Source organism: Cyrtonyx montezumae, unplaced genomic scaffold, assembly GCF_038088225.1.
Source record: "Cyrtonyx montezumae isolate F1298 unplaced genomic scaffold, pur_monq_1.0 scaffold_2, whole genome shotgun sequence".
NCBI lineage: Eukaryota > Metazoa > Chordata > Aves > Galliformes > Odontophoridae > Cyrtonyx > Cyrtonyx montezumae.
The window spans coordinates 3,950,734-4,022,822 of record NW_027071936.1 but is presented as its reverse complement, the minus strand read 5'-3'; the positions used below and the strand labels follow the sequence as shown (position 1 = coordinate 4,022,822).

General features: G+C 38.2%; 3 protein-coding genes across 3 annotated transcripts in view; 1 reads left to right on the top strand and 2 right to left on the bottom strand.

The window, feature by feature from the left end:
• The window catches only part of ASIC5 (acid sensing ion channel subunit family member 5), a 12,279-nt gene extending 8,376 nt beyond the window's left edge, over positions 1–3,903 (bottom strand). The window contains exons 1-3 of the mRNA XM_065736051.1: positions 3,864–3,903; positions 1,301–1,607; positions 1–197 (exon numbers count right to left, since the gene is read on the bottom strand). The exon at positions 1–197 is cut by the window's left edge and continues 35 nt beyond it. Of these exons, the coding sequence (XP_065592123.1) occupies positions 1–197; positions 1,301–1,607; positions 3,864–3,903 (544 nt within the window). The remainder of the gene's footprint in view (positions 198–1,300; positions 1,608–3,863) is intronic.
• Positions 3,904–17,074: 13,171 nt separating this feature from the next.
• Positions 17,075–28,173, top strand: TDO2 (tryptophan 2,3-dioxygenase). Its single transcript, XM_065736249.1, has 12 exons — positions 17,075–17,177; positions 17,533–17,638; positions 18,577–18,667; positions 19,507–19,577; positions 20,854–20,981; positions 23,024–23,210; positions 24,420–24,527; positions 25,335–25,446; positions 25,567–25,624; positions 25,905–25,984; positions 26,509–26,599; positions 27,422–28,173. Exons 1-12 carry the CDS (start codon positions 17,143–17,145, stop codon positions 27,573–27,575), a joined length of 1,221 nt encoding a protein of 406 aa, XP_065592321.1. The 5' UTR covers positions 17,075–17,142; the 3' UTR covers positions 27,576–28,173.
• A 1,101-nt stretch (positions 28,174–29,274) lies between these two features.
• On the bottom strand, positions 29,275–34,733 carry CTSO (cathepsin O). The gene is made up of 8 exons (XM_065736250.1): positions 34,566–34,733; positions 33,956–34,061; positions 33,587–33,720; positions 32,083–32,250; positions 31,605–31,726; positions 31,013–31,176; positions 30,473–30,565; positions 29,275–29,628 (listed from the first exon to the last, which is right to left on the bottom strand). The coding sequence occupies exons 1-8, from the start codon at positions 34,689–34,691 to the stop codon at positions 29,594–29,596; spliced, it is 948 nt and encodes a 315-aa protein (XP_065592322.1). The 5' UTR covers positions 34,692–34,733; the 3' UTR covers positions 29,275–29,593.
• Positions 34,734–72,089: the final 37,356 nt, after the last annotated feature.

The following is a 72,089-nucleotide window of genomic DNA, read 5'->3' as shown; positions in this document are numbered from 1 at the left end:
CTAGCAATGTGCTGCCGTTCAGATAAAATCCATTTTCCCTTGTGAACTCTTTAATGCTGAAGTTTTGGTTTCCGTGGAGGAAGCCATTTAGCTCTTGGAAGTATTTGTCTTCAATAGCAAATTGTTGGACATTTCCAGACACGATGTTCCAAAGGAAAAAAATGATTTGAAGGTTACTCACTGCATGAGCTTGAAACCTATCAATGGGAAGGAGAAAGAATTACTTGGAGTTCTGCACAACTATTGGACTGATTTCAGTGCTCTTTTTGACAACTATGTGACGTGCTTCTCAAGTTCTACCTCATTCCTGTCCACCATGCCTGTACTTTGATCTCTAGAACATGGATAAACAGTGTAGTCTTAATTTCTGGGAAACAGGTATTTCCAAACAAGAGAACAGAAAAGGTACCCCTTTCCAGGACTATTCTAAAAACACTTCTGTTGCATGGGGTTACTAAAAAAACAAGCGAATCAATAAAACCGATTGGCCATCTACATAATCCAACAGCCAGAATTATTGAGCTTATTAAAAGCTGGACAATTGTATTTACATGAGGAAAAGTACCTGGGGAGACCAATTCCTTTCAAAAAAAGAGCTGTGTTCCTTCATAAAATTGATTTCTAAATGCATCTCATGTACCTGTGTTACTATGGCACTAAGTCTACCTTCAATGAGCTTTGTGACTGGTGCTGCAATAGCAGGAACCAGAGGTAATCCTTTGTCCTAAAATCCTTTTGAAATCTCAGAAATATGAGATACTGGAGGTGCTAAAGAAAGAAAGATTTGTGCCTCTTTGTTCTTCCAGCAAAGAGAACAATTACTGAAAACAGGAGTGAAGAATAAGCAAAACAGGATCAGCAGATGGATGTTAGGCAGACAACTGGTAGCTGCCTGGCTATGGTAGCTGCCTTGCTACAACAAGGTAGACAACTGGTAGCTGCCTTGCTATGTGCTGCCAATATAGTTGCAGCAAATGAGAGGTTTTAATAATATATGCTCAACTCAAGAGACTTCTATTTGCAGCATATATTCTACAGTGTAACCCAGAAGGTCTTTACACTGGGCAATGGGAATGAAAAATAATGTGGCAGAAAGGCAGCTCCAGATATTTAGGACTTAAAAACCTGCCTTCCCTGATTATCATGTTTTTCTCTTTATCCAAACAGTGGTGTGGAACATAGACCCCTCAGATTTGTGTTCTGTGGTAGTTGTGAAACCAACTGTGGAGCCCAGCTGCTTTATACCAGCCAAATAAAGAGATGTGGCCTCTCAAGAGCAAGCAACAAGCATAACTTTTACCTGTTGAGGTTGCAAAAAGTCACAGCAGGAAATCTGATGTTTTCCACATGCTGAACTACCACGGTGGTGGTGGTTGGCCAGCTGAAGTAGTAGTTAAAGCGACTGCAGATTTGCCATATGACAATGCCTAGACAGCCTGTGACTACCAGCAGCCACAGCACTCTGCGTGTCCTGCTCTGCGTTTGAACAATGTTTTGCACTCCATGAAATGATATGGATGAGGCAAACTCCTGTTGATACCTCCTTCTGTCTTCCAAACATGGCAGCAGTTTCTTTGTTAAGCATAGTCGTACCTGTTCCAATTTTCCTAAATATTGACCAAATGAAAACACTTTTTTAATTTAAATTAGCATTTAATTGGCTCTTAGGATAGGAAACTATGTAATTAAGATACTGGGAAGCATCTTATAAGAGCCATAAACTTTCTGATTAGCTGACTTACTTTTAAGTGTAGTCTAGAGATCTAGGTTTGTGCGCTTGATTAGCGCTCAGTTCTATCTTCTCTGTCTGAGAATAGTCTGTCATGCAATATTTTATGCTCCACGATTGTTAAGCATATTAATATAAATAAATAGTTCCATTCCCATGGAAAAGATTGAATTTTTGACATACCACAGGATGCTGTGAACCTACTGTAAAAAGCTAAGCATCTGATTATTATAGTAACGTCCTATTGAAGTCCTGGTCCTTCCTGCTTGTTCTAAAAGATAATGTAAAAAGGGAGTTAGACATTTTTCAGACTTTTACCCTTATGTTGCCAAAATTTCTGTGTGAGACTTGGAGGATTACAGATTCACTTGGAAACCTACTCTCCTATCCTTAGGTTTGTATTAGTAGATTTAAGTGTGGCATATTTTGTTGCGTTATTCAACTGATTTACTGGAAGTTGTTACAGTTGAAATGAGGAACAAAGGGATGTGAGAGTTATCTTCCAAAGATGTCTTGACCTCATCAACTCTCTGGGATATTGCTTTGGCCTGTGGGCAGGCTGTGCTAATTAAATCCCAGCTGGTTCTGGATTTCAAAATACTTCTCAAAGGAAACAATTTTATTTATGTTTTTATTCATTCATCTAAGAATTTTGATTCAATGCTAGTATGATTTACTCTGATTCTTATGACTATTTCTTCTGGAAAACTGCTCAAAATTTTCTCTCCTAGCTCTAGTGACTTCTGGATCTTCTGGCAAAGCTGTTTAGTCATGGGTGCTTTTGTATTCCCCATTGTAACAAAGGGGATATGATTAGAAACTACTTTATCTGCAGACCATAATACCGATCCAAGGAGTATTGAACAAATTTAATATTGTTGCAAGGCATAGATGCCAGCCACTGCTTTTGTGATCTGAAGACGCATTTTTTTCTTTAATCTTTGGTCTTGGTCTGACTCTCTTAAAAATAGCAATGACTTAAATATATTTAAAATGATTGTACAATGTTATTAAATGATGATGCTAGATAGACAGTAAGATGCTGGGCAAACATTTGGCCTTATCTCTCTCAAGAATTTATGGTTTAATATGTATATCTTCTTTTGGTAGTGATTTAAAGTACTTTTATTGCTGACAATGCAGTAAAAATATGTGGATTAAAAAATATATGTTAATAGAGAATCCAAGGTTTAATGGATGGATAGGCAAGGAGGCAAGTAAATCAGAAAGATCCAGGTACAAGAACACGTTTCAGCGTAGGCAAATATGGAATGTGAATGTAATAAGTAAGGCAGACCTGTGTTCAGGATGAGTTGCAGGTAGCTTGCCTCAGGAAATGCTGGTTGCTGAAGAAGCCATGAGAGCCATAATGGTTAGACAGAGAAAACTAGTTTCTCAGTCCAATGCTTTTGAAGAAGAAATGAGTTCTCTATATACGTAGCCAGGGATATACTGTTTAGAGTTGGTCTAAAACCTAAAGAAATTCACATTATCTTTAATGCTAATACTGTAAGCTGAATTTAAATAAGTTCTTTAACCTTGGTAAGTAGGCAGTTCATCGCAATCCATAACTACCTGTGTAGGAAACTGATAGATAATAATAATAAGATCTTTTGATCTTGTGTGGGTGGGGAAATGTAGAAGGACCCAGTGAAAGGAACTGGAAGCTAAGCTCTTGTACAGAAGAAATAAAGTACAGCATCTTGAAAAAGCAACTCATCTTCACCTAGAGCTATTAACTGGAAGGAGTTATTTGGAGTTATATCACGTAGGTTACATGTAGCTTCTGTCTGTACAAAGGTTATTTAATCTGGATAGATTAGACTTGATCTAATACTCATTCAATTATGGCATCATTCAGGAAAGTCATTGCCCAGTTAAAGCAGTGTTAGTTTTATTCTACATGCATACAAGACCAATAGCTGGGGAGCATTCCTCTTGTCCTAAGAGTAACATTTTTTTCTTCAAGCTTTTTTTCACCTCTCCCTTCTTGAAAATATATATGACTTCTATTTTGGATAAGGTTACAAGAGAGAAGAGACAGTGTTTCTCATTTTGATTGTCAGTTCTGATAAAAACACCCAAATATAACTAAAGCTTTTGGTAAGACAATCTAATATGTCTAGTCACTTACCTTTAGCATCCAATTGAGTGAATCTCCCCAGCTGGTCCATGAGGCTGTGCTTATTTCAGTAAGAGAGGAAAGGATACAGTAAGCTGCCTTATTGCTGCGATCATTGCTAGCTAATGGCTTTTATAGAAAACTAAATGGGAGGTGATACTTGATGACACATAACACTGGGCAATTTACCTGCCAGGGTTGCTATGTTTTGCCTTTAGATTACTTGGTCTGAAAAATAAAAGAGAAGATTAGTTTTGAGAAGATTATTTTTATGGCAGGATCAGATGTTCAAGTACCTATTACACCAATAATAGTAGAAGTGCAGGCTTCTGTCTTGTTGCATCACCTTTTAAGTTAATTTTTCATAATTTTTCTTCTTATTTTAGAAAGGTGTCTTCACTGAAATACTGTGCTGTTCTGAGCTGAGTACATTCTCTGAAAGCAGATAAGGAACCCTTTCCCTGGAGGGCAGTGAAGGTCTGCTACTAGGTTCCTACAAGCAGCAGGGTGTAGCTCACCCTCACTTTGAACAGTTCTAATAACCAGGTCCAGATTTCACACTCTTGTGGGCTTCAGCAAAAAATGAGCTGCAGTTCTTCAGCTCCACCTGAAGGTGAGGAAGACATATGCTGAGTCAGTCATTCCTTATCAAGTCCCTGCCAAAAAGAACAGAAACTGCTTTCTTGGTAAGTGAATGGTGTGATCTTGTTTGAAAACCACTTCTAGTAAGCAACTGGGCATGTAAGCCAAGACAATGGAAAGTGCTAGAAAGCTCACGTGTGAGATGTGCTTGATTAATATTCTAGGAAGATTTAAAACACTGTCATGTTCACTTTCTGGTCTGCACAGGGTGGAGATCTTGGAGTTATTTTTTCTCTCACAAAGGTCCAATTCAGTGCCTACAGCATGCTTGGGTTCCTAGGTGGGCCAGCTCGGCCTCTCAGTGCCTCATTGGCATCCACAATTTGCTGGCTGTTTTCTGGGAGTGTCACTCAGACATGTTAAATTATTGAGCTCCATTTACTCATTCATGTGCGATGAGCAGATTTCTGTACTCAGCTTCTTGAAAAGCAGCCCTCTTCCTTTTGTTACTTTTGCTTTGTGGATGAGGCTTTCTACCACAGCAAGCTTTGAGCAGTACTTGCATTCACTCAGGCAGTAAAGTACTTAACTGTTTTTCAAACCGTTTTTCAACATCTACATGTAACTCAACCATACCTAATGCACTGCTGAACAGTTATTTGCTGATCTATTGATTCCTATTAAGACAAAGTACTCTAATTCACAGTACCCAGACAATGCATTTACATCTCTTAAAACTTGCTTGAGTTCTTAAATCGAAACTAAATTGGTCTGTTAATACTGCTATGTGCATGGGGTTAAACTAGTACAAACTGCAAGTTGCCCTGTACACAGCAAATATGATTAATCTTACTTTCTTAAAGTATCTTTACGAAGATTGTGTTTATGTAATATGTTTGATGAACGTGGAATATGTTCTTTGTTTTACAAAATAAAATTGGCTTCAATTTTTCTTTCTTTTATGGTTGTTTTCCATTAATTCTTAAGCAAAAACTGGCTGAAGACCAGTCATCCTCTATTTGTTTATTGTTCCTAAATGGCTTTCAAAAGTAGCTTTCAGATGGACCATAAATTGGTCACAAGGAGCTTATTTTTTGCATTCACTTCTTGTCATATGTGTCTGGTTATCTAAATCTCAGGAAAACCAATTGATGACACAGGTGGTCACAAATTTTGTATTCAAATCTTGTAAATTTTGTTTTCCAGATGTTTTGATGTCAATCCTCAATGCTTTTGAGTTCTTTTATTGTATGGCCAACTTGAAAAAGATGCTGCAACCAGTGTGACTGCATTGCTATTTGCAGAAAAAAAGAGATGAGGTGTCTTAAATTATATTTCCATAGCTTATTTGTAGCAGAATGTTGTAAGAATGCTTATGGGCTGCTGGAGGAAAATGCATACCTATATATCTACACACAAACATATTTAGCTTTCACTGGACTTTTCCCATAAAATGTTACGACATTTCCTACCAACATCTGTTTCATTGTAGGAGTCTCTTTGCTCTGTAGACAGTAATGCCCCATAAAATGTTTTTTTTTCCTCTTTTTAATAGAAGGTGCTTAAGTATTTACCAACATAGTGGACTGCAAATACTCATTCTGAATCCATGCATAAAATGAAAAATCCATGTAAAAAGAAAACATTGAGAGGGGAAAAAAAAAAAGGAAGTTGCTACCATCTGGACTGTTATACTGTGTTGTCACTGCCACTTTATGGCAAATGCTGGGATAAGTGCAAAATGGTAACTAACTGTAAATGCAGGCATCCATCTTGCTCCTTCTTTCAAGGCAGGTGTGCTTGTGGATTCAGCAAGGAGGAGCTAGGCTGCCAAGAAAGGAGCTTACAGAATTCAAGGACTTCTTGGGCCCGTCTCCATCCATTGACACAGAATCAGCTGTGCCTGATTTTCTGCTGTCATCAGTATTTTCTAATGCTCCGCAGACAGTAGATATTACTGTATTTATTTATTTTTAAATTTTCTCTTGTCTTGCCATTATTTAAACTGGTTACTATAATATTCAGGGGGACAGGAAAACAGATTATTAGTTTTCCCTTTGTAAGAAATCTATGAAACAAGTTTGGCAACATAAAGATTTTATAAGCAACATTGTTTTGTGGAGTTCAAATGCAGACTAAGCCACTCTTTTCTGTTTGTGTCAGTCAAGTAAATCCCACTGTTGGTGGAACCAAATGCTATGATTCTTCTCTTGGGCTATACAGGTCATACTCTTTTTCTTAATGGACCTCATCTTTTACATCGAACATTTGTTTTTTCTTGCCATTTTCTTCTGAACTTTTTCCAAGTAGTCTTTATCCTTCTTGAAAAGTAGTGTCAAGGACATAGTGCAACATACATCCTTTCTGATGCTGGATAGAAAGGAAGATGTCATGTTTCCCATGTCACGTGAAAAGCTGCTCTGTGAAATTTCTAATATAAAATTCACTTTCCACAGAGTTTTGCTTTTCGTTGTCTAATGTATTAATAATGTATTAATTTTGTGTATGTGAAACACCCATCTCACTCCTAATATTTTTTTTCTTGTTTGATAATCATTGTTAAATTTCAGAAGTATTAGTCTTTGCTTCACTGAAACTGCATATTACTTATTTCAGTGCATTAAGATCATTTTGAATTCTAGCCCCCATCTGCCAGCATTTATACCTTCCAGGCAGTTCTCATTCTTCAATTTGGAGAAGCATACAGCCTATTCCAGCATCCAGGCCATTAATGATAATACTGAATAGCATCAGATTAGCAAATTGCTATTGGAGTTTGTCCTGAAGCAGCCCTTTGCTCTTGCTAGGCAGCTCTGCCATGGAGCAAACAGCAGCACGAGCTGAGACACGTGGAGGCATGGAGACAGCTCTGGGCTTTGTCTTCAGTGAACCTGACTAGTAGCCAAGTTCCCAAGAGGGAAGAGTAACAGCTTCCCCATGCTGAAGGATTGAACCTTGCAACGTGTAAGGTGTTAAAAGGGGGTAAATTAGTTTTGGGGAAATTCTGTGGCTACCAACGTGTTCTGACACATATACATGACTTCTTTGTCAACGGTTTACGGGCAGGTTCGGCCCGGTTCCGTGACGATTGGTGCGGGGGACCCACGGACCCACGCCCCAGGAAAGGGGAAGGGGGAAAGGGAAAAGGGAAAAGGGAGATGGGCCTAGGAATAAAACAGCGGCAACGATCTGAGGAGGAAAGCTAATTTACTAAATAGATATCGGAAAGCAAAATAACACAATATAATACAATATAATTGGAATTAAAGCTAATAAATCAAATAAAATGAGCAAGAGAGAGTGTCCGATAAACCGAAGGCCTTACGCTAACGCTGAAGGCGGACGGCAGCGAGCACCCACTGCTGAGTCGATCCCAAAGGAAAGAGCGAGTGTCCCGTGACCGCAGACAGTTTTTATCTTTCCCTCTGAGCGTAAACACGTAAGAACGCAAAGCATCGCAAAGTCCTCTGGGGAATGGAGTTCTTCTTCTCTTCTGAGACAGGTATACCTGGAACTATCGATGATCCACGGAGCTGGAGCATTAACTCTTTAACTCTAAATGCACTACATGATGTTATGATGTGGAATACCAGTACCAAAAATCATAAAACCATGACATTCCACCCCTTATTCCACATCACTACATCATGTTTGATATATATGTATAGAAGAACAATGATTAACATGCATTAAGTACACACACAACACATATATGTATATACATGGAATTACCGACTGCACTCCCCCAACATCAAATTCCCTTGTGGTACACATTGAACATCCCCATTCTTCTGCATCACCCACCAAGTGGACCCAGGTCCTTGAGCAAAAACAGTTCCACGGAGAGGTTTACCCTTTCCAGAAGCTGGAAGGACCCAAACTGTTTTTCCCAACATGTTCTTTACATGTACTACAGGGACCTTATCTCCCTCTACAGTAGGTAGAGATCTGGATTGGGCAGGACCATCGCGATTGATGGATCCTCGAGTGTTGACCAACCAGGTGGCTTCTGCCAAATGCTTCTCCCAGTGCTTAAATGTTCCGCCACCCATTGCTTTCAACATGGTTTTTAACAACCCATTGTACCTTTCAATTTTACCAGAAGCTGGTGCGTGATAGGGGATATGATAAATCCATTCAATACCATGATCTTTGGCCCAAGTATTTACAAGAGAATTTTTGAAATGAGTTCCATTATCGGACTCAATTCTTTCTGGAGTGCCATGTCGCCATAGGACTTGTTTCTCGAGCCCTAAGATGGTGTTTCGGGCGGTAGCATGGGGTACTGCGTATGTTTCAAGCCACCCAGTGGTTGCTTCCACCATGGTGAGCACATAACGCTTACCACTGCGAGATCGTGGCAAGGTGATATAATCAACCTGCCACGCCTCCCCATATTTATACTTTTGCCATCGCCCTTCCCCCCAAAGAGGTTTCATTCTCTTGGCTTGTTTAATTGTGGCGCATGTATCACAGTCATGGATTACTTGTGCAATAGCATCCATAGTTAAGTCCACCCCTCGGTCTCTAGCCCATTTATATGTTGCATCTCTTCCTTGATGGCCAGAGGTCTCATGGGCCCATCGAGCTAAAAATAATTCACTCTTGTGTTGCCAGTCCAAGTCTGCTTGAGCCACCTTGACTTTGGCAGCTCGATCTACCTGGTGGTTATTTTGTTGTTCCTCAGTTGCCTGGCTCTTAGGAACATGAGCATCTACATGGCGCACCTTTACAGCCATATTCTTTGTTCGGGCAGCAATGTCTCTCCACAGTTCAGCAGCCCAAATAGGTTTACCCCTCCGTTGCCAACCATTTTGTTCCCATTGCTGTAACCACCCCCATAAAGCATTTGCCACCATCCATGAGTCAGTGTAAAGATAAAGCACTGGCCACCTCTCTCGTTCAGCAATATCTAAGGCCAGCTGGACAGCCTTTACCTCTGCAAATTGACTTGATTCTCCTTTTCCTTCAGTGGCCTCAGCAACTCTTCGTGTGGGGCTCCACACAGCAGCCTTCCATCTGCGGTGCTTACCCACAATGCGACAGGATCCATCTGTGAACAGGGCGTATCTCTTTTCATTGTCTGGTAGTTCATTATATGGTGGGGCCTCTTTGGCACGTGATACCTCCTCTGCTGGTGTTGTTCCAAACTTTTTACCTTCAGGCCAGTCCATGATCACCTCCAGGATTCCTGGATGACTGAGGTTCCCCATCCGAGCTCGCTGTGTAATCAGTGCAATCCACTTACTCCAAGTGGCATCAGTAGCATGATGGGTAGAGGGAACCTTTCCTTTGAACATCCAGTTCAGCACTGGCAATCGAGGTGCCAGAAGGAGCTGCGCTTCAGTACCGATTACTTCGGAAGCAGCTCGAACCCCCTCGTACGCGGCTAAGATCTCCTTCTCAGTTGGAGTGTAGCGCTCCTCAGACCCCCTGTACGCCCGACTCCAGAATCCAAGGGGTCGGCCTCGGGTCTCTCCAGGAGCTCTTTGCCACAAACTCCAAGTGGGACCTTCCTTTCCAGCAGCAGTGTAGAGGATGTTCTTTACATCCTGTCCCGTCCGCACTGGCCCCAGGGCCACGGCACGGGCTATCTCCTGCTTAATTTGCTCAAAAGCCTGCTGCTGCTCAGGGCCCCACACAAAATCATTCTTTTTCCGTGTCACCCGATAGAGAGGGCTCACAATGAGACTGTAGTTTGGAACATGCATTCTCCAAAAGCCCACTACACCCAAAAAAGCTTGGGTTTCTGTCTTACTTGTGGGCGGAGACATGGCAGTGATTTTGTTAATCACATCTGTAGGGATGTGACGACGTCCATCTTGCCACTTTATACCTAGGAACTGAATTTCCTGTGCAGGCCCTTTCACTTTGCTTCGCTTGATAGCAAAGCCAGTTTGCAGAAGGATCTGGATTATTCTCTCTCCTTTCTCAAAAACTTCTCCTGCTGTATTGCCCCACACAATGATATCATCAATGTATTGTAAGTGCTCAGGAGCACCGCCCTGTTCCAATGCAGTTTGGACCAATCCATGACAAATGGTTGGGCTGTGCTTCCACCCCTGGGGCAAACGGTTCCAGGTGTACTGAACGCCCCTCCAGGTGAAGGCAAACTGTGGCCTGCATTCTGTGGCCAAAGGAATTGAGAAGAAGGCATTAGCAATGTCAATGGTGGCATACCACTTGGCTGCTTTTGACTCCAGTTCGTACTGGAGTTGTAGCATGTCTGGCACAGCAGCACTCAGTGGGGGTGTGACTTCATTCAGGCCACGGTAATCTACCGTCAGCCTCCATTCTCCACTGGCTTTACGCACCGGCCATATGGGGCTGTTAAAAGGTGAGTGAGTTTTGCTGATCACTCCCTGGCTCTCTAGCTGACGGATCAGGTTATGAATGGGGAGCAAGGAATCCCTGTTGGTTCGGTACTGCCGTCTGTGCACCGTTTTTGTAGCAATCGGTACCTGTTGCTCCTCCACTTGGAGCAACCCCACAACAGACGGATCTTCTGATAGGCCAGGCAAAGCAGACAGCTGCTTAACGTTGTCTGCGTCCACAGCAGCTATTCCAAAGGCCCATCGATACCCTTTGGGATCCTTAAAATATCCCCTTTTAAGGTAATCAATACCAAGTATACATGGAGCCCCTGGGCCAGTCACAATAGGATGTTTTTGCCAGTCTTTACCAGTGAGGCTTATTTCAGCCTCCAACATGGTTAACTCTTGGGAACCCCCAGTCACCCCAGAAATATAGATTAAGTCTGTCCCTTGGTGACTCGAGGGCATTAGAGTGCACTGTGCACCAGTGTCCACCACTGCCTTATATTTTTGTGGTTTTGATGTGCCAGGCCATCGAATCCACACAGTCCAATACACTCTATTATTCCTTTCCCCCACCTGGCTGGGGGACAGGGGCTATTGTGGCTGGTAGGTACCTCGCTCAGTTCTGAAGAAGTACCGTTCAGACAGGAGGGTGTCTCGCTCAAACTGGAGGGTGTCTCTTTTAGGTTGGAGGGCTCCTCTCTCGGTCTGGAGGGCTTCTTGTTGAGACTGGAGGGTGTCTTTCTCAGTCTGGAGGGCGTCTCTCTCGGATTGGAGGGCGTCTCTCTCAGATTGGAGGGCGTCTTGTTGAGACTGGAGAGTGTCTCTCTCAGATTGGAGGGTGTCTCTCTCAGTCTGGAGGGTGTTTTTCTCGGTCTGGAGGGCGTCTCGATTGGACTGGAAAGTCTGATTGTCAGTTAAAAGACTCTCTTTCTGGATTAGGAGACTGTCCCTTTCGGCTCGGAGACTCTCTCGCTCTATTTCAGAAACTCTATGCCTCTCTGGGATAGTATTGAATAAGGCCCGGTAAGCATAAGCCAGACCCCAAATAATTTGGGCCTCCTCAGATCTGTTTGAGCCGCAACATCCCTGTCTCAAATATCTGCTTAAGTTCTCAGGATCTTGCAGGTGTTCAGGAGAAAAGTTCCATGACACCGGTGATGCCCATTTCTCTAAAGTCTCTCCTAAGTCCCTCCAAACTCCCTTCCAGTCAGTATTCTCTGGCTCTGGAGAGGGTTTTCTCAAAATATTATAAATACAAATACTGAGTAAAAGTACATTCAGGGAGACTGATACCACAGTCATAACAAGCATTGGATGGGCATTCAGAAAACGCATAATGAATTCAAAGGAGAGGCCAGGATACAAAAGCCAGGTAGGTATGTCCATCAGTGTTTTTAGTTTATCATATAGAGACCAAGCTCCATGGATCAGACTGGCAAACTTAATTAAGTCCCAGTACGTTCTGAGCATTACAAGGGAAAAACCGATGAAATGCAGTCCCTTTAAGACCAGTTTAAAAAGAGAAAGCATTTTTTTTTTCTTTTCTAAAACTAGCTGGCAGTACCCAAAAAGTTTACAAATATCCCAGGACAACTGGCAGTACGCCCAGACTTCAAGGTCGTGTTTTGCCGTACAGCACCTGCAGTACAGATAAGCCTGCTAACGAGAGACAGAGATTCACTCTAAAAGTATGTCTCTGACCGACTAAAGCAGCTGGTTTTTGCCCCACGTTGGGCGCCAAAAATGTCAACGGTTTACGGGCAGGTTCGGCCCGGTTCCGTGACGATTGGTGCGGGGGACCCACGGACCCACGCCCCAGGAAAGGGGAAGGGGGAAAGGGAAAAGGGAAAAGGGAGATGGGCCTAGGAATAAAACAGCGGCAACGATCTGAGGAGGAAAGCTAATTTACTAAATAGATATCGGAAAGCAAAATAACACAATATAATACAATATAATTGGAATTAAAGCTAATAAATCAAATAAAATGAGCAAGAGAGAGTGTCCGATAAACCGAAGGCCTTACGCTAACGCTGAAGGCGGACGGCAGCGAGCACCCACTGCTGAGTCGATCCCAAAGGAAAGAGCGAGTGTCCCGTGACCGCAGACAGTTTTTATCTTTCCCTCTGAGCGTAAACACGTAAGAACGCAAAGCATCGCAAAGTCCTCTGGGGAATGGAGTTCTTCTTCTCTTCTGAGACAGGTATACCTGGAACTATCGATGATCCACGGAGCTGGAGCATTAACTCTTTAACTCTAAATGCACTACATGATGTTATGATGTGGAATACCAGTACCAAAAATCATAAAACCATGACACCTAAGTGCTTAATTTTGGTTGGCACTGACACATTTTGGGGATGAAAGGAGGAAGACTTGGAAGTAGCAGTGAAAGAACACTTTCTCCATGATTTGGGAATTAATTATCGGTCAGTTTGTGAGGAAAATAAATTGTTCCTCTGGAATAATTCCAAGCCCGGGCACTTGAGGCAACATCTGAGTACAGCCAGCAGACACCAATCAAAATTGTCATGAGTGCGGTGTATATAAAGAAAACCCAAGTGTAGGAGGAACTGGTAATGTAAGCAGTGTCCTTTTAATTACAGCTTGGGGCAGGAGCAATGATGCCAATGCTTCTGACTGTAAGAGGATCAGAAGCTGTGTGATGTGAAAGAAATCTTGCTGCATTCTGCAGAGCCACATGTGATACACACCAGTGGATTGGGTGGCTGTGCTGGGATGCATGAGGATGGAATGAGGAGTTAAAAGTATGCTGAGAAGTGACATGGTTCTCTGTGTTTAAGAAGTAGAACAAATACGATATTAAAAAGTAAATCTTTGGAGCACTATCTCTGCTTTGTTTGTAGTTTGCAAGACCTTGAGCTCTGTTCCTCCCCCAGATACAAATGCCTGATTGGATTATTAATATTGCATCAACATCAAGCTAGTTTGTTTAAGCCTTGAGTCACTGAATTTTCTTTTTTCTTGATACAGGCTGTTAATTTCAAATGATTTTTATGTACCAGTGCCAGTTTTGGAAACTGCAAAATAATTATTTGAAAGGAGGACATTTTTTTTGTGCCATATCAATCATCTTCTCTAAACCTTCCCTTTTTGTGCCTTTATTCAAATCTGTTGTGAAGTTTTTATTATTAGATTGACTGGAGAAGTTATTTTTAATCAGTACTTGTATAGCAACTGGCACATTATTGTTCTTTGCAGCTTAGTCTACTAGGTGCTTCAGCTGTGCAGTAGGCACTGAGAAGAAAATCAAGCAGGGATACACAAAAGCAGTGTTCTGAATTCAGCTTATGGTAAATAAGTAAAATGAACTGTCAGATGCACTTCAACCAATGTAACTGCCAACTTATTTTTTTGTTGTTGCTTTATAAATAAAAGAAAGCCAAACAAGAGTTTGTAAAGCCTTTTTGGGAAATCATTGCTGTTCCAGATATTAAATAATGCTTAGGTATGAAGTTTAAACTGATGTTAAATCTCTTAGAACTCTTTCCAATAAACAGGATAACAACAACAACAAAAAAAAAAAACAACCAAGAAATTCAGTTGCACCTTCTTAGCCAAAACCTACCAGTAGTTGCCATACTGCTTGCTTCTTCCTTTCACTATTCTATTAACAAGTTTGTTGTCTGAGAGACCAGTTCTTTTACCAATCTAACTTTATGGAACTAGCAATTTGTACATCTGTACAAGATGTTTTACCTTTAAAAGGCTTAATCTCAAAACAGACACAAGTTGATTTGAGCAATTGCAAGCTGGGACTATACGTTTTTTATAGTTATTTCTTGTAAGCTCATACACCATTACTTGGTGTCCTAAATGGTATTTAGAAATACTCAGTTATTTGGCATGAAGTTTGAAACTAGCACAGGGAATTGCTCTTTCAAATGGTGTGCATTTCAGTTATGGAATTTGTTGCAGCAGGATGTGGATTCACAGTATAAGAGTTAATATATGCAAGAAACCAGGTATCACAGAAAGTCCTACACTATCAGTATTGGAAAATTGGATAGGGAAACTATCTCACTGTAAGCTTGCTTTTTGGTGTTTGTTTGACTGACTGTTTTAATAGGCTTCGAGCTCGTTATTCAAGTTATTGAACTTCAGAAAAAAATATCTATAGTGGCTTTGTAATCAGAATGAGAGTGTGGGCAGAATAATGTCTAATATTGTCCAAACTATTTTTATGTGCTTGTTTTCCTACCCATAAGCAATGTTGTGTGGGGTAACGAGATTTGTTTGAAGTGAACAAGTCACTTCTAAATACAGAGAAGACTCTTGCTGGATTTATGACATTAAACAGTCATTCTCATTTTCAAGTCATTCTTCATCAGCTCACATCAGAACAAGTGGGCTCTTGTGGACAGGCGGACTAGTGGACAGCTGTATCTACAAAATGCTGGATGCTTCTGGCTTATACCAAAGCTTCCATTGACCTGGCTAGAGGGAGGTTCCTATTTTGCTCTTACAGCTCACTTTTTTCAGTCTGAGTTAGTACGTCTTCCCTCTGCAACTTCATTGCAGCTGTGATAAACAAAGCTAGTCCACTTCCACATCTGGGGAAGGGAAACAGAAAGCGGATGACGGTGGATTAAGAAAGGTGTCTAACAGTTGTCATGAAGATAATGACAGTTTAAAGGCCACAAAGTGCAGTTCCTGGAATATGCACCTTTTTTTCTGCTGTGTTTAACTGTTTGTCTTGTATTCGGCCCAATCACAAAACAGAACATTCTCTACACTGAAGGTTAGAGTCCTTTGATATGTTCTGGAATTAACAGAAGTCTTTGTCTGACTTCCATACTGTAAAAATAAATAAGAAAAGAAATAGAGAAAGACAGAAAATCTCAAGGGCATGCACACGTTTGGCTTTCATAGTCTTGCTCAGTCATCTACAGTATGATAGGTAGGCTGTGTGCACGATTACATCTCCTTCTATGTGGCTCTGCATGTTCAGCATCAAAAAGGGTAATTATGGTGCATTTTGAAAAGAAGGCAGTACCATTTAGTTAAAATCAAGGTTATATTTTGCTATCTTCGTAGCTCTCCTTTGTGTGCTCTCCAAGTCCTATGTCACTCTTACACTGCGGTGCTCGCAGAGTGGGGCAATTGCTTCATAATAAAGCAGTTTCAGTGGAAACAGAGTTTTTCCAGCACTAAATTTCTGATGTATATACTACTGCACAGTCTTTGCCTTCGTTTCTACTTCCCTGCATTCAGAGCAGATATATAGAAACGAGCAACGAGGATTATTTTGCTCCATCAGCTTTTACCTTGCGATGGAAGAGCACCTCGATCTTGCTGATGAGTTATTGCATCAGTGGAGTCATACTTGTGGCTCAGCTGTGAGAGAACTCGTTTTTAAGTTAATATTTGTATAGCATGACATATAGTATCTGACTTAGCAGGGTATAGATCCCATGATCCATATATCACTTTTTTTTTTGTTGTTGTTATCCATCTACCCTTAAATGACTGGAGCAGTTGAATCTACCCCACTTCACGACCTATGAGAGTAAATGGCCTGAGGTCACAGAGGCTCTGAAACTTTGTTTACTTGTAAAACTGAGCTTTAACTTCTTTTGGAACAGGCTGGCAGGCACGGAAGAAATGCACACTAGTTACACGTTACTTCATAGTCTGTTAGGCTGATGATTAGATGGAGTTGAGTAACATTTGTCAACAAATGAGAGTGAAACTTCTGCAGGAGGGAATAAAATCAAGAAATTTTAATGAATGAGTTGAAGAATAACATACATATGTTCTTGTTTTACTTGATCTGTGTGCCCACTAGGAAAACAAGTGCATTGCTTGAAAGCTTTTACAAACAGTTCAGTTTTCCTTGGAAGTATCAGTTTTCCTTCCTGTTTACCTTCCCCTCCCTTTTCTTTTCCATGTGTTTCACTTTTTTTTAAGTTCAGTGTATCTTGATGGTTTGATACGTGCGGTCACAGGTTAAAAACCTAACTAACCAATTACTGAATTAAATGTTAAATATTGTCTTTATTTACATACAGGCTTCTCACTGACTTGCATCTTACACCAGCCTGGGTCCCCATCAGGGAAGGCCATGCAACTAAGTGCATAAAAACTGTGTGATATGGCAAAAAGCAAGTATCCCAGCTACATTTTTTTATTTTGCTTTTTCAAACAGAACCCGAAAGAGCCAGAATCACATGAACTTATTGACATCTGTGCCATGGCAGTTTCTGTAATTATTGAGTAGCAGGGGTGGGCTGAGAGCTAAGGGGATTTTGGGGGTTGGCCTACACAGGGAGATAAGGTTATATATAAGGGAGCTACAGCAGATTTGGGTTAACTAACGGAGTTGTTTTTTTTCCCCAGAGCACAGCTCAGTGAATTTGGACTCTGGAACCATGAGTGGATGCCCCTTTTTGGGGAACAAATACCTGTGAGTTCCTCTTCTCTTTATTTTGTTTTAAAAGATATAAAGCTAATGCAAAGTTCAGTGAGCACTATCTGTAAATAAACTGCTGTAGCTATTGCTAAAGGAAAGGAGATGGTGTGAAGGCTCTTTGGGTTAAGGGCTGTTTGGTAAACTAGATTTAGTGCTATGAGCTATTACTACCGTGACAAAGTGTACATTAGGTACACTCTCTTTCTCATAATTTGGTTAATTTTTTCATTATTTGTATTTTAGGTGAATCTGTTCATAAAGTGACAAATATAGTGATAGTTCTTTAATTATGTAGCTTATATATCCTACATATTTTCCTATTATCCTGTATTTCCTATATTCTTCTCAGATATAAACTTAGCAAGCTATCTTTGGAAGATGAAAAAGGAGATAAATCGCAAGAGGGAATGAATAAAGCCAGCAAAGGTGGTCTTATCTATGGAGATTACCTACAAGTAAGTGTAATGATTTGAATTTTACTGCCCTGGATACTCTGAAGACTTGAGCCGGGACATATGATTGTCACTTCTCCCAGTCATGAACTAGTCAGTTGTACTGGTAAACCTACTCTGTGAAGTGATGCAGCACAAATACTTGCTTTGATCTGATAATTAGCAGTTAACGATTTTTCTTTGAGTCAGAAGGCCATGTGCAACTTCTCTGAATTATTGCACAAAACTCCTTAATATTTGGTGGGAAAAATGCATTGCAGTAATGTGGGGTGTGAAAGGAAAACAAACAGACAAACAAAAAAACAACTCAAAACACAACTAGAAGTAATCAAGAAATATGCAAAAATAAGATGTCAGAAGTAATAAGATAATTCAGACACTCCTTTTTATGACTGCAAGAACTGAAGTGAGTGGAATTACTCTATGCTTGTAAACAGATTAGTTTGCTGACATATGATATTGAATCTTGTGAAGATTTCTTTTATAGCAGCCGTGAGGTAATTAATTTGACTCAATCAAAAATTACTAATGGAAGAACTGAAATAACTAGTTCAGCCTCAAAGCAGAGCTCTTGCTTGCATAGATATACTATTACATGATTACACAGGATTTTGTTATAGGAATTATCTTGTACTGAATATGTCAGTATTGATATATAAGATCTGGAGAATGCACTGTGTATCATGTTTTCTCCTTTTTTTTTTTTTTAATGTATGTATTTAAAACTCTTAAAATGATTTTCCAAACTTTATCACCTGATGTACCTAAATGTTCATTTCAGACAAGATTTTTTTCTAATTACAAAGAAATCATTGATTTTAATTTCTCATAAAGCCTGGAATATTTAAACATGTTGTCCTTAAACATTAGCTCTACAAAGTAGGAACACCATGTCTAATAACGGAATAAAGAACTTTAAAAACAGTCTTTTTTTATTTTAGTTGAACAAAATACTGAATGCCCAAGAGCTACAGAGTGAAAAGAAAGGAAATAAAATCCACGACGAGCATCTTTTTATTGTGACACATCAGGGTAAGTAGGTGAGAGGACTAGAGCAATGGTTGTTTGGCATTTTTGCCATGGGAAGTTATTTAACATTGACAAGGGCTACGTGTAATTTATTTTCACTTTAGAAGCGGTCTCTACAGTTTCTTTTTTATGTGTTTATATTCATATATATCCCTGAACGTTTTATAAGGCTGTAATGTACTCTATGCTTATGAACTCATAACTATAAAATTCAGATTTGGAAAATCATGACTTTGGTGATTCTGTTTCTAGAGAAATTATTCCTGACTTGAGTAACAGGCTGCTGCACAGATTATTGTAGGCTGGTTTGTGCCTTCTGTGGAACGTCAATCCTGCTTTAAACACTGAGAGGCATTAGAAGCCAGTACAATGGTTAGATGTCCCTAGCTGCTCATAACCACATGGTTTGTGGGTAGTGACTGGATGATACTTTCCTGTTGCTACAGGAAAGCCTGTAGATGTCATTAAGGTTGTAAGCAGCTCCGGGGTTAGATAGGAATGCCATAGTCCTTTTGCTGAAGTGTTGGATTTGGAGTTTTCTCTTTCCCCTTTTGTAATCTACATTCTGTAAATCTAATATCTGATGTGAAAAATATGCTCTATAAAGTTCTGTTTATGTTCTTGATACTAGATTTCATACAATAGTTCTGGTAATGGACAGCATACTAGGCAATACTTCTTAATATCAGTGGTTTTTTTTTTTAATACACTGAAGTTGTAAACATAAGCTATTCACTTCAAATCAAAATGTAAGAATTTTTCATCACCACTGCAATGAGGAAAAAAAGAAAAGCCACAAAATAACGCTGAAGTTAATGCTAACAATGGCTTTATTGTTTTAGCTTATGAACTTTGGTTTAAGCAGATTCTGTGGGAGTTGGACTCTGTTCGGGTGATCTTTCAGAATGGACAGGTAAGTCACGAGCAAATACTCATTTTGGTAAAAGCAAGATTCCTCTTCCTCTTGCCTCCCAGCCCTATGTATGTGGGTTACATATGGTTGTTGATATTTTTTTCTTTATGAATAGCAACCAAGATAAAAAAATGTCTGTGTGGCTCCTATCTGTGCACACTATAAGAATATATTTGACCTGCAGAACTTCTGGTTCTCAGCTAAATGAAATCTGCCTTTTGTGTAGATCCCTCTCCAAGACCAGTTTCACTGGCCAGAATACTCTCATGCTTTCCTTCGAGTACTAAATAATCACAAAAGATAATTTGGGTATGTTTTACTGCAGAAAAGTCATGCTCAGAGGCAAAACTGAAAGTGAGCTAACGGGTATATTTACACTGAAATGTCAGTTCTGCCTTTGTTGAAATTTTTGAACTCTACGTACCATTTCCTTCAATCTAATATCTGCCACATGAAAGCAAAATTCTTTGCAGTAGTTGTGTATTGTGAAATCCAGTGGAAGAGAAATAATCAAAATCACAGTATACAACTGCATGATAATTTTGAAAAACGACGAATATAAGAGAAGCATTTTAAACATCTCTACACATTTATCCAACACTAAACATAGGTCATAACTATTGATAACAAGGGAAGACTCCTGTCCTAATATACTCACAGAAAATTGATGACTGCATATAATACCTTGAATAACAATCTGAGGTTGTATATGAGAAGAAAAACTTTAAGTAGATCAGACTTGCTTTCTTTCAGAAAGACATTTTTTTCTTATAATGATCAATGAAAATGTTCCTTGTTGTCGTCTGCAGTCATAATACTGTTGGCTTTCTTAAAATGGTATCAAAATTTACCTGACCATAATGAGTTCTTAACAGAATAATTTTTCATTATTTATTTTTATGATAGATAGCTATCTTAGTATCAGGATTTGAAATGTCAATATTAAGGTTAAGAGCAAAGCAAGATGATTAAGGAAATAGTTTTCATATTTCATTTTTACAGTTTGATATTTTCTGGTTTTGTGCCCTTGTCTAGGAGATGAACTTTATGAGATCAAGTTAATAGGAATCAGTGAGAAAAAAAAATGGATTAAAATAATTGAATATTATACTTCCAGTTAAAATCAGAACTCTATTCACTATGAGACTGTTTTGCTGTTTTGGATTTCATATGAAAAATGACTGGAGAACTATTGTGTTGCACAACAGTGGAAAGATCTGAAATAAATGTAGTGTGAAGAGAACACTGTTTTGTCTTATTGTTTTTATTTCTTAAGGTAAGAGATGAGAGGAACATGCTGAAGGTCATTACTCGAATGAACAGAATTTCCATGATTCTGAAATTACTTGTGGAACAGTTCTCAGTTTTGGAAACCATGACTGCATTGGACTTCTTTGATTTCAGGTAAATACTTGCTCTTCCTCTGTAGTAATGCATGGTGTAGTAGTTCTTATTCTTTGAGCTGGCAGTGAATTTAAGCAAGGGCTTACATGTACCCTGGCAGCTTGTAGTACCTGGTTTGTTCAGCAGAGTAGAAACATAAAATCATAGAATAGTTTTTGTTGAAAAGGACCTTTAAAAAATTATCTAGTTCCAGCCTTCCTGATATATGCAGGGACACCTCCCTCTAGATTAGGTTGCTCACAGCCCCATCCAGCCTGGCCTTGAATGCTTCCAGGGATGGAGGCATCCACAACCTCACTGGACAACCTCTTCCAGTGTCTCACCATGGCAACTTCATCTGCCAGTTCCCTCAGAACCTGTGGATGGTTCTCATCAGTTTCCATGGACTTGTGCTCCTTCAGGTTCTTTTGATGGTCTTGAACATGATCTTAACTTAGAGCGGGCAGATCTTCATTTTCCAAGTTCTTATAATTGCCACCTGCAACACTGGCAGTGTGGCTAGAGCCCTTGATGGTGAAGACTGAGGCAAAGAAGTCACTGAGTAGCTCAGCTTTTTGGTGTCCCTCATGACCACAGCTCTCCAGTCAATGTGCCTCGGAGGTAGAATTACAAGAGTCAACTAAGAGCATGAGGTGAACGCAAGTCCAGCATACCCTGCAATGATGTACAAATTAACTTCTGAAGTTTGCGTGTGCTGCTCTTAAATGCTTTCAGACTTAAAACAAACAAAACAACAACAACAACAAAAACAAAAAACAACAACAACAGAAGTTCAAATTGCAGTAGAAAGTATAGAAATATATCCTGGTTCTGCTAACATATTTTCTTGAAACTTACCACTGCAGTTGCAGTCACATTCTATGACAGATCATAAAAATGTTCTGCTGAGAGAAGTGCGCTCTCTGTATATTATCAAATAGATCTTATACTGTCTTGTATTTCCTTGCTTCTCAATGTTGTATGAAGTAGCTGAAGGAAACATTGCTTTTTTATGAAGTTTCCATGAATTTCTGCTCTCCCATAGTTGCCTGAAGTATTGCTGAGTCAACTTGTTTGTAGCCTTCTGTGTGGGCTATCTTTGGGATCAATTGGTTTACTTCACTTCTCACTTGGTGTTTCCTATCTCTTACCTCGCCACAACCAGCTCCTGCCACTGCTGTTTGGGACAGCTTCATATGCAATCCACCATCTGCCTTCCTATTCCCATTCTGGTTGTGTCCCTGACCTTCCTGACACATGCACTTAGTGTTCTCCAGCATCCCACCCCATTCGACATTGCTTTAGTACCTTTTTCCCTCTGTCTTTTACTGTTCCCTAACAGAAAAGCACATGAAACTGCAACTTGGTTTCCACTGGAAATTTGGAACATCTGTGTCTTGTACAGCAGGAAAAACACATGAGCTAATGATCCTCTGAGGAGTCATTCTGATTTTCAACAACATACAGTAATATGTAGCAAGCAAATACAAAAACAGATATATTACCTGTATATTTTTTTTCAAATCTTCTATTTGCAGCTCACAGTGCATTACAATTACGTAGCAATGTGGGATTTCAGATCAATTTTGTTAATCAGTTCATCTAACGTGTTCACACAATTCAGCCCAGAAAGAATCCTTCAGAATAATATTCTGAAAAAGATTTGGTAGGTTTTATTTATTTCATACCTAACAATTGTTCTTATGTACAACAAGCCTATTTAAAAGGCATTTGTTGGCATTTTAGTGATGTTGAAATTTTTCTTATACCTATTCGGGGTGAAGCTAATTATTCTGTCCAGAAAGAAAATGATGTTCATTAATGTTTTCTTTTGTGAAACACACACACACAGAGCTGCCATTTTAAAATACAGTATAATCATGTATGTACAGATTTATCAACTTTTATTTTTTCCCTTAATTGCAAGCATACAAAAAATGTTCAATTATCGATTTGATATTCTTCAAATATTAAATATGTAGTTATTCATTTAGCTGAGAACCAGAAAACTCCATCATGGTAAAATAGTATCTTGCATTTTTGTGTATCTTCTATTCCCAAAGAGACTACTTGAGCCCCGCCTCAGGTTTTCAGAGCCTGCAGTTTCGTCTGCTAGAGAACAAGATTGGTGTTCCCCAAAGCCTGAGAGTCCCCTATAACAGAAGGCATTATCGTGACAACTTCAAGGGAGAAGATTATGAACTACTACTTAAATCAGAGCAAGAACCAACGCTTCTGCAACTTCTGGAGGTAATATCTGTTGGAGACTTTGCTTAAAAGTTTTACCCTTTCCCTTGAGAATGTCTTTCACTGTAATCAGTGATGACATATTTTTTTTTTTTCCCTTGAGAGAAGCAAGAATCACAGTTTGGATTCTTATCAAAGTTAGTGTGAAAGAGTTGGTCATTATGAAATCAACTGTTTTTTTTTTACACAGCTGTTACTCATGTATGAAAAATATAACTGTTAAACCAGTCAATTACATTGCAGAAACACAAGTTGCCTAAGAATATTAATGTATTGGTTCATTTGCATTTTTTTCAATACCACATGCTTTTATAGAAAAAAATAAAAATATTCCAGTATTAGTGAGGAGTATAAGGCTAAAAGAAAACAGAAAACAAAAAAATGCCAACCCAAAATTAAAATGAGAAAATAAGCTTAACAAGTGTTTCTTTCTCATTTACCTCAATTTAATGTTTTTGAAAATTGTGAATTGCTCCAGCAGGGCAGTTTCTTTAACTTCCTTGTCCTTTCCACATGCAAACTTAACTTTTTAAAGAATAATGCAATGTAGACCTCAACCTGAAGGACAAAATTATTGTCTATTTATCTGATGACACCTGCTACAGAATGTGTAAGAAATCTGTGCAACTTTCTTCAAGAATAAGACATGGTCTTCTTCAGATGAGAAGGAGCTAAATAAAATTATCTTTAAATGGAGTTTGACCATACAGATTCTCTGTCTTTTTTCCTCCTTATTTCAATACCGTTATTGAAAGGAAAACCAAGAGGTTACTAACTGCTACATACATTTTGATCTTGTATCAAGCTGATGTCAGGTGATATGATCAGTATTCATACTGGCCAGATAAAAACTGCTTATTCTGGCAGGTGATTCTCTATCTTCATTCTGAGATTTATCTTTGTTTATTCTATATATGTGAAATGAGATTGCTTCATGTGTCTACACGTGAATGAGTTTTAAGAAGAGAACATTTGTCTTCTACCACTGATAATTTAACTTGTAACCTATGGGTTTTGTGTTCGCATGGCAATATTGTTTGCATGGCATATGATTATACAGATACAAATCTTCCACGTGGACATCCTTATTCCAGTAATTAGCACCTATATGGGTATTAAACCAGACAGAACAATAGAAGTATAATTGCAATAAATTGTAATTCTAGAGTATTGTGTTTTCATTTGAACACATTCTTATTATTATTATTAAAGGCATGGCTGGAAAGAACTCCGGGACTTGAGGCAGAAGGATTTGACTTCTGGGGCCAATTTGAAGTGAATATTTTAAAAGGTCTAGAAGAGGAATTTGCTGTAGTACAGGTATGTTCTGTTGATCCAACTATATGCAAAGACAGTTGGAAATCACATCCTTTTAATTAGCACTTTGGCCCACTCCTGGTTTCTCACTTCATTTAATCTTCAGTAGCCAGTGTTTGTGATTTTTATGCTTCTTGTAAACATTCAGGAAGTCTCACTAAGTTTATAATTTGACATCTAGAAACACCTTAAGCATGTGCTATGTGGGTTATTTTGATTGCATAAGAAAAAGGAAAGTATTACAGGAAGAAAATTAATTCTACTAAAATTATATCACCTTGGGTGCTTATGAAGATCAGAGTAAAACTCCACAAAGTTTGAGTCTATGAATATGGAGTGTCACCATAAACTGACCATTACTATTTAACAGCTAAGTGTCATGTACTGTTGTGTGATTGTTTTAATTATATGGGCAAAAAAGCATGAAAAAGTCCCCAAGTACTGAAAAGCCTGCAGGTATAAGTACATTTTTAAATGTAAGAAACACTATAACATAAGAATATATAAAGTCTCTGAGGATATACTTAACAACTTTCAAATTTGTCCAGCTTTTCTGTTTAAGTTTTCTAATCTATAGCTGTGCAAAATGTCCTCTTCTTGCCTTGAAAATGTGTTGTATTTTAATTGCAGTTTCTGATCTTTTTTGTTTTGTTTTAATAACAGTAACTCACTGACTTGTCTATCTCGTTTGAAAATAAGTGTAAACTTACAGGGTGTTTAGATGAAAATAGAACTTACATCATGGGTCATTCAAGAGCCTGATTTTTCCCTACTGAATTCTAAAAAAAACCTATGGTTTAAATATCAAAGGCCAAACCAGAATCAGAAGAAAAAGAGGACTTGTTATCTGAATTCCAAAAGCGGAAAGATATATTGCTTTCATTATTTGATGAAAAACGGCACGAACACCTGCTAAGTAAAGGTAGAGTATGTTAATATACACATTTGATTTCTTAAAATATGGTAAATATAGCATAATTGCATAATAGCATCACATTTTCAAGATAATAAGCAACAAACTAAATATATGTGTATTTTGCAGGAGAAAGAAGACTATCATACAAAGCACTGAAGGGTGCCCTAATGATCTACTTCTACAGGTAATGTTAGAAGATGTATCCAAGTATCTTCAGTGCATACTGGCAGCTGGAAATGTGAAAACAGACTGTTCCACAGTGTCCTATAAAGTTTTAAAACATTTTCCAACAAAGAGGGAATATGAGATTAAAACTTACATTGCTGAGGTGCTTGTTGGAATATCTACTGATATTTCAGTACCATTTTGGGAAAAACACGTTGAGTGTCTTTCATTGCTGAAGTGATGGTCTGAAATATACAGCTCATCATGAGAGGTCTTACTGTACTCTTTCATTTTCCAAGGGAGGAGCCCCGTTTTCAGGTTCCCTTTCAGCTTCTTACCTCTCTAATGGATATCGATGTGCTCATGACAAAATGGAGATGTAAGTTGCACTTTTTTATTGTGATACTCCTCCAGATGCAAGTAAACTGTTCTATTTCACACTCTAAGACTTATACGTAGAGTTTTAGCATTGAGTTTCTCAGATTGACCTTTAAGAATAACATTCTTTTTTTTAACTTACTTTGACCAAGAGGAAAGATGAACATCTTCCTCTGTGATCAGTAGATATATAGATAAAGCCATCACTTCCATGACACGATTTAAGTGAAAAATTTTATTTTAGGGATAGCAGTATGTTTTTCCAAACCCTTATCGTGACTCTTCACAGAAGCAATATTTCTCCTGCTCTTTCCATGTTTAGATAACTATAAATGAATTTGTTAATTCTCTATTAGGACTCATTTTATGTTGGCTGACTTAAGTGGCATACTTAACTCCAGCGCTGCTGAAGACCTAGTAGCTCATCTCTCTGGCCTTTAGGAATTCAGTGATTCACCCTGATGTTACCTTTAGATTATGTTTTAACACTGGCTCTGTGTCATGCCCTTTGTATGTGTTATTTAGATAACCATGTCTGCATGGTGCACAGAATGATTGGCAGTAAGGCTGGCACAGGAGGTTCATCAGGCTACCAGTACTTGCGCTCAACAGTGAGGTAAGAATAACACATTTCCCCCTTTACCTACCTTGATAGTGTTTATAGATGTACTGCTTGGATCTGGATTTCAGACAGTTCACTGGAGGATCAAATGTTGTTGTTCCTCGTCTGGAACTACGCTGAGAATTTTCTCCTTGTCTTGCCAGTTGTTCATTTACTTATCAGGTTGATACTTGTAAATTGTAAGCCTTTTGTGGCAGAGGCTTTGATCGCTCATGCTGAGTGCATTTACAATTCTCAGTCAAGGGATTTAGACATTAACTTAATAGAAAATAATATTAATGCTGTATTGTTTAGCTTGTGTGCTATCCAGACCAAGTTAATATGCGATGCAAGACGAAAATTAGTCCTGTCTGCTGTGCAACTAATGAGTTTATTTATTTCTTAGTGTGACCTCTAACTGTATAACCTAAGGTACATAAACTTAGTTAATAGCCTCTGGCTGTGCAGGTGAAAATCAGAAATGTTTTCTTTTGTTGGATGAAGCAGAGAAGGAATTTAAAAGACCAGAGGAACTGTCCTTTCTTTTTTAGTGGATAGACTTGGACTGAACACAGAACTCTCCGAATGGTTAGAACTATTTTACAAAAATAATGTGGAGGATTTCAGCAGAAAGATACAATACTATTTCCTTTTTAGTTTTACCTCTTGTGCCCTAGAAACAGGCTTGAACTTAAACTTTGGAATACTGAGGTGAAGGATGGTTAGTGTACAAACATTAAATATGTGAGGGAGAAATACGATTCCTGAGAATTTCAAAGTTGTGGCCCTTTGGTTGGCATATGCAACAACATTAGTTGTTCCAATTGTCTTTTTCAGTGACAGGTACAAGGTGTTTGTGGATTTGTTCAATCTTTCAACATTTCTAGTGCCAAGACACTGGATACCGAAGATGAATCCAACTATTCATAAATTCCTCTATACAGCAGAATACTGTGACAGCTCCTATTTTAGCAGTGATGACTCTGACTAAGCTATCTTTCCAGACTGGTTGCTGTGAAGAACTTCAGAATTTCCACCCTGATCGGTACTGCTCTCAGCAGCATGGGTGTGTAAATATTTATTTATGTATGGCACAACAAGGTGAATAGTCCAAATGACTTATACAAGAAATTTGTTTGCAGAAAAAGTAATTTGCACTGATTCAGGCTCTATTAAAGAAAACATCCAATTCAAACTAATGGCCAGTTAAACTTAGTTAGTGTTGAAAATTTTAGTTTGTTTCTGAAAACCTATACTTGGAGTCAGGAATAATTATAGATTATCACCATCATGTCTTATACGTACATATATTTCTATTTGTCACTTTACCTAATGGCTTTTAGTAATTTACTTAGAATGGAAGATTTATTCTCATCAGCTTAAGATGAAAGAGAGCTGTAGAGTTCAAAAAGGATTTCCAGGTTTATAGCTAGATTTCGAACAAATACTGGATCCTGAATCTGCGGAAACTCAAGCCTCCTGAATTCTGTTACAGAAGAAGATAGGCCTTCATTACAAATACTTACTGTTAAGAATAGTAGAGAGATAAATGCCTACTCTGCACTTTAAATAAAGCAGTATTGACATTCTTTTGTTGTCTTCTTCTTCTTCTAAAGTAAGCATAACATTCACACAACAATATGACAGCCATTCAGAGTGCTTTTTTTTTAAATCAAAATATCATTGAAAAAAGGATAAAATTGCATCATAAAAGTGAATTGACTTTGCCCATAGAGTAGATAAAGCTGTCATCATCTCATTATTAGATGACCTGTTGCTAAACGCTTCCCTTGAAAATACACATTTTGTGCAGGCCTTAATTTCTGGTGAGTTGTTCTGCATCTTTGTGTTCTGGTTAAGTTAGGCTTGGTTGTACCACTTCAGAAACATGGATGGAATTTAAATCCTTGATACTGCTATAAAAGCACATTACTCTTACTGAGGCCAATTTAGAAGATTACCTGTTCTTTTCCCATTTGAGTAATGTGCTATTTGTTGTCTGTAAACTACCCAGGGAAGGCCATATCACACAAAGGCCTTCCCCTTCTGTTATTCTGAAGTTTGAGCCTGTTAAATGTAGGAACAGACACTTTAGCACTTTTTTTTCCCCACTTAAAATATCAACTCTTAGAAACAGAAGGCCTAAGGTGACAGTACGCGAGAAACATTCATGGCATCTGTTATAAAAACACTATACTGATCAATAACAGGGTACAGCAAGTGCAAGAATTATAGAATTGCTTCAATACTTTTCAAATAGTGCTCAATAAAGGACACTGGTAAAGCATTCCAGATGACAGAGCATCTTAGAAATGCATGTTTAGTTGTTAGTTCTAGTTACTTTTGCTTCCAACTGTAGTTATACAGATGAGCAAAGCTGGAAACACCTTATTATTCCCAGCAAACCTCTCCTACAAGTTCAACTGAGTTTAATATTTTTGTAAGGGAAATCTACTCTATTTGGAGTATGCTGTAATATCTAACTTTCTGAGGGTAGCAAATACATTACAGCTCTCTACATTTTTTCTATGATAGATAATGTTTTCATTTCTGCTTCGCAGCTGGTTTCACTGTTAGCTGTGAAGTAGAGATGAGGTGTGGAACTGACAGCTACCAAAGCACAGGGTGGCTGGGTTGCAAACACTTACTTATGTCCTGAGAGGGCAGAGGATGACGTGATGATTACTTCTTTCTCAAGAGAATTTTTACATGAGATGTACTTTTTAGTATTCAGTACCCAAGTTCAACTTAGCAGTTTCAATCCATCTTTGTAACTTCTTTCTCCACACTCTGTGGTTGATTCAAAGTCTTCTCATTCCATGGGAGATTTGATACCCAGCACACATGCCAAATAAAAACATCTTAAAAAATTCCAGCTGACCACTTCCTGTCACGTCTAAAAAGCAGGAACTGTTCATTCAGTTTGTTCTTATTTTAGGAAATGTTGCTTTGAAGTAAAATCTTCATATATAGTGTACCCCAAATGATAATCCTGGGGTTGGACCAGAATCAAACAAATACTGATGAAACTGTATCTGCAATACCTAAAAATCACAAAAAAAAAAATTGTCATGAATAGTAGAAACAGAGACTTACCCCCAGTTAAGTTACCGGAATTCACTCATGTCCTCTCTACTCCACACACTAAGTATTGGTGTAGCATGTGGGCAGAAAAATAACATGAAGATAAACAGCTGCAACTGTTATTTCTTCACTGCCTAACATTGTTTATGGTTGTGCTCTAGTCTTCCCCCTCTGCTTTTGTGTTCAAAACTCAAGAACTTTCTTGAGGATTCAGCACAGAATCCTTGGATGGGATCTTTACCTGTCTTACCTCTAGATTCAGAAACTTGTCAGAAAACAGGTATTTAACAATACAAAAGCCCCCTCGAGGACAAGAAAATACAGATAGCAGTACAGAGAGGAGATGGAGCTAGCAATAAAAGGATATACTTCTGTCCTGAAAGAAAAGTCACAGACATGGTACACAGTTCCAAAGCACATGCAGATCCACTTTCCCTGTCTGCTGAATTTAGATATTGCATCCACCAGACAACAGCTGTTTGACTTATGCTGTGTATGGCAGCATCAATGGCCTTGCCTGGTGAAACACGACTGTACACCTGACCATGCCATTACCTGTCCACAGTAAGGTACAGTCATACTTCAATTATTATGGCTTATGTAGCTTAACACTTGCATGTCTTTCAGTCATTCAACCACATGGCTTGGTTGAACTAACAGCCATTAATTTTCTACCTGAAGCTGTCTATCCCAATTCAAAACATAGCGGTGATTTGTATTTCCTCTGTGAGGATCTCATTGTATCACTTTACTTCTGTAGAGCAATATTTGGCCTTTATCACTTGTGTTGTTTTCCAGACTTACCACAGACATTGCTGCCTATCTTAACGTGAACATAGCCATCCAATCCCCATGTACGGCCCCAAGAGTTCTGTACAATCCAGTAAGGGATACTACCTGGAAAATACATTTTCATAAGCTGGAAACGATGTGACAATTAGGAAGCATAAAAAATGCTAACATTCTATAAAGTTAATTAGCATTTTAATGTCCCATAGGATGCTGACTGGGATGACACAATACAGAGAAGCCTCCTGTTGTTCACACAGAGGACAGAGCTAATGTTTCAGTTCTATATCGCAGACTGGATACACCCTATGTTAGGGTAAATAAACAGATACCTATGTTCTTGCCTTTACAGAGACATTAAGTCCCACTAAACCAAAGGAACACAGAAAAGAAGAATTTCCTGGGATCGCACTGCACTTCCAGAATTGAATTGACACCAACCAAAGTAGTTCTTAAAAACACAACCAACTGAAGCATTGTGGATTTTAATATTCTTCCCCACAGGAGGCAAGTATAAGAAAACAAAATTTAGAAGTTCAGTTGATGAAAACATACCTGTTCTGTCAAAACCAGTAATAAGTACAGCATGATTTGCTTTTCCACTGGAGCAGTGATACTGTATGATCCCACCAAGATAATCCTGCCAGCTAACTGCATCTACTGTTACTGCCAAAGGACCCCAGTCAACAAGTATTCTCATCATCTCCTCTTCCTGACCACTGTGAAAGAAGTGAGTGATAATGTAGAGTTTAAAGTTAGCATAGTAAAGCAATTTGAGTGGTAATATACTTAGGTATGATTTAATAATCAAATAATTAAACTTTCTCCTATCAGTTCTACATACCACACAACATACATCAATACATACACATTTTATTTACTACACCAGAGGGCACACAGACTACGGAAGAGGTGCCAGTCCAAAGATATGATGCTGTTAAAAAGTCTTGGTGAAGTGAGCAATATAAACACCATGTACGTCTTATGCCTCACTCCTCTTAATTAAAAAACAGCTAAATATTGTTACTGCCCATTAGTTTTTCAAACATTCAGGTGAAATTAACCTCATAACCTTTCGCTTACTCTGACTGACTCCAGTTAGTGAACACTGGAGTACAGCAAATAAAAAAGAATCAGCAATAGTTACCTGAAGTCATATGCAGCAAATCCTGTTATAGAAACTCCAAAATCCGAGCGAGCAAAATAACGGCACATTCCTGTATGAGCTTTAAAAGTGTACTCTGAATCTCTCACCAGTTTGACTTTTGTCTGCAAAGAAATTAATGAGAATGTTTGACTTCAGAAAAGTCCAAACTGGACACTCAAATCCAAATAATGGAAATGCACCGGTTAAAGAATATTATTTTCCTCCCTTGTGGGTTATTTATTGCACTTTCAAGCAACATATATAAATTATAAAATTCAAAACAAGTTTCAGTTCTGCTTTAAATAATGCTTAATTAACCATATACAAACAACAACAAAAAAACCCAACCAGATGACCTGCAAAGCATACATTTCCTTTCCCCCATCACTTTTTCCCCTGTAGAAAAACAAAACAAAACAAAAACCATCGCTAATATGAATGCTAAAGAAGGGTTCAAAATTTATAGAAAGCCTCAAACCTGATTCAGCCAGCTCAAAGCAGTTATTGTGGAACCACCACTGCAACCATAATTATTATATGAGCAATCAATAACCTGCTGTACACTGAGCTCTTCCAGATTATTTCCTTTAATTGCATATGCAGACTCTATACCACCCACAACACTGAAAGCCCAGCAGCCTCCACACTGGAATAAAGAGAAACAGAAGAAAAAAGAAAAGTCAGCTTTGCTTTCAAATCATGATATAGAAATAAAGATGTGAGTACAAAGGTTTTTCTAATGTTCTTCATTTACTATATCATCTTTTCATTTTTAAATCATTAAAAACACTGAATTTATTTATTTTTTTAAACCTCACTGTACTACTTCATGAAAGCTAGAAATGAATTAAGGATGTCTTATTTTAAGGATTCCTTCCTGACTCATTTTTTGTCACCATAAAAACTGCTCTTCAAAATGGGCCTAGGGATGCTTTTTAGTGCTAGATAAGTGTTTCCTTAATTACAGAAACTCAGGAAAAAATTCTTTTTAAACCATGTTATTTTTCTTTGAGAGATGTTGTATGGGAACTGTTGAATCGTGGCCTGAACCACTGATGGATCACCTGAGGTGAGCACTGAGTCAGCTGCAGGAGCACAGGTGAAGGCAATGCACCTGTGTGACCAGAAGGGGTGGAGTCTGGCTCCACCTCTCCCAGACCCCATCTAAGGGCTGACCACCACTGGGGAGGATCTCTTGTTGGAGGTCCCTTTTTTGTGGAGTTTTTCCCTGTGAGCCTTGATCCTTGGAGATGGGTGAGCATTTCTCTTGTTATTGTTTCTTTTCCATCATGATAATTTTTCTAAGTTATACCATGTATGAAATACCTTAGTTAACAATGCCATTTGGTATTACTCATTTTGTTACCTTCATCTCTTACAGATACTTGTAAGGAGACAGCCCACAGTTTTCTGTTATCTGAAGAATTTTATGGAAGTATATTAGATTACAACTTAAACAGTAGTAAACCAAAATTAAACATAAGTGGAAAAAAAAACATCTCAGCTGGTATCAATTTTCTCAGCTCTTTAATCAGTTATGATTAAAATAGAGAACACAGTGTTTATTCCTAGGCAAGGTCTAGGTTACATTACACAAAACAAAGGGATTAAAAATATTGGGGTTTGAAAGCTTCTTACCCTGTTAAGTGTACTATATGACTATATCCAGTTTGGGATGTAACCAGATGGGTTCTATTTTCCTGCTATGAAAGCAACTCCTAAAGGAGGAGTTTAGAAATGGTGTGGATTTTGACTAGCCATAGGCCCTCCAAGCAGGGGATCTGTGCCGCAGGGGTATGGAGGCCAAGAGGTCAAGTGCTAAATATACTTCAGTCTCCAGAAAAAAATAAAGCTATAAAACACTCAGGGTGCAAAATATCTGCAGACTTTACTCGTTTCTCCATCATGCTCTACAATGTACTTGCTGGAACTGTCTCTAAGCAGCACTTGAGATTCAGCTAAAGGAAATCACTGGCACTTACTGTCTGCTGATTTCTCACTTCTGCAATGACTTTCTTGTCCCTCCAGTCGAACTTCTTTGGCAAAGTTTTTTCCTTTCCCTTTGGCACTTTTATGTACCTGGGCAGTTTGTGAGGTATGCTTCTTAAGTAAATAGCTAAACACAGAATAGAAACGCTTATAAATCTGCTTAAACAAATAAATGACAAAAACAAACACAATATGTTTTATTAGAAGCCATAATGGTAACTTCAATCTGTGGTTACAATCATGAAATGGCACAGCACTCTAAAATCCATACAGTAATCATTATAGTCCAGAACTTATTAAAGTGTTCTTACAGTTTTAGAACAGAAATACTTCACATGGGAAGCATGAGGAGAGTTTTGTACCTTTGAACTCTTCAGGAAACAGGTGAGAAAACTGATTTATTCCATAGAAGGCAGATCCATTATCATCTGATGGTGGATTCAGTAACTGAGTTCTTTTAGCGCTTTCCTGAATAAAAAAAAAAAAAAAAAAGTATTGGGGCTGTTATTAAGTTAGGAGTGAGGAAACTAAGAGAAGAAGGTTACCAACAGCAAACGTGACCTTAGAATCAGAGAACCATTAAAGTTGGGAAAAATTTCTTCAGTTCATGAAGCAAGAAGTTCTCCCCAGCACGACTTACGGCCGCAACCCCCTGGGTAATGCTCAGCTCAGATTCACCCTGGGTTCTTATCAAACCGGTCTGGAAGCGATTAATTTTAGCTCCAAGAAAGGCAGGAAGGAGCACTTTTAAAGCGCACAGGCAGTATAAAATCGATGTGAGAACAACCGGCGGTCAAAGCCATCTTGTCGGACAGACGCGGAGACGCAGGAAAACGTTTCTTCCTTAGGTAAGATTTAACCTTGCCTGCGCTGGAGAGCTAACACAACGCGCTGCAGCGGCGCCCAGCGGTACCCGGTTACAGCTGCCCCCTGGCGTCGGGAGCGGGGAACCCGCGGGCAGCAGGGACCTACCCGCAGTGCCGCCGCTTCTCCCCCCCGTCCTCCTCCGTCCCACGGAGGACGTCCCGCGGGCGCCGGGAGCTCGGAGCCGGCCGCCCGCAGCAGGCAGCACCCCAGCACTGCCGCCAGCACCCCCATCACCGCGGCCTGCCCGGCCGCGCCCCGCTCCCTGCCGGCTCCCTGCCCGCTCCGCCCCCGGCTGCCGAGTCATAGCGGGTGGGGTGGCCGGGGCCGGATCCTGGCAGGGAGAGGCGTGGCATGGGGCTCTCGATTGGGACGCGCGGATGGTGTAAGAACTATCAAACTCATAAACACGAAGCATCTTGTACCCCGCGACTCTGCTGGGGGAGGTGGCAAGTGGCTCAATCGTTGCTTGATGTCTCCCCCGCCTGCTTGCCTGATGTCTCCCCCGCCGTGGCTTTGCAACAAAACAGCAATAGGAAGCTTTTTTTTCTTTTCCTGGGGTGAGATTACGTTATCAGAATCATTGTCTGTCAGAGGAAGTGAAAAACAAAAACCGATACTTCATGATATACCAACAGCTCCTTCCAGTCTACCCTGCTGGTGGAGGAACGCTCATATTTCTTTTAGCGCCATCAAGAACTGCTTTTCCTGTGAAACACTTGAGGGCAGCAGAGGTCTTTAGGAAAGGTAATAGCATGCTACACGGTTCCTTAACAAACAAACAAGCAAACCATCCTATTTGGGGAAAATGTATCCAAAACAAGTTCACATTAAAGTATATATCTTTATAGTATTTCAACAGGCAGGCGGTCCCTGCTCTGTTTTGAATTACTCTGGTGTAAATTTACTCCAGCTTCATAAACATAAAAGAAAATACAGATGTTACCCTAGGCAGGTGACCTATTTAAGTACATATTCCTTTTTACTTTGCAAGATTTTATTTATTTATTTTTTCCCCAGCTAGTCTATTGAATATTCTATTGGTAAGTGCTTAATTTTTAATAGCATTTTATGTACATCTTTACTGTTTTACTGTTCACTGGAAACATTTAAAGAGTCCAAACAATGCGTGCTAAAAGAAGCAGCAATAATGCATATGTTTTGGAACCACTGAATTCATTTTAAAAGACGATTTTTGTAGTATGACAGGGTCAGAGTTGGATACTGTATTAATACTTATTAGTCTGCCTTCGTTTTTCTCCCCCCGGCAGTGGATTTTCATAGCTGTTTGAAGTGGTTAATTGAATCCTGTAAGACGTCACCCCTGCTGTGCTTGTAGCCTCTATGTTTGTAATTCTCACAGTAAACAGAAAAAGTACAATAAACGGTTTCGGAGTTGAATATGAGTCTTCCAGGGATGGGTAGTGCCACTGGTAGGTGCAATTGTGAAATGTGACAACCGAGTGTTAATGCATCTATGGGTAGACGTATGTCCTGCACTTTGATAATTATCTACACAGACTTTAGCCCAGAAGGTGGAGCTGGGCACTTTATCTTGAATAGGCTTGTAGAGAAATATGATTTCAGGAGATGCCTAAGGCTTCTACTCATTTAAAGACTTGCAGTAGTGTTGCTTTCTAAATACAGCTGCAGTGGTAACAATTATTATATGTATATAAAGCAAATGAAAGTTGCAATCTTGGGATGAAATCTGGTCCCGTTTAAGCCAGTGTGAGGGTGAATAAGCAGCACCATTGCAACAAGTCTTCTGAAGCCCTCTTTTATCAGCCTTGAGGTAGAATTCAAAGTTTACAAGCAGCAGAGAAAATTACTCATGGCAGTAGTTGTATTTTCAGGAATAACTGATGTCTGTAAGCACTTGCCCTAGCTAGGTTTTGAGAAATAACTTGTTTGACCAAGAACATTGTTAGTTATTGGGAAGCACTCAAGGCCAGGCTGGATGGGGCTGTGAGCAGCCTGATCTAGAGGGAGGTGTCCCTTCCTATAGCAGGGATTTGGAACTATTTGATCCTAAAGGTCCCTTCCAACCCAAACCATTCTGTTATTCTATATTCCTTTGCAAACAATGAAATAACTGTAGGACTTCCTTCTGCTTCTCAAGTCTGGCTCTTCTGTGTTTCACCTGAGCCTCCTAAATGCTAGTAAGTCTCCAACTTTTTTTCCTTTTTTCCTCCCCTCTCTTAAGTCATTTCGGTGGGTGAAATATGAGTATAGAAGGCAGGCTGCTTAATTATGGGACAGAGTGCTCTTGGATACTATTATTTTGCAGAACATCCTTTGGAAATTTCAGTATATCCTCCAATTAATTTGCTGATATATTCTTCCTGAATAGATCAACATCTTTGTTGGTATAGAAATTTAGTGAGAGGATTGGAGGACTTGCCAAATTCAAGTAGAAGAAGAAAGAGGTACAACTTAGAAATCTGGTTATCCTACATAGATTTTTTCACTTATTACTTTGGGTTATTTCCTATTCAGTTCTAAGAACTGAATTTGCTACTTAGAAAGAAGTACAGTGGGATGTGCCATATAAACAGAGCTTAGGAGCTGTTATGCTGATGAAAAATCTGAAGCCAAAGTAAACTGGTTTGGGCTTCAGATAGTTTTCCTTCTGCTGAAATTAATGTTATGATTCTATGAATCAAAATTTGAACGTATTTGGAAGCTAGGATGCCATAAGGAAAATAAGACAGTGTGTCCATAAGTTGTCAGTCAGCCAAGTGCATTCTTGTTTTATAATTATACATATTTCTTTTCACTTAAATTACTATTTTATTTCAAATTGATTGTGATATTAAATTGATACAAAAGTATAGTTCCACAATTATTGTTTGGTCCTAGTGGTGACTTAAGGTAAGGTAAACCAGGAAAAGTTCGGTGTGAAGTAAAAGTTTAAGTGAATGTAGAATTATCCTGATGTAAAACGAATGCTGTGCAAGTAGATTTTCCCAGATGTTTACATTGTTCTGAAAAATTTAAAGTATGTCAGGAATTGTTGCATACAGAAAAAAGAAAGTTCCATTTACTCCCCAAGTATTTATTGCATTTTTGAATAATCTAAAGCATAATGATGGCTTACTTCACATTTTCTCTGTTAGGAAAACTTAACCCTGGTTCTAAAAGGATACTGCCCAGTATCTGAGGCTTGATGTTTGCCTTATTTTGGTTCATAAGTCATGTCTAATTTGCCCAGGGAGAAGAAAATTTATAGGTTATTTTATAAAGCAGTTATGATCAATTTAGCATTTCTTGTTCTATATGTTATAGGTTCTCATGTACAGCTGACCAGAGACAACTAGAAAGTCTCTTGAAAATCTTGACTGTGGCAAGCGTTACCCTCTGAAGACGAAAATTTTCTTGTAGCTCAGCTTTTCCCTGGGACATGATGAATTTATTAAATTTGAAGCCCTTCTTCCTAGTAGGCAGGGCAGTCATTGAAAAGGTCATCTTTTAACAGATTGAAGCACATTCTGCATTACAAAAGGCATTTGACATTTTTTTTATATTTTTTCATGTGTAGCCATGCACATAAAACCCATGGTGCATTTGCTGCCATAACTCAGTAATCAGAGATCACAACTTGCTAGAATTGGAAGAAAAGTAGTTTCTGCTTAATTTTAGATGTTAGATTACATGTTAAATTCTTTACATCTATATTTAAGTTTCCATTAAAATAAATAATATCATTTATTTTTTAAAACATATTGTAATAAATACCTTGAGATAATTCCTAAAGGAGTATATAGTCTGAAGAAATAAATATGCATGTAAAGGACTTTCAAGCTAAAACTTACATGAATACTCAACTGTAGCTTCCTCTCCTTTGAGCCCATTATCCTTGTCAAAATGTTTTTGTTACCAGTGTGTCACAAGATGAAATATTTTTGTGTGCTTGTTTCCAGGGCATGTAAGCTTTATATTTATGATTAGGTGTTAATGAATCGGTATATTCTGCAGTTGGTGTATTCTATGAGCTGTCTGGCTGTGAAAGACAAAATCTGTTTTTCTTTGTCTCCAAGCTTGCCTCGTAAGGCTTTTCTCGTGACTTTAGCTGACAACTGCAAGTTATCTAGGTGGGTGTTATGTAGCCGGCAACCCTTTGTGTACAGAGTTTACATCTGAAAGCACTTCTTTGGAGGTGTTTTCCTCAGGAGTGTTTACTGGTGGAAGATCTGGCCTGTGACCGGATAACTGATCCAGGAGATTGGGGAACGATACCATAGTATCCTGTGAAAGCAAGATACAATTTGGCATATCCCTACCCCTCTCTTACCTGCTGGCAAGGCCTGGAAAATGGGAACAAAGAAGTTCATGTAGAGATCCAAAAAAGCTGCCTCTCCAGAAAGAGCTGACTCAGCCACCTTGGACTTATTTAAGTTATACCTTTGTTAAGAATTTAGAGAGATAAAGAGAGAGAAAAGGAGGAAAAAAGAAGACTTGGACTCGATCTCTAGAGGTCCCTTCCAACCCCTACGATTCTGTGAATAATGCGTGCTTAAGAATTTGTTATTATGCAACTTTGTAGTCTAATATTAGGAAGAATACGCATTACCTGAAATGTCTTTGATATTTAAAGCACAGATTAGCTGGTCCTGGCAATTAAATAGCTGCAGTCTTATTCACCTATCAATCTATTGTAATTTGGAGCCAACATTATGGTGAAGTATGCAATCAAAAAGGGGAAAAGGACTGCTGTGGTGAGAAGCCCTTACCTAACCCAGTCTTCAAGAGAACTGTTTCCAGGAACTCATTTTCCCCAACAAGTCAGTCAGATTACACTCTGCCCTCACTAATTAGGCAGGTGGACTGCTGTATATCTGGATATGGATAGGGTTCAGTGCTGAATTCAGATTACCAGTGGACTTTATTAAGAAGAGTATGTTGGAGTCTGCAACTTGAGCATCTCAACTATAAGCCATGGACTCCTACCCATGCTGTAGGTGGAATACAAAGCAGTATAATTATTGGTAAAGGTTGAGAGTGCTCTTTTCCACAAGGATGCAGAGTCTCATAGCAGTGGAATGAGGAGAGTTTGTCCTGCTTTACGCATTAAAAATCCTTTCTTTATGAAGACAAATGCATAGAGAAGAGGGAGTTTTCTGCCTGCCCAGCCAAAATATAGACACTAAGGAGGGTCCCTGTTACTTGAAAGTGAAGTATGTGGTGTGCTACAATTTTGTTGCAAATAAAAAGAGTATCCCATCACTCTGTAGTCTTTTGTTCACTTGTTTTTCTAATCACCTTGGAAAGGGAATGTATTTTTTCCAAGCTCTGATGCAAATCAAAATATGAAGACAAAAAGGCCGGCATGTGGTCTGCTATTCCCAAATACCTTTTTCGTAAGTGTGAATATAGCACCTAGCTAGAATAGAACTCCAACATGAAAGCTTGGTAATTGATGAGCTGCAGACCCCTCTGGCTTGTCTGGTTGGCCTTCCTTAAATTCATTAAAAGTAACTCTCAAGTGGATTTTAGCCTCTGAACACTTTGTTCTTATTAATCTTATAGTTGCTGAATTACAACCACTGGGGAAAAGAAAAGAAAGTTAACAAGATGACAAATTCTAAAAATATCTCCATTACTTTACATGTGAAGTATCCTTATAAATGCATTTGGTTCATTCAAACATTAAACTCCAGATTGTTGAAATAGTTTTCAGTGACTGTGTGGAAGAAGGACAGAGTGGATTTAATGCAAGTTTAGTACTCGAATACTGAGTAGATACAGTAGATATCAAACAAGATACAAATTTTGACTTTGTAACTTAGCTGTTGTCAGTTCAGTTTGATTCTTGTAACCGTTCTGAAGGATGAAATTGTAGGAAGGACAGTTGTAACACCAATACAAACATGGTACTGAGTTAACTGTTCATCAGACAAGACATAGAAGGTTATAAAGCATAATATCTTCATTATGTTAAGAATTAATTTTTAGGAGACAATCACAATTTTTTTTTTCCATGGAGGATCTTTTGAGTAGGACCTTAGAGTGGGGACTGCATTAAAAATTTGACTTTAAAAAGGACTTTGGAGTCAAAGTATCCAAGTAGAACAGTAAATAGAGGTATTCAGTAGAACAGTAGGCGTTCAGTTGAATGAAATGCACAGCAGTGGCATGTTCATCTTTAGAATTTCAAGGCTTGATCTAATAGCTGATTTATATACCATATTATTTCTTTAAACTGTTTAGTATGATGTTACTCATCTAGCAGCAGGGCTGAGAATGCTATTTTGCTGATGCAGAATATTGTACATATTGTTATAGAGACACTCATTAAATATATTTCTGTGTAACTATTCTGCAATTAATGGCTTTCATTCAAACATAATATGCTATCAAGGAAAACTTGAATATATTTTTTTTCCAATGCTTTTTCTTCAATTATAATCTGCTGTACCAGGTAAGCACTGCAGTTTGAAGAGAGGTTCAGATGGGTAGCTGTGGAAATCCATACAGGAAAGGTTATACTGTTCTTGGACCATTACATGTTAGCTTTCCTTAAATCAGTATATAACTGGAGAGCTAAAGTAGGCAGGGTTCTTGTGTGTTATATAATACCTTTTCACATGTAGCTTGGTGTTATTGTTCAAAATAGAATGCATTTTAAAGGCTGGTTTGATCACTTTAAAGTTCATTACCTCCATGAAGCAAATATTTACATTTTTAGAAATGTCTGTTTTAAAAACCTTGCTTGGTCAACCAAAAAAAAAAAAAAAAAAAAAAAAAAAAAAAAAAAAGCCAACAAAGCCAAATCAAATTATCTTTTTTTTTGTTTGTTTTTGTTTCTGTGATTAGCAAGTGAGCTTTGTGGTGGGGTTTCTAATATTGTATGAAGCTTAATATATCTGAATTTCTAAAATTGCCCTGTTCTATCCTAGGTCTATGTTGTACCTATTTCCAGGAGAAAATGTGATGAAATTTCTTCTCTCAGCAGCAGCTCAGAGAAGAATTCAGCTTTGTCAAAGACTCCCCTTTAAGAATTGGGAATAAGTCTCAAAGGGCTGATGCACCTCTAAGTACGTGCAGACTAAGAGCTGACAGAAATCGCTATATCCAGTTGCATTTCCTTGGTTTTACAAGTAAGTTAAGATTTCTCTTAAGTGTAGTTTCTTAACAAGTTGTGTACAAAGAACTATGAATTGTGACTTCTTTTGGTGGCCTTTTGCCACAGAGTTCTGTGAGGGTTGTACTTAGAATGCTCTCCTGTTTTAACAGTCGGGAGTGCCATGTCTCAGATGATGCCCTATTACTCTATTGTTTCTTCTTTTTCTCTCATTATTGTAAACTGTTCATAGGTTATCTAAGTGTGTGCCTCTCTCCACAGGGACTACTGGCTGAGCTAGGCTGGCAGTACTGCAGTGTCTGCAGAAATGAATGTTTAGCATTACCTTTTCAGTGCTGCAGTTCTCAAAATGGATTCTTTTTTTATTAAATCATTGTCTATAAACGACTGCCTTAAACACTTCTGTAATCTCATGAAATTTTCTTGCCTATTGGATGTAGAAATTCATGCTGAAATAGATAAGCAAGTCAAGAGAAGGTGAAAGTAGCAAGAAAGCCATATTGATTATTAGTGTTTAACTTCCTTGAAGTGTGATTATCTGTATGAACACATTAAGTAAAGCAGATATTGAACAGATGACTGACATTAGATAGGTACTTTGGGACGTATGAACTGGATGTAGTGTAATCACTTGTAAAAATACAAGTGTATTGCTGAATTTTCTCCTGGAATGTCTGTCGTCTTACATACTTGGGAAAAATGAGAATTTGATGAAATGACATATTTTTTCCTTTTAAAGTGCATTATTGGAAGAGTACTTAAGAACAAGGAGTTAGCACCGTGTGGCTGTTCTGCTGTCTTTGAATGGTTCCATAGATTATTCTGGTAAATGTCTTGGGATCATTCTAAAGAGTCTTCATAGAAGTTCAGTTCTGGTCACAAAGTTGTATTTGAACACTAAAAATCATTTCAAGACTAACTACTGAAATGAACTGCTCGGCATCTCAGTAAAATCTCCTTGGGACATGTGACAAATTTGTCATATGTCCTGCTACGATGGTAGTGTCTCATTCTCATTGTTTACAGGTGTATGGAAACATACAGACTGTAAAGAAGTGGAGAGGTAGGCATTTGGTTTTGGTACCGGACTCGTCTGATTGTTGTACTCCTGTCTAGTTATTCTATCTAGCTAGTATAACAGGATATTACAATACTAAGCTCCATGGTTTCTATTTAACTTCTAAAATAAAATTTCCAATACAGTATATATCATCACAAGGTGAATGAAACAAATTTGGTGTCTGCTTATAGCCAACTGCTCCTTCCGATTCTTCCCCCTCCACAGAGTAACCTGATTTCACTTGGTGCTCAGAAATTTATTAGCATTAAGGAATATATTTTTGAGCCAACGCAGGAGTAAGATTTCACTTTTTGCAAGCCATATGTCAAAGGGCAGAAAGAATGAAAAAGGGAAGTAAATGATAGAACACTGAAAAATAAAACAAGAACAAACCAAAATAAACAACAAAACAAACATAAACCTAACAAGTGCTACTTACTTTATATCCTAACTGTGAAGTGACAGTACCAATTCTGTACCAATCAAGTTGCTGTAACCTTGCAGCATTTGATAGCTGGTCTGTAGCAATCTTTGCACAGACAGCTACCAGCAAAATCCAGGTTTAATGAAGTTGTATGCAGTTACCAGGCCTTCTATAGTGACTCTCTTGTCCCTAGTTGAAAATCCTAGTTCTTCTCTGCATGATTGAAAGGTTTAGTTGGCCTTCTATGTTTCTGTTTGTGTGACAGTAGAGCAATGAACAACATTCTCATTTTTCCATGAAGATAAGTGGCAGTGTGCTAAGGCGTGAGTTAGTGTTGTAGCCCAGGTGTTCACAAAAACATCTACAAGGAAGATGAATTTGATAATGAAGTATGAGTGCAGTTTGAAGACCTGAAACTGTGCAGAAGATAACTCTAGTGTTCCACTTGATGAGCTGAATATGTGAAAGCAGTGTGTCCTGGTAAAGGATGCCAGCTTATGTACTAGACTATGAGAGCAAGGACATGAAAAGCAGGTTGAGGGAAGTGATTATTCTGCTGTGTTTGGCACGTATGAAGCTGCTTCTGGAGTATCGTTCAGTTCTGGCTCCCCAGTACAAGAAATACATTGATATACAAGAATGACTCCAGAGAAAAAACGATCAGGATGCTAGAGCATGTTATATGCAAGGGAGGCTAAATGTTGGGTTTGTTTAGCCTGAAGATAAGGCTGTTGAAAGATCCTACTGCTGTTCTAAATTATCTGATCCTTAGCTGTAATAAGACAAAGCTCGATTTTTCCAGTGGGTGCACAGTAATTATTTTACTGATTTCTACAGTATTCTTCATACACAAAAGACAAGCTTTAGATTGCAGCTTTGCAATAATAAATAAATATATAAATAATAAAAACAAATTTGATGAATTGCCTTAAACTATGGTGGCTGTGATACCATAGAGGAACTTAAGTTCTGTTTTCAACCTTGCTTGTTTACTTCTTTTATGTCAATCATCATTAGTTATTGATGTTTAATTAGTATGCTTTCAAAACACGCATTTCACATCGAGACAACCCTTGATTAATTTAATTTATGATTCTGTATGATATTGTGTAGTTTTGTATAGAATTTCACAGCACTACAACACAGTTGGAGTTAATCTTACTTTTGTTAATTAACAAATATTTTCTTAAAAATGTCCTCCTGAACTGTTAACTGCTAACACCAAAGGAGGAAAGTGGAAAAAAAGTAATGGATTAACTGCTGTGCTCCTGTGCAATGAAATGTCTGTCTCATGTGAGTATCTGCTTTATGGTAGAATGAATTTTTGCTTGGTTTGGAGGAACAGGAAAATTTAAGAATATGTATAGAATATAAGAAGAATATATGTATGTACATATATTTCTCTTCTAGTTGTTCTTAAATCATGGCAGGACACTGCTTTTCGTGCATATGCATATTTCTTGTTATTTAAAAGGGGTGCAGCCAGATGTTTTTAGAAATGCTTGGAAAAGTTGGTTATCTCCATGACAGAAAGGCCAGAATGTAGAAAATAGATTCTCAGCCTGCAAATTTGGACCCCACAAATACATTTTTCTATATTTCTAAATTACTGTGTGATTTGGTCAGTGAACTGGCCAGCTTTTAAGAACGCAGGAAGCCTATGTTTTCTTCATCAATTTCTTTGAATTTTCCTTACTTCTACTGGAGAGGGTGCATGTAATTGAATATTGTTGACTTCAGAATTCATATTTCAGTGCTGGTCTTCATATTTTTTCCTGGCTTTGCTTAGCTGCTGATTTCTCTGTGCTGTGGTTTTTTATTTTTTTATTTTTTATCTCCATGAATAGGATGTAATTCAAGAATGATTTATGCTATCGCTTTCCAGATTGTTGTCTATAAATAAATAAAGATAAAATAAAAAGCCTAGAAATCTAAACCAGGTAAAAATCTCATTTTGCAAATGAGATTCCTAATCAAGTTCTATCAAAAGTAGCGCAGTCTAATATGAAAAGCTTTCTAATAGTACCTTGAATGTCTCCAAGATGGAGAAAACTAGTGCCAGAGCCATCAAGTCTTCAATTTTGAGCATTATCTTTTGTTATGTGCTGTGTTGTCTGTTCAACAGTCTGTCTGTGTTGTCAAATCACTGATTTATAGGAGGATCTTCCTATACTTCTTTTATTTTTCTTGGATAGTTAGAATTCTTTTCAGGTTTCTTTCCACATTATCATCAGTGCCACAGGCTATCAGGAGCTATCAGGCCAGGCAAATAGAGTGTTACATTGCTCACTGTCACATAGAGATGAAGTGGTCATTAGGCCTTGCTTGAATACCTTTTTCCTAGGGGACAGGATTAACAGAGAATTGAACTGTATCTAAGAGATGTTGGTTATGCTCCTCACTGTATTTTTCAGAGTGCTCAGATAATTGTTTGAGAAAGTGAGTTGAACTTACATAGCTTTTAAAGCGTAATCAAAAGAACAAGTTTATAAGAGGCTTGCTATTGTTTTGATTTGTTCTTGACAGCTCTTAACTATATAAATTGTAGATGAACACTGCCCTCTTAAAAGGAGCCTATACTCAACTCACCTGCATAGATTTAAAGAAGCAATTAAATTCTATCACAAATACATTGTTTTGGATAGAAAACTTAAAAATTTCACAGGGGCACTAAGTACCTGTTTTCCTTAAGTTTACTTATGAGATGTTATTATGTGTTCTGTTCTGCGTTTCATTAAAGCCAGCAAATGAACTGGATGAATAAACACAACTGGAGAATAGTGCCTTACTAACTCTGCATATTTTCCATGTTTGTATGGCTGTTGCTAGATGTGTGTCTATAAATAATATAATTATTTTCTGTTTTGTTTTCCAGTCAGATCTTTTTGCATCACATTTTTCTTCAATTTTCAGCAAAGCTATGAAGCTGCTACAGACTTGCATGGAATGCTTGTATCTTTTTTAAGGCTAATAGAGTTGTGTGCTGGTGAAATTATATTCTTTCCCCTATTGTATAACAGAAAGGAAACATTTCTGGTAGTTGTGCTTAATTGAGACTTCAGTGTTTGGGAAAGGAGCTGATTTTGCATACTTGAATATTTTTGTATCTCCTTTGATCACTAAGTAATAAAGGTACACAGATGGCAATCAAGTTTCTGATCTGAATGCAAATACAGTAGCTTGTGAATTCAAGCTAGGGCTGTGGAGCTGCAGTTTGGGATCTCTACTCAGAGTTAAAAATTATTAATATGACTTATCTCCTGTAATTATGAAAATGAAGGAAGTAAGGGTTTTTCATTAGCACTTTCTGAGGGCTGCTGCTAATTTATTCATAATAAAATGTGTTATTTTCCTGTCTCTTTTTTAATCTTCAAGAGTAATACAAGTCAATTAATTGCTGAGGAACAAGTGAATGGAACGAGTACTGTGTTTCAGGTGTAGAAAGTAAGTTCTCTCCTCCCTCAGTTTTCCACTTTCTATATGGAAGGGGGATACTGTGAAGGTGCCTACATGGTCCTTCATATTCTGAGGAAGTTTATCGATGTAACGCTCTGTAATTGATTCCTGCTTTCTTACTACCCTAAGTTTCCTTAGCAATTATATAGCCTCCTGTATAATTGGGTTGGAATTCCATCTTCAGACAAAACTCCTATTGACACATTTCTCTTTTTAAAGGTACAGTGGTAAATTGCAACTAAACAGCATGCTACTTTTCCAAAGAATATTCTGTTGTGCCATGCATAGATTTATTCACTTCAGATTGTTAGGTGTCTTTGAAATGTTATAAAGGATTATGGGCTTTGGATTCAGTAAGGAATGGGTTTTAACCATGGGCATAAGAAGAGTTTTCATGGGGTATTTTACAATCCACATGCCTTGTCCACTCCCTTAAAATAGTGATTTGAAGGGGTAGAATAATTTCTAGTCATTCAGCCAATGGAATGAAGTTGAATTTTTAGGTTGCTATTATCATCAATATTATTGCAAGCACTTCTTCATTCTGTGTAAAGTGTTTTATTTTTGGTGTGCATTTCAGTGTCTTTTGAGAGTGAGATGCATTAGTGATACAGGTAGTATTTTATTTTATTTTTTTTTACAGATTTCTAAATGGTGAGACTAAAAATGCCTTGCGTTCCACAGTTACTTTTTTTTTTTCCATCTTCTTGTTCAGTGGTGCATAGCCACCTCAGCCTTGGGAGCGATTTCTTTCTGTGTGTTGTCAGCTATAAAATTCACCATTGACCTATCTGCAGAGTTCTGCCTGAAAACAATTCAACGTCAGAACTGTGTTCTTTCAAGGAACTTGACCTCTCGCAGGCTTGACCTTTGATTGACTTCCCAGCCTGCTTTGCACTTGATGGAAATTTCTGTGATGGAACATAATTAAGAATGCAATTTCCTTTCCCTCTGAAATATTAGCTACATTGGCAACAGCTCTCTTACAAAGCTTATTCATATGTGCAAAAAAAACCCAACCCCATTTTGTTAAAGAAGAAACACTGATATTGCTTGTTGCACTAGAGTATTCATTTGGTATGCTGCAGTGATAAAATGAAATGTCCTCTGTGAGAGGTGAATCTGCTGGTTCATCTCCTGTGACTAGTGAGGCTGATAGACAAAACCTTTTTTTTTCTTTTTTAAGTCACTCCAAAGTGTTGACATTTACACCTATTACCTTCCAGTTTCATCAGATCCTTCAAGACCTCCACCTGCTTTAAATAGAACAGATAATCAATAATCTTTTTGCATTTTCAACTAACCTTTTTTTTTCTGGAGCACAAGTCTTATGAGGAGCGGCTGAGGGAGCTGGGATTGTTTAGCCTGGAGAAGAGGAGGCTCAGAGGAGACCTTATTGCACTCTACCACTTCCTGAAGGGGGGTTGTGGTGAGGAGGGGGTGGGCCTCTTCTCCCTGATAAATAACGACAGGACGAGAGGGAATGGCCACAAGTTGCACCAGGAAAGATTTAGATTGGACCTGAGGAAGCATTTCTTTTCTGAAAGAGTGGTCAGGCACTGGAATGGCCTGCCTAGGGAGGTGGTTGAGGCACCATCCCTGGCGCTGTTCAAGAAGCGTTTAGATGAGGTGCTAAAGGATTTAATTTAGTAGTTGGGTTGAGATAGTGATAGGAGGATGGTTGGACTAGATGATCTTATAGGTCCTTTCCAACCTTATGAACTTATGAACTTTTTTTTTTTCTGGCCAGCATTCTAGTACTTGTGTTAACAGTGTGCTATAAAAGCCACTTTGATATGGAAGCTGTTTTCATAATCCTTTATGATGCAAAACAAACTGCTATTGATTTTTAACTGAAACTACTGTGTAACTGTTTCATTCCTTGAAGTGTAATCAGCATCCTACCACACTGTAACGTGAGGTTGTTTTCCATGTAAAAATATTAAGATAAATGGATTTTATACAGTGTATTATTCAACTTCCCATTAAATGGAGTAATCAAGTAGGATAAGGCAGGTTTTCAAAATCATCGTATTTTCTTTCATCAGAATAGGCATTCATTTTAAATAAGCCATTAATCAGGTAGTTAAAGCAGTGATTTAAATACATTTTATATGCTTTCCATTGTCTACATTTGATCTAGGAGAGAGACTCATAATAAAGTTGATAAAACTTTATTATAAAGGAATTAATGCTGCTGTTACCTGGATCTCCTGCTGTTCAGTGTCTGACCTTCATTTTATTGGACCTGATCTTTCAAGCTCTGGAATAGAGTGGTTTAGTTAATTAATTGATAACTCATGTAATGTAGGAGGAGTCAAGTGAATTTCAAATATTTCCAAAGTCTTTTGGTGCTTCCCCACGAGCCTTTCTGTTGTCACACTGTTATATCATTCCTCTAAACTTGTGGATACTTATAGTGCCTCAATTTGCCCACAGGTTTGACTCCATGCAATAGTCATGCTGCTTGGCAGCGCATTTCAGCAGTGCTAAGATGTGTTTTTCCACATCAATCCAGAATGGGAGACTGATGATTCAGATACAGGAAGCTTGAAAATTATGGTGGCACTGTAGAAAATGCAGTCAAGAAATACAAATTGTTAGAGAAATTCCTGTAAAATGTTTTGGTTTTTTTAATTAATTTTTTTTTAAAGGCTAGGAGAAAGGCATCAGCACACATTTTTATACCCCATACTTTGAACTCCCTTTTTGTTCATGTGTAGGTGCTGGGGAAGATTTGTGGTGAGAATCACAACTCAGCACACAGAAGCATTGATGTGGGCATTCTGCTGCCTGCTATGAGCGGCCACTAATTCTCCAATGTCCATTCACCAGTGTAAGAGACTAATATCTTTTACCATTGCCTCAAAGGTTGCTGATGAACATGTCCGAACATGTCCAAGTTAGTCCTGGGAAAGGGTTGTGAAATCCTTTGTCTCAGGGACAAGCTGATGGGCATGTCCTGGGGCTGCCTAAGCTGCAGCTCAGTGGCCATTGAACACTTTTGTGGAACTCTCCTCCAGGGGAAGATAACCATCTCAGGTGATACTCCCCTGACGCTGCAGCTCAATGACCGGAGAACACTCGTTTATGGAACTCATCTCCAGGGGGAGATAACCATCTTAGGTGATACCCGCCTGATGCCCAAGCAGGAGAGGTTCGAGGGGTTCGTCACGTAGACTGGAGAAATCTGGGAGATAAATAGAGGGGTCCTGCAGCCACGAAGTTGGAGGGTTTTCTCTGGAGTGGCTTTCTCTTGGAGAAGCTTTCTCTTAGGAGAGACCTCCCGAGCTGATCACTGCCTGCTGCTTCCTGGAGAGGCCTTCTCTTTGGAGAGACCTCACGAGCTGATCACTGTTCGCTGCTGCCCCTCCGGGGGTTGACCCCTCGCCGCTTCTCCCGTGCTGACCCCGCACCCCTCCTCCTGTGCTGACCCGGTGCTGCTTCTACGGACGACTGCTTGCTGCTCAGGGCTGCCCGTCGCTGCTGCTGTTCTCCCCGCTTCTGCCGCCCCTGCTCTTCTGCTTCGGACCGTCGGAGCCGCTTGCAACCGGACCGCCCCTGGGATCCTGGCTGGTGACTATCCCTGCTTTGTACAAGCCCTTGCTTCCTTCCTATCTTTCCTATCGCTCACCTTCCCTTCCCCATCACCCTAACAGTGTCCGCCTTCCCCATCTCCCTGGTTTTTAGTGGTAATAAACTGGTCGGACCAACATCTGAACCGTTGTTTCTTAATCTCACGCTGGGTATATACATAATCAAATGAACCTTCGTCGCCCTCCTTTATATTGGAGCGTGACAACCAGCCTTCTGTCATTGATGCCAGGGTAAAGCAAAGTGGCCTGTTTACTGAAATGTTCTTAGGATTACAGTTTCTGCTTAGGTGCAAAATGGTATGACTTTGCAGGTTTGCCCATTTTGTTCTTCACTTGCACTTTCTGCATTTTTCTCTTTGTGTAAAATAAAAAGTCCAGCAACGGACTCCACCTTCTGTGAACTTATACAACCCAGAAGTTTGTAAATTATTTCCCCTACCTCTCCTCTACTTCCATACACACTTCGGAGCCGAAGCTTTGGCTTTCATGAATTTTGGGACATTTGACTTTTTTCCTTGAAAATTAAAGGTTCATTATATTTCCCATGAGAAATCCCTCAGAGACGCTGCAAGGTGAGGTTTTCATGCGACTATAACCATACCTTATTTTTCCACAACTGAGTCCAGAATACTTGTTTTTATCTCTTTAAGCAGATATCAGCTGAAGAGGAAAATAATTTTTTGTTCCACAGTAGCTTTTCAAACTTTAATTGTATTTCAGAAACACATGAATTGGAGTTCTTCTGCTAGAGAGTCTTAAACTTAATATTTTAAAAATCTAAATGTAAACTAACACTTCATAGATGGAAACTGTGAAAGGGTTTTTTGTTACTTTTTCCTTTTCCCTGCTTTGAAATTTTACCTCAAGGTCAGGTTAGAAGGCTATATGTGGGTAGCAGTAAGTTGCTGGAATTCAGTGTAAATTTAAAACAGAGAGCCCCTGTGCAGTTAAGTGCTGCAGACAGCAGTACTAATAGCATTTTCCAAAAGCTTCTGATAAAAAGAATGTACCACTCTAATGCTTCAGACCAAAGGAGGGGGAAGAACAGAAATTTGCCAGAAAGAGAAAACAACTCCATGGCAGAAAACTGTACAAACAGTGGTGCATTATAAGTCAATGTCTTTCAGATGTTGAGTCTCTCTTCTATCCTTGATGCACAGGAAGACCAACTGACAATAACCACAGATCATCTCTGTAGGGTTGTAGGTTGATTTCTTTCTTCCTTGCATATCCCTGCTATTCATTGTCTCAATTTTAAGTTATACTGATAGCTCTGATTGTGATGTGTTTCATGTGGGAGTGTTAGTTCAGTAGGTGTACACTGCAGAATCACGTTTTCTTTTGCTCCCAGCTAATGAGATTCAAAAGGCTGTGAAAATGTGGCTACAAGTCAAATGATCAGTAAGTATTTGCTAACCTAATTAATGCTTTTTAAGATCAGCCTTTCTGTAATAAAGGCAATGCTTAAAAAATTGATGGTAATATTTACTCAAACCACTTTCCAAGCCACAGGATGTCGTAATGTGGTATTGAGCATAGCCAGTGGATTTTTACCTGTGCTTTTATTGTACCTTTACAGTAGGAAGAGGTGGCTGTTGACTCCTCCAGAAGGCTGGAAGAACAGCCGCCATCTCCAGGGAAGCTTCCCTCATAAGCCCAGGAACCTTACCCAGATCTCCACACTGGGCAGAAGCAATAGATTGTTTACAAGCTCTTTATGCTATTACTGTTGATTTCAACCCAGAACGTTTGCTGTCCAATGAGAAACCTCTCACATAAACATATCTTGGAGTTCAGTTCACAGAAAGGGTGGCAGTAAAAGGTGCAGTAAAGCACATCGAATGGGTTCCAGAGACTTATGTTGTATCTAACCTCTCAAGTCTTAAGCCACCTAAACTTGCCTTTCTTGGCTCAGAATTTCATGCAAATGCAACACCAAGTCTGATTTATGTTTTGAAAATGTTTGATTTCTGTGCTGAAACAATTCAGCTAGTTTAATGGGGGGGGGGGGGTGGGGAGGGGAGGGGTGCTAAAACAAAAACAAAAAAAACAGCAAAAAACCCGAGAGATAAATCAACATCCAGCAGTTTAAAATTACAGGGGAAAAATGTTCTAAAAATATGAAGACTTACATTTCTTTTATATGAGCTATTTTTCTATGGTCACTTCCAACATACAACTGGGAATTATTTCTGCCTACAGCTGTTTCGTAATATAAAAAATTTTTCTTCCTGAAACAGTACCTTTATACCTTTCTGTAAAATAGTTATGAGCAATATTTTTATACTTTCCCACAAAAGCTAGATATGGTTATGACGCACTGTGGATTTCTTGTAAGAGTTACCTTAAGAAAAAATGATAGTTGTATCTCAGATTTCAGGCAAGAAAGCAAAATTGACAGCAGTGGTGGCAGCTTTTAAAAGATTCTCTGATCTATAAATGTGTCTGGAGGACAAGAGGGAGGGTGTGTAATAAAATCCACAAAAAATGAGCAGCAGATACTGAGAGGAATACCGAGGAACTTGATGAAACAGGATGTGGCTTGGATTGGAGGAAGAAGGGGTGTCACTGAGATGAGAATACTTTGCAAGTAGAGAATGAAAAGAACTACAGAGTGGAACAAGAAAACGTTCTGAAGAATAATAGGGTCCTTAAGGCCCAGTTTTCAGCCTGAGATAGGCTGGGGAGAGCCTTTGGGAGGAGATGGGATGGTCTAGAATAGCGGAAAATAAAGGGATTTGTGGTGGGACTGAAAACTGGCCAGTTGGGGAAATGATGTTCTGATTACTTAAGAAATATTTCTATTTCAATCTGGAAGAAGATGACAATAGCTGCCTTCCTGAACACACAGGTATAGGATCAAGAAAAATCCTATAAACTGCCTGTAAAGTATTTAATGTATAGATTTGAACTGTGCTGGAAAGGTATAGTGTCCCAAAGGACTGTGTCTCTTGGGAAACAAGGTTAAAAAGAAAGATGTAATCTTAGTTACTGTTTCATGCCTCACTAAATTGTTTCTGGTGTATACATAGCTTTTCTTGAGATCGATATTCTAGCATAGGAGTGGTTCATTAAGAATCTGGGCAATGCCTCCCACAGACTAATTTTATCTTACTGATTGTTATTTTGAAATCATCCAGAGAGCCTGATTTCCTTCAGCATACTTGACAGTGAGAGTGATTGCAGGATATATTTGCATTTGTAACAGTCTTTTGAGTATAGATCAAGCATTGTATCTTTTTGCTTAATCTGAAATTAAGGTAGGTTTAATATATCACTTAAATGTTGTAGCTGTATCTGTTAAAGAATCTCTTACATTACTCTTGCTGTGAGATTAGAGGCTATTTAGGATCTCAGTATTCACGCTCCTTTAAGCTCTCTTAGCTGTCTGAGCAGATGCATTTGTGCTTTTCAGTGTGTTTTTTCTTTTGATTGCTTTTGTTTTCTGAAACCCAGTCTCTGGATTTGGGAAAAAAGAAGATACAGCAGGGTTCCATTCAGCTCTGACTGTGAGTTGGTACATTTTCATCCTTCTTCCATGATGGTGAGAAGGAAAAATAGGGTTTTGTGGTTTAAAAACAACAAATGGAAGCAATTCAAATGTAAGCACTTATTTTTCATTATTTATATCTTCAAGAGAAAATTTCCTCTCTCTAAATAATGAAATTATTAGGATACAGGTTAGGAAAATGCAGACATCCTTGCATAATATATGATTGGACTGGGTGTTTATTTGTCACTGGAACAATGTAAAGTAGCAATAGTGAAAGTTTCTAGAAATCAGAGGTTTTTATCCTTGGATTGATACTTTCTCCCTTCTAACGACTGTCCAAGACACTTGTACATCAGTAGTCCATTAATCATCAGTCCTTACTCAGTAGGAAACTATACTGTGTATACAGAAGGCACAAAGTTCCTCAGTAGATGTTTGAGATGTGCCATTACTCTTTTCACGCATAAATCAAGACTTGCTGTACTGCATCCACGGATGCAAAATGTAAATGAGATTTCTAATATGAAGCCTGCACAGAACAAAGCTTGGTCTGCCAATTGATGTTGTAAACAAACATGCAAAGAAACCAGCGGGCTACAGAGGGATAGTGCCTTTTTCCTGTTCAGTGGCCAATCTTTTCCAATGCATAATCATTCCTGTGTAAGATGCCCATTAGCTCGCATGAGATGATGATATACAGTCACATATCTGCATGTCAAGGGATAATGGATATTACTAATATACTAGTGGTGATACTAAATTAGGAGCAAGGTCTTGACTGAAGCAGGAACTCATGGAACCAGCTTACAACAGTATATTACTGGGATCTGTTCTTATAACTTAAGAAACATGATTATTTTAAATAACAATTGTTTGAAAAAGAAAACAGGCAATATGAAAATGTTATGGGATTGTGCTGAGTATTACAATTATGAAACTTAACCTGCAAATTTTTTTTGCTCCAACTGGCCTATAGCTTTTATTCCTCATGATATTTTCATGTGTTTGTGGGGATAGCAGAGGAAATGTACTGTAAAATGAACTATTATAAAAGCTCCTGTTGAGTTTGTATTTTAAATGCCAGTCACTCAAGCAGTTGGCAAGCTTACCTTAGCTTATTTAAAATGTTTGCTCACTACTGAGAGGTGTGATACCTAAATACTTTGCTAGCAAGTCAGATTTAGAAATCATAACATCTTTTTCCCAAGGGTATGATGAAGGAAATCTTAGGAAATCTCTACTTATTTTCTAATATATTATCCTGTATGTTTTTCAAGAGCAGTGTCCCCTGTCATGCCCTTTTTCTGAAACCAGAAATTGGCACTTCTGTTTTCATTTTTTTTGAAATTATTTTTAGCTCTAACCTGCGTAACAACTTGCATATGTAGTGCTCAGTTTTTAAAGCTAGTTAGGTGTCATTCACTACTTAGAAAGTAAAATGTGCCATTGAGCAATTATCAGGTAAAAATGATAAAAGAAAAATCGTTTTTTGGGTAAGGATTAAAAACTTATGTGGTTGCCTAAGCTTATTTTTGCTTTACTGGCTTCCTTACTGTATGTTGTGGTTATGCACTAAGAATCACACAAGCTTTGAGCTGTAATTTGCTGTGCAGATTTATTAAATCCTTCATTCTGTAGCAAACATAAGGACAGTTCTTTGCATTCCAGTATTCATATTTTCTGGAGTTACTTGATTTGCCCCTATATTATTTTCTCTGATAGAAATGAATAATTCTGCTTTATCATCTGGTGTTATATGTTAAGTAAAAAATGATTGTTTAATGTCTCTTAGAGAAAACTAGTCTGTGGTCTTTCCACCTGCTGTACCCAGAGTTTGATGTATGATAGTGAAAGATGGTATCTGCTCTAGATACACATTTCATGATATAAATATCATGTCATAGGCTGGACTGGGTAAAACTAATGTCTCTTTTAGACTAAATATAATAACATATGAATATTTACTCATTATAAATACATTTATACTAACCACTACAATCCTGTAACGTAATAACAGAGTTCAGTCATATTTAGATAGGATAACAACAGAAATGTTGCTAACTTAAAAGAAAGCATGGGTTGAATCAAATGGGGGAAAAATTGTTTTCTTCTGTTCATATTACAACATGAAGAGTCACGTTGCTAGTGCATTGATCTCCTCGTTTCCATGGTTTCAGATTTACAAGGTGTACTGGAAATGCAAAGTCAGGGCCTGAAGCAGTGATGGAGCACCTGGTGGGGAGGCAGGGCCAACCCAGGGGAGCACAGGTGCATGCAATGTACCTGAGTAACTGGAAGGGCTGAAGCCAGGATCCACCCCTTCAGAGACCTCATTTAAAGGTTGGCAGCTGAGGTAAGGTTGTTTTGCTGAAGATTTCTGCCTGTGTGAGGCCTTTGAAGGTAAGTAGCTTCTGTCCTCCTTTTCTGTGCCAATGGCTGTTGAATGTGGGCTAGTCCTCAGTTGCTGCAGTCTAGGTTTTTTTTACTCTGCGATCGTCATTGTTACACCTTCCATTGTGTTACACGAGGGCTTGAGAACTTGGACTATTTCTTATTTTACATTTGGACTAAACCTTTCTGTTTATATACTATTATTTCATTCTCTGTTGACCCTACTCTAAGCCTCGGTACGTAGCTCTGGTTAAGCTGTATGTGAGCGAAAAACAGGTTTATGGAACTTCTGTAGAAATTAACAGGACATTCTTTTGTTTTTAAGCCTGCTGCAAAGAAAAGCCTTTTTGTCTACTGAAATAAATGAAAAGAGTATTCATAAAACACCTGTGTTCTCCTTTTTCTCCCTTCCATGTTTTTAATATATATGGTAATGCAACATAAATATGTCAAGTTATGCTACTTGGACTTAAATGGCTATAGTTAAATTAGATATCATTTTAGGGGTAAAAATCAAAGGTTGAATGCTATTTACTTGTTTTTAATGGTCTGGAGACATGCAGCAGTTGAATTTTGCGGTTTCAAAGAACAGGTTCACATGAGCTTATTTGTTTTATGAGCATAAGGAGTTGATTTCTCAGGCAGTCCCTTGAGAGATTAGACTTGGCCATAGCAGTAGCCGTAGGGTGTTTCCTTTATCCCCTTGCATCTGGAACGTATTAATGTGGATTGAAATGAAGACTTGTTTACACTGTATGTTTGTATCCTACCTAAAAAATGAAAGTAAGGGTTTGAGCAGCTTTAGTTAACCTCAGTTTCCTTGAGCGCATGCTGACCTAGTGCCTCTCCATAAGGTGTTTACCTCATTCATGTTCTTCACTCTGGAAGAAAGCCTAGTAGAGATGTACACGTATATCAAGTGCAAAGGTTGTACCAAATGGTGGTGCAAAGCTTAGAGTAAGTCTTTTACAGACTTCTAAAATGCTCTCTTTGCATTTTAGATGCTGTTGTGTGTCCTGTAATTTCTTTGACAAATTTTTCTTGTTTGTAGTACACATATGCACAGATGTGTTGCTTCCCCTTTTCACACTGCCTTCCTCTCCAGTCAGTTCCTGAGAACACTATTGTGCACTCAGTGCTCTATGAATCTGCTCTTATAAAGGCATGGCAAATGTGATGTTTGTGTGCCTTGTGTCCGTAGCCCTTTTAATAGCAGGGTGCTGTAGATTGAATGAGTGATTGGTTATTGGTACTACATGGACACAGAATTATTTGGGTTAAAGTATGTACTGAATGTATGGTTAATTCACATATGAATAATCTAACCACTTGCAATTAGATTTTAAGTGTATACTTAAAATAAATGTCTGAATACTTCACTGAATTGAGTGCTACATAACATTTCTAGCAATCAGTGATGAATATATTGAGAACCAATGTGTATCCGTTAATCTGAGGCACTAAGGGTAACTATTTCATAATTGTGTTTAAGCACTGGTAGGCTTTGTCAGCAGTTCTTTTGAGATGTGTTTTGTGACCTATTCACTTCATCTTAATGAAGTCCTGTTTTGTATACAGAAGCGATGGAAAATAATGCAACTTACTTGTTGTGGTTAAGTAAGGAATTCTATTGTCCTTCAGAGTATAAGGAAAGAAATTATTGCATGTGTAACCCCCACCTCCTACTACTTTGTGGTGTTGAGCAGTTTATACTTACAAAGCAGCATTCCTCTGTAGTGTTCGATAGTTCATATTCACACTTGCCTTTAATCTGTAATTTGAGCAACAAGTTGAACCTCCCCTCTCACAGATTTCTAAAAACACTTCCTTGTAATACTTGTAAATTGGAATGGAAATAGGTCTTATGATTTTTATACCTACGGGAATGATTTAAGGAGGCAGTGAATAGTAATGAGCTGATAGCTTCACCAGATGTGAAGTAAGAACATATGCATCTCCTTCCTGTAATGAGAGCCTTTATTAAAACAAAACACTGCAGTGATAACACCTTCAGCAATGTGCATTGAGATGCTGTTAACTATTAAAATACAGTGCATCTGCGGCGTACCCTCTGAATTTATGTAGTGACAAAGTGTAGCTTTTTCTTGTTTCTTTTCAAAGTAATATAAAATGAAGGTGAATAGTTTAAAAGCTTTGAAGACAATAATTGGTGATAGTTCCACATTTATTGGTGAGGGAATTAACTAGTTTCAGACTCATTCCAATAGGTTTTACATCCTCTTATTGATACGCTTTTGTGATTTGCCTGTTTTTCTTAAACTTTCTTCAGTAAGTAAAATATCAAATTGGTTACTTTGAATACTGATGTTTAAATCATGCAGCATTTATTACTTTAACTTGTAATATCATCCTGAGAGTACCATTCCCTCTTCTCAGACGAGTGCTATCTGGTTTCAACAGCTTTTAATTGACAAAGGATAGCATATATAAATTAGGTTTTTTTTTTCTGGGAATTATTTTTACTATAAGATTTTGATGCCTGTGTGAACCTAATGAGGTTCAACAAGGCCAAATGCAAGGTGTTGCACTTGGGCCGGGGCAATCCCAGGCATTTATACAGACTGGGGGAAGCACTCCTGGAGAAGCAGCCCTGCAGAGAAGGACTTGTGGGTCCTGGTGAGTGAGGAGCTGGACGTGAGTCAGCAACGTGTGCCTGTAGCCCAGAAGACTGCATTGAAAAAGGGGTGGACAGCAGGCAGAGGAAGGTGACTATCCCCAACTACTCGGCTATTGGGAGGCCCCATCTGGAGTATTGCATCCAGGCCTGAGGCCTCCAGCACAAGAAAGGTGCAGAGCTCATGGAATAGGTCCAGAGGAGGCCACTAAAATGACCAGAGGGTTGGAGCACCTCTCCTGTGAGGAAAGGTTGAGGGAACTGGGCTTGTTTAGCTTGGAGAAGATTCTGGGGAGGCCTCATTGTGGCCCTCCGATTCTTGAAGGGAACATATAAACAGGAGGGGGGAGCTACTGCTTACATGGGTTGATAGTGATAAGACAAGGGGGAATGGTTTTAAACTAAGACAGGGGAAATCTAGGTTAGGTGTTAGGAGGAAGTTTTTCACTCAGAGGGTAGTGACCCATCCCTGGGGGCATTTAAGGCTAAGCTGGATGAGGCTCTGGGCAGCCTGCTTTAGTGGTAGGCAACCCTGCCCTTTGCAGGGGGCTTGAAACTAGATGAGCTTTGAGGTCTTTCTCTACCCAGACCATTCTATGATCCCATAGTTGTTTTTTTTTTTTTTGTCTTGGTAACTCTTTTGTCAAAGAAATGTTGGCAAATTTCATGATTTACTTCATGACTCTGTGGAGTCTGACGTAAGACTTCATCTTTTTCACTTGGTTTTACTTAAAGTAATGTTCAGCAGCATTAGTATTTTCATTTTATCTGACTTGGTATTTTTTTTTGCTATGTGTTACAAAGGATGTTTTTATCAAATGAAGTTTTCCAGCTGATTCTTCTACTTCAAAAGTTTTTGGAGTTTTGTTTTTTGAAAATGTCAGAAGTCATGATGGACTAATGCAGGACAAAATGCCATACAGGGATTTGTTTTCACTTGTTCTGAGTGTACGTTAGTTCCTTAAATGTGGTATGGAACATTAAGCATGTGGTAATTTATTCAAATTTATGATGAGCAAAGAGTGTTAGAGAAAGGGCAAATAAAATGTTTAAGATCTAAGTCAGTACCACTGAAACCAATGGGAAAATTTCAGTCAGCTGCTAATAGTAGTCGTTATGAAGATGCAGTGCTAAGGTTGCCAAGCCAAAAAACTGAGTTTTTATAGGAGCTATCAACCTTTATTTTTAGTTTAAATAGGGAGGAAAAAATCATTTCATTAAGCAGTACAAAGTAGAATTTGAGACCTAACCTTTAAGCACCTTTTTAATTTTTCATGGTGAATCATTAAAAATGAGTGGGTACAGAAAAACTGGAGTTCAAAAATTCCCCCCATCAAGCAGTCTTTTTTTCCAGCCTCCCTTATTTTTCCTCTTTATAGTGGGTTCTATGGTGTTTAAAATGCTCAGGGTTCTGTTTTGTTGTCTTATTACTCATAGAATATTAATATTGGATATAATATAGGATATTAAAACCTGGAGCTTTACTCCAGGTATGGGGTCACATTCATCTGTAGTGATGGTCTGTGTTGGGCAGTATGTATGAGTAATCTGAGTATTGATTTCAGAAAATCATAGCATAATTAATTTTGTGAGTTATCTCAGGAGGTATCTGATCCAGTCGGACCTGAGGTTAGCTCAAGGCTTCATCCAGTTGGACTTTGAAAGCCTCCAAGGCTGGAGACTGCACAGCCTCTGTGGACAGCCTGTTCAAACCTTCTTATCAGAAAGCCTTTCAGTCTTTCCAATCAGTATTCCTGAACTTCTTTTTATGTCTGTTGTCTGTTATCTTCCAGTTCTGAGCTCTCTCTTGTGTCTCTGTCTTCCTGATAACCTCAGCATGGGAAGCTTCTGTTAGGTCTTACCATTGACCCTTGCTGAGCTTGCTCCAGTTTGGCATTGTCTTTTGTTTGGGAGGACCCGAACTGGAAATGATGTGCAGATGTGGACTGAGTGGTGTGTTGGGGGGGGGGGGGGTAAATCACTAACTGTGATCATGCTAAGGCAGTCCATGATGCTGACATCCCTTGCTGCTGAGGCATGCTGTTAACCTGTGTTTACCTTGCTTTTTTTTTTTTAATTATTATATTTTAGATGAATCCCCATCATCTAATTTTCAGATTTACTCCCTATCCAGTCACCCACAGCTTATATTAGTGCAAGGACCTCCTCTTCTAACAGGGTTTTGCATTTGTCTTTGTGGAGTTCCATGAGATTACAGCTAATCTATTCACCTAGCCTGCCTGGTTCACTCTGGATTTCAGCTCTGTCCTCTTGTGTATCCTGGGATTGTCCCCTCAGTTTGACATCTGAAAACTCAATGAGTGAACATTCTGCTGTATCAAGAAAGATATTAAACATGCCAAATTCCATTGGAGAACACAGTGGGAGGCAGTGCTGAGCCCTTTGCTGAATTTGTGATAAGGGACGTCCACTGCTCTCCCCTTATCCCCAAATTCAGCCATGCTATGGTAAAAGGCATGCAGATCTTCTAGATTTGGTTTACCCTTGATAAATCTGTGCTGACTGTTCCCATTTACCAACCTTGACACATACTAAGCAATATGAAGGTTCAATAGCTTCTCAAATGCATGAAATTGATAGTTTTGTAAAGCCATTTTACTAGGGAGTAATTTCAGAGGAACTGTGGTGTAACAAAGAAACACAAATGAGAGAATTTCGAAGGTCTAGAGGGTACTGTTGACCTTGTACTTTTTTCTTTAGATTCATAGTTTGTTCATGTCCTTGCATTTAATTTCTATTCCTGGTGTGAGTTCCCAGGCACAAGGGAGAGCAGGAGAATTTGTTGTAGATGTATTTCAGGATGTGAATACTGATTTTTGTAGTTAAATATAAAATTTCTGTCAGCCTTGTCAGTCCTGTTAAAAAGCTAAACTGCCTCTGTTACAAAATGTCTTGGAGCCACAAAGGATCTTTTACTTAGAACTGCAGTAAAATTAATGGATATTTTAGGAACGTGTGGTTGTGTAACTGTAGCATATCTAAAAATGTGAAAATTTGTTGTTAAGCAAGAAGTTGCCTATAAAAACAGCAATTATTTTAAAATTTGAATCTCTGATCTTTGATGTTTACCTATTTATGGCTGCATTTAGATAGGTAACTGGCTTGCAAACATCATAACAGAACATACAACCTCATTTTATGTGCAACATCACCTTCCACCTCCCTTTTGGTGTCATTCTGTTGGGAAGAGCTGTAGCTTCATTTTGCAGTGTGATGCAACAGGAATTGAGGTTGTAACGTAAGCTATTTACCAGACACTAGCAGAAGGGATTATGAGTAAAGGAAATTATTTACTAATAATTGGAAAAAAAATTTGCACTCCAGTGGATTATTATGTATTAATTATCCAGGGGTGGTTTACTAGGATTATGCTAATACTTCATGTGGCCTGCATGTATGAAATCCCTTGAGGAAGCACTGCAAGAACTGTTTATTTTTTAAAAGCCTAGGTATAGTTAGACGCTATAATAATATGCAGTAATATTGTTTTTTGACCAGATTTCAGTGAAGTTTTATTGGAGGAAATATTAGAATGCCTTAGTAGCTCAACGTCTGCATTATGCTGTATTTCATGGCATGTTTCTTCTTATTCTTTTTAGTTTCATGATGTTGCCCAGTGGGATGTGATTAGGCCCAAGCTCCAAGGGGATGACATTGTTTTTTAGTTAAAATGTTTAAGCCTAATGCTTCAGCCGGAATGGAAAACAAAAGGTTGAATATAGGTGTGCTATAAAGCCTGTCTGTCAGAGATGTATGGCCCATAGTCGGAACTTAAATATGTATTTAATACATCTGAGGGAAGAATTAATTAAATTATATTTTAAAACTGTTTTGACAGTGGATTTTTTTATGTGAACAGCAATGAGCAGGTAAAGGAATGGTCTGTTGGCAGTGCTGGAGGCAGGGATATGGAGAGAGGTTATTAGGAACAAGACTGTGGATACGCTTATTCCTCTACAATTTGAATTGGGCATTCTATAAAGGAATGAATTAAGTGTTCTATAAAGGATAAATTACGCTAAATATCTGATCAATGGTGTGGCATGGGAGTTTTTAAATACAATAAAACAATTGTAGCCATGTGGAAAAGACTTTCTATGCATAGGTGCCTTTTCTTTGAGTCTTTATTTATCAGTCTAGCTCTCAAGTACATTTAACTTTGGATTAAGGAGCAGTTAATCAGAACATACAGATATATAATCTTGTGCAGTAGAGTGGTGCCTGAACTAGTGATAAATGGTTCCTGAAATCAATCTTCACTCATTAGCATGGACCTAATGAACAAAGTTTTATTACTCCCTTCTAAATGTAACTAGTTCAACAAACTATTTCTATACCTTGTGAAATACAGCATGTGAATAGTGTATTGTAGAAGCTTATGAAGAAAGTTTAAATCTTGATAGTTTTTTTTCCAATTTTAATTTGCCTTTTAAGGCAAAGGCTTTGTCAGAGTCTTGGAGCATATTCTGGGTTAGTGAGCTATTGTGTTGCTTATTTTGCAGTGAAATAAAATAAGTGAAGAGCACAGTAGTTACAGGCTGATGGCAGTGCTGTTACTGTGCTCAGTGTAACTTAGAAGGGACTGATCTACTGACCAGGGGGGTTACTCCTTAGAATGTATTTTCACAACAGCAATTTTTCCTCCCTTTTACCTGAAAAAATGAGCCAGCAAGGGTACTGCTATTTGACTGTGACTCTTCTACTTACTTTCATATTCATGCAGGAGCAATTTTAGTTTTATTTCAGCATGCCGCTCCTGACTAGCTTGTGAGCCACTTTCCAGGTTATTCTCCTTCCATTATAATAATGTGCTTATAAGTTTTATCAGTCAGCTATTATCAAAAGGTTCTGGGAATGTAAAATTTCTTACATAGTTGTAAATTGAGAAAGGGAACAAAGATCATCTGTGGCAGGACCTTGTATTCAAGACTGCTGTATGCAAACACATGTGGCATCTTTTATCCTTTCTTAAGAAAGATGAAACCACCATCATCCCTTTAAAGCAAACAATAAATAGTTCTTAAGTGATGTCAACGTTGACAGTTCTTTAGGTCTTTTCCCTCTGCACTGCCACTGTCTTTTCTCAAGGCTCTAGTTGTCTCAGGTTGACTTCTGTCTGGCGAAATAGGAAGAAAACTGAATATAGAGAAAGGCTGTTGTTTGGTTTAGCTTTACTCACCTTCAGGATAAATGTAGGAAGGTTGCCTGTTACCTGGCCAATAAAAAATTGAGTTTGTGTAAGGTTTTTTTTGTTGGTGTAGCTGAATGGTGGAGTCATGCAGCTCCAAGCTACACAGAACCACTGCTGCTTTAAAGTGCCGATACCTTTCCTGCACTGTAGCAGAAACTATATTATGCAGAGATATTGGATAGATTTTTCAAAATGTATAAAGATGGCAAGCTTCAAGAGGAAGTCATAGGTATACAGATATATGTAGGAAGACTTCCTGTCTTTGGAGAAGAATGGATGACTCAGTGAACCTACAAATAGATTATTATGAAGTGCGTGAGGCAAGCTGCACACTTAGATGCCTTACGTTGAAGCAATTTAATCCAGATATCGTTTAAGTGTCCCAAATCTAAGCCTCTTCTGTGAAATTACAGCTCATTGCATGTTGTCTTTTTTTTTTGGGTGAAAGTATAGAATTAAGCTCCTTTGAATACTAGTTTAACCCAGAAGCTCTGACAGACTGCTGGAATGAAAGAAAGCATCACAATAATTAAATAATTACTTTGATCTAGCTGTAATTTCTTACTGATCAAGGAGAAAGCTTTGTTGTTTTCTTCCTCAGTTGAGAAACTGAAATCTAAAATGCGACTTTACTCTGTCATGATTCAATTTAATCTGATTTTTTTTTAAACACAGAATAAAGGGCAGTATGCAATAGATCTTACATAAACAAGATCATTTTCTTGAATATTATTATAATTTTTTTCAGTAGTTCTTCTTGACACAGAATCTTGATGGCTGTCATTAACACTGAACTGCTGTCATTATCTTTCCTGGGCTGCTAAAAATCTTTTAATGAAAATGCAAAAGCATCTGCCAGATTAAGGTAGACATAACTGTTCATAGCAAAGTTTCAAAGAATCGGTAAATTCTCTAAGTTTAAACATGTAATTTATTGTTGTGATATTTGTCTAATTTACTGAGAATACATAGAGTAGTCAAAGAGCAAGCTATTTCTCATCTGTTTTGCATGGTTCCTGAATCTGTCCTTTCAGAATGCTTCATTAAGTGCAGGTAAAATCTTGTGTTTTCAGGTTAAGCAAGTGTAAGAGAACTAATGCTCTTGTCTGGTAACTGTACGTTTCAGAAACCCTCATTAAAACTTCCAGACTCTAGTTCTACTTATTTATGCATTTAAGTGTGATGTAGCATACACGGTAAAGCAGTATTCCTATGTTTGTTGCCTGTTTTTCTGATTTATATTAATGATTTTCTTGGCCTGTGCAAGAATTGGAAGCTATTTAGTATGCTGAATATATGCTAGAAAACTGAACGTAAAACAATGACTTTATGAAGGTGTGATAATATAAAAATTAGGAGATGAAAAATTTGTCATCCAAATTCTAACACCATGTAAATGAATTACTGATGACTACTGAGAATTGAAGTAGTCAGTTAACGATAAAGCATCTAGAAATGATGACTTAATCTATAATGATGTATGTTGTCAACTTAGATTCATGTTTTTTACATTCTGGAAAATTTATTATATAAATAAGTAGGAATGATTAAATAAAGCAGTAAATACTGATATGATTTAGAAATTGGAAGATTAGCGCGGTGTTTATAAAAAAAAAAAAAAAGCCAACCTTATCTTGGGCTGCATCCAAAGCAGTGCAGTGGTTAGCAGGTGGAGGGAAGTGATACAGCTTTCTAGTCTGTGCTGGTGAGGCCTTACCTGGAGTACTGCATCTAGATGTGGAGTATTCAGTACAGAAGAGATGTGCTCCTGTTAGAGCATGTCCAGAGGGGGCTGCAGAAATGATCCCAGTGTGGAGCCACCTCCCCAGTGAGGACAGGCTGAGAGAGCTGGAGCTGTGCAGCCTGGAGAAGAGTAGGCTCTGAGGAAACCTGAGAGCAGCCTTTCAGTATTTACATAAGAAGAAAGGGGATGGATACTTTAACTGTTGTGACAGAACAAAGGGAAAAGGTTTCAAACTAAAGGAGGGGAGCTTTAAATTGGGTGTAAGCAAAGTGTTTCATAATGAAGATGGTGAGGCATTGGAATGGGTTGCCCGGAGAGGTGCCCTTTCCTATCCCTTTAGACACAACATCAGAGGCTGGCCAGGGCTCCGAGCAACCTGTTCTAGCTGTAGGTAGATGTTAATTTTAGGGGAGCTGGGCCAGATGTCCTTTAAGGTTTCCTTATAATTCAGACACTTCTTTGATTATATAAAATATCATTTGTATGTAATTTTCTATCCCAACTGCTTGTTTCTTTCTTATTGACCTGAGTGGTAAAATATACACTGAGGGTGGGAGGATAACTATCAATAAAAAGTCAGCGTAACTGTACATAACTTAAGAAGAGAGTATAAATCAGTTCATACAAATATATGTTGAAGTATTATTCCGTGTCACTAGAATTGACATTTCCTTAAGCATAAGTAGTAGTTTTGATAATCAACAAGAAGTCTGTTAGAAAAATAGGGTATATGAACTTCCTAAACTTTTTGACATATTGGTAACCCAGATGTTAAGGGAAACAGAGGAATACTATGAGCTTCATTGGTCTGCTATGATCTATCAAAATCAGCATAGATGAAATTTATGTTGATTATAAGTCTAGTTATGAGTTTGTTTTTGAAATCTAATTACTTGTAAAAGATACAAGAATGAACAAGTATGAGGTCTTTACTCTGCAGTACCAGCTGGCGGGGACATTGCTTTCCCAAACTAATTTATTCTCTGCACTTCAATCTCGATGATAATGCATAATAATCTTTTAGTGTTCGACCTGATCTGGATTTTCCCATTCTCCATGAGTCATTCCTGATCTAAAGAGATATAAGGGAATGAAAAATGGAACTGTGGTTTTTTTTTAAAGAGAATTAGAATTTAGGTGTTTTACTAAAAAATAAAAATTGGCAACTAAAGTTTCAGGATTTTTATTTTGATTTTAGTTCATTCATTAGTAACATTGTATATCTACAGAGTTATAAATATATAGGAAAATTAAATCCTCAGCTTGTGAGAATGCTTGAGTATATAGAGGGTTCAAGGTTACATATCCCTCCCATGTGAAAATGTCCATGAGCTTGTTTGTACTTAAGTGAATGTGTCATTTTATAAAATTGATGCCACTGAAGAATTGAGGACAATAGAAAACTCTTGAATTCTGTTAGATTACTATAATAACATGTAGAATTACATTATGACACAAGCTGTTGTTCTGGAATCTGTCTCTTTTTTTAAAACCCATTGCCAATCCCAACTATAGCCTTAACCCAAGACCACAAGCCATGGCCCAGAGGAGGAAGCTGTTGGGGGGAAATGTCCTTTGGCAATGCCCCCTTACGTTGGCAGCCCTGTTCTGGCTATTCTAATGCTGAAGCTCTTGAATATCTCTGCCAAGCTTAACCTCAGGTCCTCTCTGAATCCTTACCCAAGACAAACAACCGGGACCCAGAGGGGTTTGTTTTGGCAGCCTTCTCTTTGTTTGGAGCTCATTTAGCCCTAGTCATGCTGCAACTGTAAAGAACTGCCTTTCTTTTCAGCCCTAAGCCTAGGAACTCAGTTGAGCCATAACCCAAGTCCAAGAGCTATGAGACTTTTTGCAATCAGACTCTTCCTTTGGAAACTCCTTTCCTGCCTTTCTTACATAATGGTTTTAGGCATTCTTTCCAAACTTGATCAGACTAAGACTAATTGTAGTCCTAAGGGATATTTTAGGAAAGCATATTGGGTAACTTACACTCTTTAGTAAATCTGAGCAATCTTTCATCCTTAATGCTGAATGAGCTGTAAAATTGTATTTCTGTATACTGAAAGGGGAAGGCTTTTAATATTAGTGTTGACAAGTACTTGTTCATTCATACTATAGTTTACTAAAATTTGTTTGTGTGGGGTTACTTTTTGCTTTGAAACAAAAAGTTTTTCTTACTGATGAAAATATATCTGAAAGTGTGTGTAAATCAAGAGGCTTGTCATAAATTCTACAGCTGTTAGCACTGATAAAATGTAACTGAAACACCCAATGAGTTTGATCCTGAAAATAGCTTTTGAATCAAGTTTTCCTGTAGAACAAATGACAGTTCTATTCTCTGAATATTGTGTGGCCTAATTTAAGTTTTGCATGCCACGGAAAGCTTAATTTTGTGCATTAGGTAGCATACAAAGGAATAACATACTTTTGAGGTTCTGGTTTAAAAAAAAAAACAAACAAACTCAAGCTTCAGCTATAGGATGGGATGCCTGACTGTAATTAGTGTCTGGCATTGAGGTGCCTAATTTGTCTTTAGGTAAAGTTTTCTAGGCATTTGTGTGTGTATGGAAATAGACTCCACAATACTGTGGTTAAAGGACTTGGAACTGCTTTAATGTTCTCTTTAATAGTGTTGCATAGCACATACCTTTTTTAATTGATGGTGAAATTTCTAAGAGATAGTTAAAAGGGTTGTTTCTGTTCTGAACAGAAGAAACAGACATGTTACACCATGATGATTCATGCACTATTTTCTGCAGCTATGCAGTGCTCTTGTAAACAATGCGTAATGCTGCTGATTGGTAGCTGGTCAGAGAATACCCATTCTTTTCACATAGAAAATTGTGTTTAATGCTTGTTTTCTAATTCACTTGACGTGGTTTTAGGCTAATGACTTCTAAATGAGAAGCTCTTTCACTTGCAGGTAACTTGGTTTGTATTCCAGAGTCTGTTCCACTAGAGACTCTCCAGAGCTTTTTGGTTTCCCCACACCCTTAATGATTTACCTTGAGCATAGAATGTATTGCAATGTACACGTTATAGTTCTTCAAATGCTCTCATTATTAGACTGAGATTCAATAAAAGCAATAAATTCTAGCTTAGAGTAACTTTAGCCTCTCCATAAAGACAAAAAAGCTGTCTTCAGTGTGTGTGTTATAGGAGCACAGCATTTAGAGAATATGCCTCTAGGGATCTGCCTTGCCTAGAATTAATTTATTTTTTCATGCAACTTGATTTTCATTGAGGCTATTGCCTCAATTGCAACAATGCCTTTCATTGAGGCTGAAAAAAATGTCAATTTCTAGGATGCGTTACTCCTTCAAAGTTATCACCAACTGTGCTGATTCATGACAAGATTTCCGTGCCTTAAAAAAAAGTTCAATTAGCTCAATCTGAAATAGAATTTCTAAAGGTGGTGTTGTACTTTGAGGTAATATAAATGTCAGAAAAAATGTTCTAGCTGAATAAATATCATCCAGTTATAGTTAATTACTAAGGTTACAGATGGATTCTACCTATGGCACTTAAACAAATAGAGCCATATTGTCGAAAAGATTGAAAATAAGCTTTTTAACCCTGAGCAATTTTTTCAAGAAGAATTGATTATAATGAAAATAGGCTTGCAGAGCTCTAACATGGAGTACTTCTGAGTTAGGGATTTCATCTGTGAAATTTTTCCTGCTCTGTTTGAAATAGCATTGAATGGATTCCACCACTTGCTATCAGTGGCTTTTGTGTGTTAGTGGTGTTCTAACTTTTTAAGTTTCACTGAATTACGAGCAGGACTTCATGTGGAATTACAGTGAGAAATAAAACCTCTTCAATTCTGTAGAAGTTTGGTGAGCTGCTTTGATGCTTAGATGCTACAGTGTCCAGTGCAGAATCTGTAAGCCTTGCTGGACTCTTTGCTTTTGTGCATGGTGTGTGCAGCTCATGCATTGTGCAAACTTCATTTTTGTTCACTTCTCAATGCAAAATAAATAAATAAATTACCTCTGCTTCCAAAGGATGGCTGTAATCTATGAATTAGATGGAACTGGCACATTCTCCTCTTTAGCTGGTTAACTACAAAAAAGGGGTAGAGTGTATAACATTTCTATGTGGCTACAGAGACAAGAAGTGAAAGAAACACTGTAAACTAAATTGCTTTTCACAGAATCACAGAATTGTAGGGGTTGGATGGGACCTCTAGAGATCATCTAGTCCAACCCCCGAAGTGCTTGAGAAACTTTTTACAACAGCAGATTTAATACCTTTGTGTTGTGAAAAATACACAGAAAATAGTAAATGTATTTTTGCTTCTGCCAGGCTGTGTGTAATATGAAGGAATAGCTTGGGATTCTAGTGTTATAGATGTAGAACTGAAATGTATGGGGTGTAGAGGAATAACTTAGTAAGGGTGCTTCTTTTTCTTGATTTTAAACATTTGAGGTGATGGACTGGGCTCAACATTCTGGTGAGCAATATCTTGTCAATGAGCCAAAAGAAAGAACAGGTGGACCTGCCTTTTTTCTGATTCCATGCAGTGAAATTGCTGGTGGCATCATAAACTGATACTGAAAGCTATGAGAACTGTCAGGCATCAGAGCACTGTGATCTGTTTTGAGGCCTTATTCTCAAAATGGCAGATTTTAATATCTTTCACCATCTTTCTTTCTACTCTTGGTTCATGTTTACAAGCTGTAGAGTTGTGATAATGGCAGAATCAGGCATAATGCCTCAAGCATTGTTCCGGAAAATAGTAGAGGGTTTTCATGAAGATAATTACATTGTAGTTTTTGGTGTTGGAAGTTACTGCAAGGTAATTGTGCAGCTGCTGTCTTCATTTAGGACACCAGGCAACACTTTCTGCACAATTTTAATCAAATTCTGACCAGATTCCAGCATTATTCCCTATAAGTTTTCACCTGTGAGGATCATGCTCTGCCTTATGGGTCCAGGAGTACATTCTGGGTTAGTAGGAGGAAGTGGTTAGAGAAACCAAGCATCACTTCTGATTTCTGTCTTTGGCAAAAAAGACTATAATGCTGCAGATTTGAATACTGAAGGAAGAGAACTAGATGTTAATATGTATATTTTTCCATTGTATATTATCTTTGAAGGCTGTGTAATATTTGTGTTAGTATCTATTTGGTATCTTTTTTTTTGTTTGAAATACTGAAAAAAAAATAATCCAACTACAGTATTTTGTTTTTTTTCCCACTCATTGGCAACAATTTTTTCATTTCTTATTTGAGTAAGAAACACAGCAGGCCAGTGAACAGTCAGCATAAATCAGAACTTCTGGCAGAGTTCCTTTCTGTCCTAGAATGGTAGTGAACACTGTTGCAGGTAAGATCATTCTTAGTTAATCTGCAGTGGATCTTACAGTGACAACTCAGCTAGTGGTGCTTGTGTTAGAAATCTGAAAATTGACTTTGATACCACCAATAAATTATGATGTAGGAACTGGCTTTCTGAACATTTATCTTTCACAATTATCAGAAATCCTAAAATAAGGACAGGACTGCAGGAGCTTAAATTGACTGCTTTATTATTCACCAAAACCTACGCCTTTGAGATACCTTAATTGGCTACTGTTGGACTGATTGCAGTCTCATAAACAGAACTGTGACTTCAAGTGTTGCATAAGAGAAGTAGATGAACGATTGAGCAGAAAAGATACTCATTTTTGAACAGCCTCAGTAAAAGAGAAATAACTAGCTTAAGTTCTTCCTAAAGGAATGTTTTCTGGGTTTGTAAAAACTGTCAGATTTTTGAGAGTAAGCCCTTGATTTTTCACAAGAGATACCCTTAAATATGTTGTGACTATATGCAGACTATGAGCCCTATGCATATTTGGAAAAGCTTGTGGGAATAGGAATTAAAAGTATTTGAAAAATAAATATGCTGCATCAAATATCATCTTTGTAGAAGTTAGATTAATATGGAATTGGAGGAATTCTTAAAATACAAATAGTCTGAAATGAATACATTCTTTTAAGTGTCAAAAATATTCATAATCTCACTTCTGGCTTAGAAGTGTGTTTGTCTTCTCCTAAGACATATTGTATTTGAGTTGTGATGTCAGAGCAGCCTGTGTAGAAGGCAGTAAAATCAGAGGATGCTGTCAAACTGCATGGTTTAAAACTTTTAATGCATGTGGTGTTCCAGAGGCAGCCATTCCTTATTAGTTTTAATAAGGAAAGAGATTTTTGTTTGTTTATTCCTGTTGGTGATGCTGTAGCAGTGCTACAGTCAAGCCTGGGCTACTTTCTTGATAGGCCAATGGTGTATAAGGAGGACAAAAGAAGCCTTCAAAGTAAGGACAGCTATTGGACCCCTTTTTTTTACTAGGGGTAACAAATAACAGATATAGTTTATCTGAAGCTTGTAAGGAATGTGAGTAGTTTAAAAGATCAGATATTGAAAGGGGAAATAATATAACCTGAATTTGGTGACACTCGTTTAATGTGTAACAAGCAGTGGTGTTTTACGTGGTGAAAATCATGTTCTGAAGCATTTGTCTTGAGCTATTGAGATGGGAGTTTAAAAGAA

What these genes read in the sequence shown, in the direction of transcription:
- TDO2 (XM_065736249.1), top strand. Translation starts at nt 17,143, where the DNA reads ATGAGTGGATGCCCCTTTTTGGGGAACAAATACCT. An exon ending in TTTTATTGTGACACATCAGG is followed by an intron (nt 18,668 to 19,506) that starts GTAAGTAGGTGA and finishes TTATTGTTTTAG; the next exon opens with CTTATGAACTTTGGTTTAAG. An exon ending in TTGGACTTCTTTGATTTCAG is followed by an intron (nt 20,982 to 23,023) that starts GTAAATACTTGC and finishes CTATTCCCAAAG; the next exon opens with AGACTACTTGAGCCCCGCCT.
- CTSO (XM_065736250.1), bottom strand. Translation starts at nt 34,691, where the DNA reads ATGGGGGTGCTGGCGGCAGTGCTGGGGTGCTGCCTGCTGCGGGCGGCC. An exon ending in GTTTCCTGAAGAGTTCAAAG is followed by an intron (nt 33,721 to 33,955) that starts GTACAAAACTCT and finishes TTCTGTGTTTAG; the next exon opens with CTATTTACTTAAGAAGCATA. An exon ending in AAGTGAGAAATCAGCAGACA is followed by an intron (nt 32,251 to 33,586) that starts GTAAGTGCCAGT and finishes TCTTTATTCCAG; the next exon opens with TGTGGAGGCTGCTGGGCTTT.